Raw genomic sequence first — 70603 nt, 5'->3', positions numbered from 1 at the left:
TTTGTCTTTCTCCTCCTTTAGCCGGTCGTACGCTTGATGGCCTTTCCGGAGGCTCTCCTCTGCCCGACGGAGGTTCTCAACAGTCTTCTTTAATTCGGCTTTGGCCGCCGTCTTCAATTCTCGTTCACGGCTCCTTAGCGCTTCTTGTGCGGCAAGTTCCTCTCTCAATTCCGCAAGCTCCTGAGCTTGCACCGCATCTCTTGCCGGAACGGTTTCCGTTGTCGGGGTCTTATTGCTATGTACAGGTCGTTCCGTTTCTTTATTCTGTACACTTACCGGAGTCACCGGTGATTGGATCCGTATTTTGGCCATCTCTGTCGTGACCTGATCCAAGTTTTTTTCAAGGCACCGGATTCTGGACCGGGCCGTCTCTAGTTGTTCGGTTGTGACGAGCAACTGTTCGCTTTGCGCTCTTTCTTCCGCCTCAATATACCCCACTGCTCCGACTATCTATTCGTCGGTGCTTTGTTTGTGCTTGCACGGAGGTTTGACAGATGGGCTCACTTGTAGAGGGGTGGTCCCGCCTGGTTGCGCCGAGTTGCAGTTCCGTTTTTGCCCGTGGACCATCCTGCTGTCCTGGTTCCCCTTGCGCTTCTTCTTGGCTGACCGAGGGAGGCTGCAGTGATCTTTCCGGCTCTGGCGGGGTGGGACTTGCCGGTGTTGCCGGTGGTGCCGGGGCTTCTGTTTCCGGTGCCATATGCACCAGTTCCGGTTCCTTCCTTAGCGTGGGAGTCTCACTATGGGGAGCCGGTGTTCCCTCCGTCTGAGGGTCCGAACGTTTCCCGACTGTCTCAACGGTCCTTGCCGACGACCGTCGCTGGAGGTGCTCCATAGGCTCCTCCTCTATTTCCTCCTCCGGAGCTCCGGCATTGAGTTTTGCCGCCGAGGGGTCCGCTTCTCGATTCACCGGTCGGCGGAGTGTGACCTTTACGGGCCGTGCCGGTGGTTCCTCCTGCGCCTCCGTTGGGCGCTTACGGCTGCCGCTTCCTGCTCTGCATCCGCCGCCTTTCCCTTAGTGGCCTTAGAGGCCAACAGCTGTTGCCGTTTGGAAGCCGTCCTTGGGGTGCCGTCCAACACTCTTCCTCGCTTCTTGGGCTGGACGGTCTGAACGGGTGGCACCAGCAAGGTGAGCCACTGCGTTATGGCGTGCCATATCCTTTGTCCGTCTCGGCCTTCTTTGCCGTCTTTGCCTCTGACGATCTCGATCGCCACATACAACCCGTCTGCGATCAATACCGGCCAATCCACCTTGATCCCTTCATAGGTGGCGATGATCATCCCTGCCCGGTTCTGCGGCATGACAGGGGGTCTAGGGTACACGTGGCCGTATTCATGGAGCACACGAGCAATTTCGCGGAACAGCATATCTCTGTCGCCCTGTGTCCGGTAGCCCTTGCTGGCTAGAGAGTACTCACCAAAATACCTGATGAGTTGCTCCGGGGTTGGATTGTCGATCGTGAGTATGCCTCCCTCCGGAAGGCCTGTTAACGCTCAAATCGCCTCTACCGTTATGACCTCTGTATCGATTTCCTTGATCACTTTGTCGGCTTCTTTGTGTGGCGGTACTTCCATCATCATCAAGAAGCCCTCGAGCCCGTGTTGCTTCAGCCATGTCTTGGCGGCTTCCGACAACATTTGCGGGTCCATCTCTGTGTCGGGGTCGGATTGCGGTGGCGAGGATGGATGGTGAGAGTGGGGTTGAGAAAGAGAGAGTTCAAAAGGCGGGGGTTCTCTGTGCGCAGGTTCTCGTCTGATGATCTTGCAACGTCTTGGTGCTTCTATGCTCCTGGGTTCGCGAAAGTAGAGGGTCTCTACGCGCAATGGTTTAAGTCTGTGCATTCTAGCGCCTTTTTCGAGTGTGTGCATGTCGCGTACTTAAAATAGCATTATGTCCTGTGGTGGTGCTTTAAATGCCCACTACGTACCTTTTCGCTCCACGCTCTTTCATCCATTCATTCCTTGCTTTTGCATGATTTTTATTTTATTTATTTATTTATTTATTTCCCGTTATTATTATTATTAGTGTGACGTCACTTGTCCATTGGTCCTCTCGGACCCTTACCGGCCTCATTCTCTCCGGTTCCCGGCTTGCCGTCTCGTCGGTCCTTTGCTCAAACGGGTTCTTAGGCATCGATCCTCTATATGCCTTTAACCGGAATCCGTTGACCCATTTGCCTAGCACTTCGCCGGCAAGTGTCCCTAACTGGTAGGACCCATTATACTCCCGTGTTAGCCAATACGGTCCGGTCCATCTAAACCTTAGTTTACCCGGCATCTTGCCCATCCGGGTTTGGAATACTAACACCGGTTTGCCGATTGCGAACATTTTTTCGTTACCTTTCCTATGTCGGTCGACGAATGCTTTCCGTCGCCGTTGCTCCAATTCTAAATGTAGGATGCTGGCCAACCGTTGTTCCTCGAGCTCACACAGCGGTGTCAACCTTATTGTCTCCGACTCCTTCTCGTTCAGCCGTTCTCATAGCTGGATCCGTAAGCTAGGTACTTGGAATTCTACCGGCATGACCGCCTCGAGTCCGAACGCCAACCGGAACGGTGTTGTTCGAATGCTCGTTTTGTATGCCGTCCAGTATGCCCAAAGCGCGCTATGTAGCTTTGTGTCCCAATCCGTCCGGTTCTCGTTGACGATCTTCCGAAGGATATTCTGGAGCGTCTTGTTTGTTGATTCCGCTAATCCGTTCGCCTGTGGATAGTAAGGTGTGCTTCGTTTGTGGACCACGGCATAGAAGGTCGTTAGGCTTTCCACTACTTGTCCGAGAAAGTGCCCCCCTTGGTCACTTATCAATTCAATGGGGCATCCGTAACGGCACCAGATGTACTCGTATAGAAACTTTGTCGTTGACGCAACGGTGTTATCCCGTAAAGCTTTGGCCTCCACCCATTTCGTGCAGTAATCCGTAGCAACGATAACGTACCGATCACCCGTTCTCATTGTCGGTGGCTTGAATGGTCCTACAAAGTCCAACCCCCACTTTTGGAATGGCTCGAGTGGTAGTACCGGCTGGTGTGGCATACGAGCCTGCTCCGTTGGCTGGCCCATTCTCTGGCATAGGTCACATTCTTTTGCGTACCGTACCGCATCTCTTAATGTCGTTGGCCACCATAGGCCACTTTGCCATATTTTTCTGGCTGTCGCATCTCCGGCATAGTGACCTCCGGCAACTCCACAGTGGGCTTCCCTTAGTATCAGTTCCTTTTCATTGCTGCGCATCGCCCGTCTCCATATGCCATCCGCGCCCTTGTGGTACAGTGTGTCTTGCAGTAAGCAGAAATGTCAGCTTTGCACCGCCAGGCGTTTCCGTTCGTCCCGGTTCAGCTCTTCCGGAGGTAGTCCTGTGCTCAGAAACTGGTGCATATTTGTGAGCCACTTGTCTTCATGGGCTACTGTCTCATCTACTGCCGTCTCCGTAGTGACTCGAAACAGCTCCGTATCCGGAAACTCATCCGGTACTCCGTCACCCGTCTCTCCGGACTCCAATCGGCTTAAGTAATCCGCTACGACATGCTGTATACCGGGTCGGTGGAATATTTCAAACTCGAACTCCTATAACAATAAGGTTCACCGGGCCAATTTGCCGGTGAGTGACGCCTTGGACACCAGGTAAAGGAGTGCCGAATGATCTACATGGAAGGAAAACTTCCTTCCCAATAAATAGTGCCGAAACTTTGTCACACTGTAGATCATTCCTAGAGCTTCCCGTTCCGTAGTAGAGTAGTTCCGTTCTGCTTGGGATAGCTTCCGGCTGGCATAGTACACTGGCCGGTACCACTTTGGTTCCGTAAGCTGCATCAATACGCTTCCGATTGCGATGTCAGAGGCGTCCACGAACACGTGAAATTCTTTACTCCAATCCGGAGGTTGTACTACCGGTGCTTGCGACAATAGTACCTTGAGGGCCTTATACGCCCTATCCTCAGTGTCATTCCATTGGAATGGTGTCCGATGTACGACGGCATGCAACGGTGTAGCCAGGTCGGCCAAGTATCGGAGCATCCGGTTGTGCCACCAGATCTGGCCTAAGAACCGGCTTAATGCCTTTGCCGTTGCCGGCGCTGGTGCTTCTAATATGGCTTTCACTTTGTCCGGGTCGACTGCAATACCTTCCTGGCTCACGATATGTCCTAATAAAGTTCCACTGGACACACCAAATACACACTTTGCCGGATTCAAGCTTAGCCGGTACGCTCTACACTTTTCTAGACAAAGACGGAGGTGCTGAAAATGGTCCTCCTCCCGGCTATAGACGGCGAAATCGTCCAGGAAAACCTGCATAAAAGCCGGTATATATTCCCCAAAGATTTCCATGATGATTCGTTGAAATGTTGCCGGTGCCGTTTTGAGTCCGAACATCATCACCACGGCCACAAACACCCCCCATTCGGTGACGAATGTCGTTTTCTCTTGGTCGTCGGGGTGCATCCGGATTTGATTATACCCGCTGAATCCGTCTAGGAAGCTATAGACCTCATGGCCGGCGACGGCATCCAACACTCCATCTGTGAACGGAAGTGGAAACGCATCCGTTACCGTAGCCGCATTGAGTTTCCGGTAGTCCACGCAAACTCGAATTTTCCCGTTCTTCTTCGGTACGACTACGATCGGGCTCAGCCATGTCGCTTTCTTTACCGGACGGATAAAGCCAACTCTTAGCAGTTTGTCGATTTCTTCCTTGACCTTGGCGGTGTTGGAGACAAGGCCGTGTCGATGCGGAAGATCAAGAAGCAATGGATTCTTTTCTGCACCTGCGTATGACAGATTGTAGGTCGTTGCACAGAGAGAGAGAGAGAGAGAGAGGGAGAGAGACACAAAAGACTTCTTATTCCATAAAGCAATAATACAACACCCAACCTTTCAAAAAGGTTACAAGGTCACTATATATAGTGACCGACTTAGGGCAACTACCCTTTATGCTAATTACATAAATGGCCAAAACGGGATAGTGTGAATACGTCCATTATACACATGTATTCGACACTCCCCCGTAATGGGCGTATACATGGGTTATCTAAGATTACAGGTATAGACTTAGGTTCTCGGACATATCAGCTTTGTTCGAGTCGGTAGGGTCCGAAGGCAGAAGACCGAAATGGTCGGGTCGGAACAGTTGAAGCCGATCATTAAGGAACTGATGTCGGTTGTCGGGAACCATCATGCTCTGTGTCCGGCTCTAACCGGACTGGTTTGTCGTTACGCCCATCTGATGCCGAAGAGACCGAAAGCGGTCTGCCGAAAGACATTTGGTCATTCCATCTGCGACATTGTCGGTTGTGGATATTTTCTCTAGACCGATTTTCCCTGAAATGACGCAGTCCCGAACGAAGTGATATCGAACGTCGATGTGTTTGGAGGCGTTGTGGTGAACCGGATTTTTCGACAAGGCAACAGCACCTTGACTGTCGCTGTAGACAACTGGAACCGAGTCATGGTCGACTTGTCGAAACGTGTGCGCCAGCCGACCGAGCCACAAAGCTTCTTTTGCTGCGTCGGACGCAGCTACATATTCTGCTTCGGTCGTTGAGGTCGCTGTGCACTCCTGAAGTTTCGACTTCCACGAGATTGCTCCATTGCCGAATTTGAAGCAGTATCCGGTTGTAGATTTCCGACTGTCTATACAGCCGGCGAAGTCCGAGTCGGTGTAACCGACTACGCCTGAGGTTCGGTTCGGGCCGAAAAGAATGCCGTGGTCTTTTGTGCCAGCCAGATATCTGAACACATGTTTGACTGCGTTCCAATGCGATCGGCCAGGATTGTGCATAAATCTGCTAACGACTCCTACGGCGTGAGAAATATCAGGCCGTGTCGCGACCATCAGGTACATAAGGGAGCCGACTGCCGGTGCATACGGTACCGACTTCATATCTTCCCCCTCCGGACCGGATGTCGGGTAGTCTCGCTGAGAGAGCCGAAGATTCATGGGGAGCGGGGTTGAAGCAGATTTGGCTGATTGCATGTTGAAGCGTTCTAAGACACGTCGGGTATAGTCGGTCTGAGACAAAAAAAGATGTCGTTTATCGCGATGCCGACTAATCTTCATGCCAAGGATGTGTCGTGCCGGACCGAGGTCCTTCATGGCAAACTTCAACCGCAGTTGCCGAATGAGATCGGCAAGGTCGCCCGCGTGGCGTCCAGAAATTAGCATGTCGTCCACGTAAATGATGAGGAAGATGGGTGATCCATCTTGAGCTGTGTTGGTGAAGAGACAATGGTCCTCATCGCTTTTTGAGAAGCCGATCGATTGGATGAAGTCGTCGAACTTCTTGTACCATTGTCGCGGTGCCTGTTTGAGGCCGTATAGACTCTTCCTGAGTCGGCAGACTAGATGTTCTTGGCCAGTCGCCACGAAGCCTTTTGGCTGCTCCATATAAATTTCCACGTCAAGATCACCATGGAGGAAGGCTGTTTTGACATCTAGCTGAATCAGCTCCAAGTTGTCGGCTGCCACTACGCCGAGTAGGAAACGAAGGGTTGTCATTTTCACCACTGGTGAAAAAATCTCGTCGAAGTCGACGCCATATTCTTGTCGGAAGCCCTTCGCAACTAATCTGGCCTTGTACTTTGGGGTGGTCGAATCAGACGTCTCTTTTAGTCGATAAACCCACTTGCAAGGAAGAGCACGTCGGTTCCTGGGTAATTCAACCAGATCCCAAGTCTTGTTTGCCCGAATGGAGTGCATTTCCAACTCCATCGCCAGATGCCAGGTGGCTGAATCAACAGATGTCGATGCTTCTTCGTAAGACGTCGGTTCGCCGGCGTCGGTGAAGAAAATTCCAGGAGAATACCTCTCCGGAGGTTGCGACAGTCTCTCGGATCGTCGAGGTAAGATTGGACTGGTCGCATCGGGTATCGGGGTCGGATGGTCCGAAAGCGAATCATTCGGCTGTGCCGAGTCGGAGTTGTCCGAGTCGGTAGTGTAAGGTTCAGCTACCCGTGAAGCTGACCGTGTGTTAAGAGCGAGGCCTTCTTGAAGGGTCGGCACATCGGAAAATGTTACCCTTCGGACTTCGATCGGTTTTTCGACTGATGGATTCATAGCCGACTCGTTGAACACAACGTCCAAACTTCGAACGATTTGTCTGCGTTCGGGGTCCCAGAGTCGGTATCCCATTTCGCCGTCGGATCCATATCCAAGGAAAATGCATTTCCTGGACCGAGGTGCAAGTTTTCGGCGATCATCTTTCGGAATAAGGGCGTACGCCTCGCATCCGAAGATCCTCAGCTTGTCGTAATTCGGCTTACTGCCGATCCATAGTTCCTGAGGAATTTGAAGTCCTAGAGGTCTACTTGGCGACATATTGATTATGTGTACTGCCGTGAGTAGAGCCTCTGCCCAGAAGCCATCCGACAGTCCGGAGTGTTGGAGCATGGAAACTGTCCGTTCTTGGATTGTCCGATTCATGCGTTCGGCAATCCCGTTTTGCTCCGGACTATGTGGTGCCGTAAATTCACGTCGGATGCCGCGTTGTCGGCAGAATTTGACGAATTCTTCGGATTTAAACTCTCCCCCATTGTCTGTCCGAAAGCATTTCAGCTTTCGGTCGGTTTGATTTTCCACCATAGCGAGCCAATCGGTGAAGATCGAGAAGACCCGATCTTTGGTGCGAATTGGATAAGCCCACACCTTTCGAGTCGAATCGTCAATAAAAGTGACGAAGTAAGAGGCACCGCCGAGTGACTGATGCGGCATTGGGCCACAGACGTCCGAGTGGACCAAATCAAGAGGTCTCGTTTCTCTTGGTGCTGATGTCGGGTGTGATGCGGCTGCTTGTTTGCCATACTGGCAATGCTCGCAGAATTGATGGTCCGAGAAGGAGAGTTTGGGGATGTATCCGGCTCTAGACAGGTGCGTGATGCCGGCCTTGCTGAGGTGTCCTAATCTTCGGTGCCATAGTGATGACACAGGAATATCCACCAAAAACAGGTTACCCTCTCTGAGCGTAACATGTAACGGATACAGGGAGTGTATCTTGGGTCCTCTAGCAAGCAGGAGGTTCCCCCTGTGGAGTGTCCACCCTCCCGAAGAAAAACCGGCACGAATGCCGTCTTCATCTAGTTGTCCGACTGAGATCAATGGCCTTGAGAGCTCGGGTACATGTCGGACATTGTGGAGTACAAGTGTAGAGCCACCGGCAAGGTTAAGCTCTACTGTGCCGATTCCGATGATGTCACAGTGTTGTGAGTTGCCGACCCGAACTGAGTCGGAGTGACGGATCGTATATTGCCGAAATTGGGATCGATGAGGAGTCACATGAAATGACGCGCCCGAATCTAAGAGCCATGTGCTCGATTCTTCAGTCGTGAGCAGAACTTCTGATCCGACTGGATTTTCGATTGATAGTATATTCGGGTCGTTTGGTAGCACATCAGCTGAGAAGCTGACGTAATTGATCTCCTCATGCCGGCCACTCTTCTTGTTGTTCTTGTTCTTGAGTGCGCGGCAGTCGGCTTTGATGTGTCCGGGTTTCTTGCAATAGTTGCAGATTCGGTTATCCCGTGACTGGCTCCGTCTTCGCTGATTGTTCGGCGGCCGTAAGGAGTCTCTTCCTCGTATGTTCGATCGGTCTGTCGAACCTTGTACTACGTAAGCGTCGTCTATTGAGTCTTTGGCGAAAGACTTTCTCCGAGCTGCTTCGGTCAGGATTGCGCTCGTGACTTCGGAGTATTTAACAGCCGTGGTTGACGCGTTGCACACGGTTGTGACGAAAGTTTCCCATGATGAGGGAAGGCTGCTCATGAGTATCATTGCTCTGAGTTCATCCTCGATTGCCGTCCCCTGTGACGAGATTTGGGAGCTTATGCTTTCGTACTCATTGAGGTGTGCTTGAACCGAATCGGATTCTTTCATCCGCAAGTTGTAGAGGCGCCGGATCAGAAACATCTTCGTTACGGCGACCTTCTTTTCGTAAGTGTCCGACAGTGTTTTCCACAGTTCGAATGCTGTCGTACACGATTGCACCGTAAAGTATACCGATTCCGATAGGTGCATCCGAATCGTGGCGCGGACAATTCTGTCCAGCTTCTGCCACTCAATTGGTTTGTATCCTTCTGGAGGTTCTTCATTTTCGATGGGATCGATTTGCCCCTTGACTATGAGATAGTCCTGCATTTGCTCCTTCCAGAAGTTGAAGTTCGATCCATCGAACTTTCGTAGACTCATTTCTGACGAGCCGGATGTTGATGCCATCAAATTCGGTTTCGGTTGACGAAGCTCGGTTCGGAGTTGACTACGAACCTTGTTGGAGTGCAGCCGGTTGGCTCACCCGATATCGTTCTAGTCGGATTTGAACCCGAGTTGGTTCGGCTTCGGAACTTGCTCGAATTGACTCCGGTAACTTGAGGGACAGAACCGACTGGTCTTCCCGAATGTTGCCGAGTCGGAGTGAGCCCGGTTCGCTTCGAATATATATGCCGAATACCGATTATTGAAACCGATTATCTGGACCGATTCTGCTTCGGGTGGCTGCAGCGACGAGAGAGACAGATCCAACTGATCCTCCCGAATGTCGATCAGCCGGATGAAGCGCGAATTGGGGTTGTTGTCTTGAGACCGATCTGCACCGAGTGGTTACAACGAGCGGCGAGCAGCGTTTAATGACCTTTTCGGATGCCGTTTAACCGAGTGGAGCGCGATCGTGTCAATGTTGCACAAGGGGATTTCACCTCGAGCGTTGCGATCACAAGGAACGGAGTACAACCGGCTGGCTTACTCCAAGCGAAGAGGATCTAACGCGAGGAGATGCAAGCCTCGTTTTTTTTTCTTTTTCTTCTTCTTCTCTCTTCTTCGAATGACGCAGGAAACCGAATGCTGAGACGACGGCCGACAGCGGATTGAAGGACCGACTACTGTGCACGCTCTGATACCAGATGTTGGAGACAAGGCCGTGTCGATGCGGAAGATCAAGAAGCAATGGATTCTTTTCTGCACCTGCGTATGACAGATTGTAGGTCGTTGCACAGAGAGAGAGAGAGAGAGAGAGGGAGAGAGACACAAAAGACTTCTTATTCCATAAAGCAATAATACAACACCCAACCTTTCAAAAAGGTTACAAGGTCACTATATATAGTGACCGACTTAGGGCAACTACCCTTTATGCTAATTACATAAATGGCCAAAACGGGATAGTGTGAATACGTCCATTATACACATGTATTCGACAGGCGGCATAATTGGGATTCATCCGGTACCGTCTTTGTGCCACTGGTTTTGCGTCCTTGCTCAAGTGCACTTGATGTTGGTATAACTGAGGGTCGAGTCCTCGCATGTCTTCGTATGACCAAGCGAATATGTCGCGAAATTCCGTGAGAAGTGTTATCATCGCCGTTTTGTCTCCGGACTTCATCTCCTTGGCGATGTGCACCGGTTTTGCTTCGTCCGTGGTGCCTAAATTCACCTCTTCCAGTTGCGATGCTTTTACGCGCTGTGAAACGACCATTTCCCGTTCCAACGCTTCCTGCGCTTGCCGTAACTCCCGGATTGTGTCTTTATCCGGTTCTGCTTCCGCCTCTTCCGGTTGCGGTAAGTATGGTGCTACTGCTTCGGCAATGTCAATTTCGAAGAGGGGTATGATCTTTGGGTTTTCCTGCAAGTATTGAGCTTCTTCTTCGTCCGCTAACCCTTCTAGCATGTTGACGCATTCCGCATACAACGGTGTACATTCCTTGCCAGTGCTCGTCCTTGGCTGTGTTGGTACCCGTACCTTGGCTTTTCCTCGCCGGAAGGTAATTATATTTTTTCGCCAATTTTGTTTGATATGTGTCGTTTTCAACCATGGCCGCCCCAGCAATAGTGGGTATGCGCCTTGTGCCTGTAATTGTAGCACTACGGCCGAGATGTGAAATGTATGACCGCCGACGGTGACTTCTAATTTTCGTATTAATCCTGTCGGCCGCATTGAGCTTGTATCGGCCATCCGCAACCAGAACGGACACGGCTCCCACTCGTGGATTCCTAGGTCATCACATGTCCGGAGGCTTATTACATTTACCCCAGAGCCTCCGTCTATAACTGTGCCGGGGAGTTCTTTCCCTTTTACAATGGTAGTGATTACCGGACTGCTGGTGTCTACCATTGTTGGTCCCTCCTCCGGATTCGAGAAGAGTACCGGTGCCGGTGATGGTGATGGTTCTCCTGCCGTCATGGCCGTCTTCAGTCCTTCCGTGAATCTTGGCACGAGTTGTAGGAGTCTTCCCAGTGGTAACGTAATCTGGCATTCTTGCAACGCCTGCCATGTCTCGTTCTCGGAGTGACTGCCGCCGGCAAGCCCTGCGGTGTTCTCCTTTTGCTGCTGTAAGTCTGTGACATTTTGCTCGTTTGCTTTCTTTACCCATTCCGTTGCTTGTTTCCGGATGGTCTCCTGTGTCTCCCATTCTTTGGCCATGCCCTTCGACCTTGTGGTCACCTACTGCAGGTCTGCCACCTCAGGGACTACCATATTTACCGTCGGTCGTTTTTCATAGCTCTTCACTGGGCATTGGTTACTATAATGGCCTTCCTGTCGGCAGTAGTAGCAGTAGGCCTTCCGGGTATTGCTAGATTCGGCATTGTCTGTTGTACCCGGGGCAGGTCCTACGGTACGCGCGGGGTTTTGTACCGGTTGGCTACTTGGAGCTCCTTGTTCCGGATCCCGGGGGTAGCCGCCTTTTTTAAAATGCCGTTTTTTGTTATAGCTCTTCTTATTATGGTACTCTTGACGGGGTTGCCCGTTATATCTGTCGTATTCCTCCCGTTGCTGACGATACCCGGGGGAGTGCTCCCGGTCGTAATGTTCGTATCGTCTATTGTAATCCTGGTACCGATCATGCCGGTCATAGTTATCCCGCCGATCACCGTACCGGACATCATTTTCCCGTCGATCGCCATACCGGACATCATTTTCCCGTTGCTCGCCATACCGGACATCTTGTGCCGGTCAGTCACGGTCCATTCGCCGCCAGCGTTCGTCTTCTTCATCCCGGCTGCTGCGTGGCTCAATTTGTCGGACGGGCGGTGCTTGCCGATTCAACAGATTATACTCACACCTATCCGTCGTATGGCTCTTGGATTGACAGATTACACATTGCGTCCTCATAGTGCATTCTAGAGCCGAGTGTCCGGAATTCAAGCAGGTTGTGCACTGTATTGCTTGCCGAAACCGGAGGTCTTCATCGGACGGTAACGCCCGTTGAAGTGCTCCCAGTGTGAGCCAGGAGCTTGTCTTTTCCATCTCTCTCACCCGGTCAATGACTTGGTCGATGGTACTTGTGCGGAAGTCGATTACCGTGCAAACTGTGCGTAGGGGTTCCCGGAGCGCGTTTAGGAATATCGTCCGTAATTCCTCTTTCCGGGGGTGCACGGGCAAGCTGGCTATGCATCCGTTGAAACCGAATGACAAATTGGGGAATGCTCTCCCCTGCCTCTTGCCGGATGCTATAAAATAAGCCTACCATTACGGTCTGGTCCACCTCCTTTTGAAAAAAATGCAAGAATTTAGCTTTTAAATCTGCAAAGGTGTTGATGGTAGACGGGTCCTGCATCCGGCGCCATCTTGCTGCCGGTCCCTCCAATGTGACGCCAAACTCCGCTATCTTAGAGCGTTCTTCTTCCTCCGGTGTCAATCGCTGGGACACATGGTTGGCTTCCCATGTCTGTTCAAAGGCGTGCACATGAGCTTCCGCGTCCGAATCATCTCTATACTTGGAGTACTGGAACGGCATGTCGTCGTCCGGTATCGGTGCGTGGGCTGGTAGTGTTGGTGCTCGTTCCGGATTTTTCTCCGGTGTCGGTGGTCTTTCCCGATTTGATTCCGGTGTTAGTTGTTTCTCTTCCTTTGGTGACGGAGGCCTCTCCTCTTCGACTTCCGGTGTCAGAGGTCGTTCTTCCTCTGCTGGTTCCGGGGGTTCCAGCGTTAGCACTTCCGGTTCCGGTTCCGGTGTCGGTAAGGTATCCGATCCTTCGTCCTCCGGTCCGCCCGGGGTTTCGTTGCTGCTACGGTAGTTCGTGTGCACGCTGTATTCCCCTTCGGAGTCCGATTCATATGCTGGAAAGGCCTCTGCTTCGCCTTCTCCGTTTGCCAACGCGTGGAGAAGGGATTCGGTTTCCCGGAGGCTGCTTAGGCTGTTGCCGTCGTCCGGGTGCGATGTTTGCTGTAACCAGAGGGAGTCCTCCGCTACTCTCCGGATTACGTTGGAAAACGAGCGATCCGCTCTAATTTCCTGCGCCGCTTGCTAGAAAGCCTCGTGTCTCCTTTGCCTTTCGGCAAGGCGTCGAGTTTGATCCGTAACTAGGTCGTGCGTTGATCTAGACATCCATCTGTGCCGTCGTTCGCTGCAAAAGCAGGAATCGTGGTCGCCAAAAACTGTGTTAACTCTTCGGGCCGGACAATGGCCTAACACAGGGTGTCTATGGGAGACACTTCACCAAAGGGTGTTACGGCAACCGGATTAGACTTCAATGCTTAATCCGACTTAATTAAGTTACTTATTAGGATCGTCTTTCATAACACGCGTAAGATATAACAATTAAGACAGAACGGCAATTAACATAGAGAGATAACAACGCTTAAGCTTTCATTAATTAACCGCTAACTATTACATTGTATCCGGGCCTTTAAATAGGTTTCCGGTCTGTATTACAACACGGTGCCATCCGCACCTGTTCGGGATCGGTCCGGATCCGGAACGACATACCGTTTCCGGTCCGTCCGTCCACACTCATAGCTTAATTACAACCACATTCCTACTACTTAATTAGCTCTCCGTTTCCCACTCTGGACTCCTTTGCCGGCCGGTAACACAACCCGTTGTGATTCCACCCTTTCCCCGAGCACAAAGTACCAACAACTATTAACATGCCTAATTCCTAATTAGTTGCAACCCTCCAATCTATCCAAGCACAATTGGCCTTAGTGGCCTCCAATCTATCCAAGCCCATTCCATCTCATAATATGAATGATAACCACAAGTTGACCAATATATGTAAGCTTGTACCTTGTTTTATTGTTTCAATTGATCCTTGTGACCAAATAATAGTTCAAACAAATTAAGCAAGCTTATCAAGTGGTATTAGTTGTGTTGCCTTCGAGTGTGGGCATATTGAGGAGCTACTCAACGAACACCTTGAGAGTCACATCATCGAGCAACAAGGAAACTTCAATTTTCTTATTGTCACCATCACTGTGACTAGAGATTCAATAAAATTAATAGACGGAAATGAGTGAGCACGAAATAAGAGAAAAGAAGTTTGTGATTGTGGAGTCATACCCGAGTCACAGACATGCAAAAGAATCTCAGAGTAAAATTTGTAAAAACGACCTACATAAAAGCCAACTGGGAAAATAAAATCAACTAATTTCCAGAAATTCATACGAGACAAATTCCAAACCCACATGACATGGTTACCCTATGTCAAGAACTTTGCCCAACATTGACTACAATGGCTCTAGCCTCCCAATGGGGTGGCGTAACAAAGGAAGGAGATACATACAATTTGACATTTTTATTAATGAAAGAGAGAGCCCTTGATGTTGCAAAACATTAGGCTTTTATAGGCTTCTCGCATATGATTCTTGCCCATGTATTGTTGACATTAAAGCACTAAGATAGATGCATTCATTAAAGATCCTCGCTTTCAAGAGTGTTTTTTTTTTCTTTTGAAAATATATCCATTCATTAGTGTGACATGGCTTTCAAGAGTTGGACATCTAGAGCCTCAAATGCTCTAAAATGATGTGTTTATAGGTTTTCAAGTAAATGGTGACCAATGACGTCTTAGTTATATGACGCCCTAGCTCGGGCGACTTAGTTGATGGGTAACTATTGGCACGCTCATGGAACAACTTATTCAAAGTGATTGATCCCTCAGCTCCCTTCACATGCCTTCATCAACACGGCTCATATCGAGCTCATCTCAACATGGAACCAAATATTAGTTTACCATTTTTAGTTCCACCACAAGAGATGGATTTGCTCAACAACTACCACAGTGCTCTTCATTTCCCATGACAAACAATAATTGTTATACTTGAGCGAATGGGCTTTATCTTATCTCTAAATGAGATAAAAATCTTAGATGCACTCCCTTGTTTGTTCTTGTCGGTAATTATGGTCTCCTAAGAGGTGTTAAAGGATATATTTAATTCTCTCTCTCTCTCTCTCTATGTAGTGTGACTATGTTCTTAAGCTCAATAAACAAAGCAAGCTTTAACTAATGGTTACCCAAGAGGGGAAGACAAGATCTATTACTTTCTTGTGATTCTAGAGACAAAGCAAACTTTTAACTATGGTTATATCCAAGAGGGAAACAACTTCTACTACTTTCTTGTGATTATAGAGACAAAGTAAGCCTTAATTACGGATGTCCAAAGGAATATTTGACCTTGTGAGAGACGTGTCACGTTTCAATTGTTGTTTGATACTCTCAATAAGGCCTAAATGTAGGAGGTGAAGGAGACATTGAGGATGTATATATCGGTACTTAGGTGAGCCACATTTTCAATCAAGGTTGTCATTTGACATATGTAACAAGGCCTAAATGTTGGAGGAGGGAGGAGTCATCGAGGTCTTAAACAAGATACTTATGTGATGACATATCGTGTCACAATTTCAACCGAAGTTGTTGTGGGGCAATCTCTACGAGCTCCGAAATGTTGGATGCGAAAAACTCATCATCAAGGGGGGTTTACATGCACTCCTGAAATGAGGCAAGCCTATGTTTGTTCGGTGGTTTTGACAGGGCTCTGGAAGGTATAACGGAAGAGGGGGGGGGGGGGGGGGGGAGTGGAATGACTAGCTATAGGCTTGATTGGTTTCTGTTTGGTTTTTTTGCCTTGAAACTAAACCGAACCATTTATAGAAGACAAAAAAAAACCAAACCGTTTATGAAGTCTTAAACCGCTTAAACCACTTAAACCACTTAAACCAAACCATTTAAGTAAAAGGCTCTAAATTGTCTCCGCTGGCTGTAGAGCAAGGGGTAGTCCCAGGACAAGAATCGGCTGCCAGGGTTTCGGTTCGGTTCGGCTTCTTTGCCTTGAAACCAAACCAAACTGACCGAACCGAACCATTTATATAAAACAAACGAACCAAACCGTTTATGAAGTCTCAAGCCACTTAAACCAAACGATTTAGTGAAAAGGCTCTAAAGTGTCTCTCTCTGCTGCAGAGCAGGAGCAGGCTGCAGGCTGCAGGGGCCAGGAGAATCGACTGCATTCTCTGTGTATCTCCTCCTTCATTCTCTGTACATGTGCTGCACACACGGATGATTGCATTGTGAAGCATCTGGTTTCTCTCCGCAAGTAGGGCTGTTCAAAGCTCTTCCCCACCTCCCTAGCCATGGCGGTTCGAGTCACACTGGCCAAATTCCCTCCAGATCTGAAGATGCAAGAAGGGAGTGGCATCCCCTGGGGCGCCATCATCACCCCCTTCTCTTCTCACGACGAGAAAGGCATACCCCCTGTCATCATAGCTCGGAACAAGGAGGATCCTCACCCCCCTCCCCTTCCTCGCTGCGAGAATTGCTGGGCATATCTCTGTTCTCCCTGCGAGATCGACAGACATGCATGGCGATGTGTGCTCTGCGATTCGCTCAATTCTCTCTCCGATGCCGATGCTGCAAGGTTTTCTGCGCCTTCTTCTTCTTCTCCTCCAGAACCTTGCCATGAGCTTTCTTCCTCATTTATTGACATTGAGCTTCCTCTGGGTTAGTTTTTCCTTCTTCTTTTATCAATGCAAGTAGTTATTGTCACAAGCATTTGATTGGCTTTGTTTTTTTTTCCACAACATGTTTATATCTGAGCAGATGATGATCCCGGGAGCAAAGATGAATTTAAAGGAAAACCGGTATTCGTTGCAGCTGTCGATCTGTCTGGTAAGGGCAAATTCTTCCCATATAGCTCCAAATAAGTCTGGTAAGGGAAAATTCGTTCTATATAGTTGTGGATCTGTTTGGTCACAATTTTCTAGCAGATGATGAGGCGCCACCTGCCCATACACGAGAATATTGATGGGATATGTCAGCAAATAAGTTCTCAGTGATTAATCCTCGTTTGAAAAGTCTGATAAGTTAAAAACGTAACATTTGGTTCCATAATCAAGCACTGAGATCAAATGTTAGCTGCGGAAGTAATTGCTAGTACAAGCAGTTGATCAGCACAAAGAAACAATGGATATTAGCAAAGAGCTGAAGCGTGTTTATGATAAAGGGAGCTCTATCTCATGTGCTCCTAATCAACCATACACAAATTCGACTCAGGATCTGATAGTGACAACTAACCTGTGAACTCTTAGTTTCCTATAATACATTAGGTTGTTAACTCTCACAACTAATCCATCTACTGTATTAACTCTATCACTCTCTCTGTTGATCGTACTGAAGAGGGTAGTTGGTGCTTATATATTATTTTGCTTCAAAAGAACCACCATTTTGCGCAACTCTGTTAACCGCACTGAGAGGGTGGTCTGTTTTTGAATGGGGGACTGAAACTATCTGTAAAGTGTAACCGCTCCTACTAGAATCACGGGGGATAGATGCTTGGGACATGAAATGTCGTCTCCACAGGTGATGTGAACTCTGGGATGGAAAACCGGCAAAAATGACAGCATGCACCCCGTTGTCCGTTTGTCACAAGGGATGCCATTTCGGGACAGTGCAGTAGGGTTAAAGAATGAATACACTGGTAATAATTTGTTCAATCCCCCATAAGCATATATATGTGTGTGCACATATTTATGCCATCCCCACCCCCCTGTCGTCATCTCTGTCCTTGTTCATGTCTATGGACATGTCCATCATCTCATTTGACTCTGGTACCCTTGACTCTCAGAATATATTGGAGACTGACAAGGCTAGTACTCCTTGGTCTCAAGTTGTGTGTGGGAGAACTGATATATCCTCTCTTGGGGAACATCTTCACACCAACTTTTCTTTATCTGGCTGTTGCGAGGAAATAGTTACCTGATCAATCTCACATCTAAGGGCATTAATGATGTGAGAAATGAGTATCCATGTGTGCAGAGTTTAGGAGTCACACGTCAGTGGGTGGTTACAGAATACTCATTAAGATTTTTTATTGTGTCATGTAGGTTCTGGACATTGAGAGGGAATCCAATATTGAAAAATAATGCATTGGTGTGGGTTTCTGGACATTGAGAGGGAAGGCCATTTTTAAAAGTAAAAGGTATTGGGGAGATGCAATTTCTGATCATGAGATTCGGGAAACTGTATCCAACCTTGGTAGGCATGCCATAAACTGCAGGCTATATCATGGGCCTAGAATCTCAATGAACTGAAACAACTTTGTAATTAAACGAAAAGCAGATAAATGGAGATTCTGTTCGTAGTCAATTAGTATGCATATTGGTTGGTTGTAACTTAGAAACTGGTAAAAGATCATTAGTTTATCAGATTTATTATTGGCTATGAAGTCGAGCAAAAGAAGATTAGGCAAAGATAACCGAATGCCCCCCAAAGGGTCTCTTTCGTCAGTTGTGTGTGAGGAAGATCCAGTAGTAGAGAGAAAGATGAGAACCCTTCCTTACGGAATTTTGTGAAGGCTGGAATATCTGGCCAAAGAATGACATCCCTGTAGATCTTTCCTGGCAAGGTTCAAAGTGTGATACTGTTTTGAATAATGATTAAGAAATTCCCAATACTAATTACATGATCTTCATTCCCCTAAAAGATGACAATTTTGTCTTTTACAATATCACATCTTTCCTTGAAAGAAATTCACACCTGAAATCCAAAATGCTGTTTAGTTCACATGCTGAATTTGTCGCAGTCATAATTTCTTATTTGGATCCAGTCTATTTTTCTTCATTTAAAAATAAAATCACATGGATATACCATATGCTGCATACTTTTAATGTAATTTAAAGAAATTCTACTGAAGACCATGCATGGATTTCCGAACAACTCAATGGTCATTAGAATGACCTTGCTTCTATGGAATTGGAATGTTTTTGCATGCATTCATATTTTGTTAAGTTTGATTTGTGATCTTGTAAGAGGAATCTGCTCTGCAATTGGAAATGAATTTAGGAGCTCTCTAATGGATGAGATGTTAAAGTAAGATTCATATTGTTTCCCTAGGAATTGTTTCATAATATAGGAGCTGCAAAATAGTTTGACTTCCAATCACAGTGAAATTCTTCCACTCGATGCATTTAGATATGTTGTGGTTGTAGGTTATCATTGCATGTAGAATAATAAACTAGATGCAGAAAACATGCCTGGTTATAATTTAACTTCAAAAATTAATCAGTTACCTGATTATGTCTTGCAGCTTCGGAAGAATTTTTGGAGCTTGTAAGAAGTGCACTCTTAGCAGCATTAGAAGGTGACTACTCTCCTCTTGCATTGTGGATGATTATTACAAACGTGTGCTGTATTGCTATCAATATAAATATGTATTTTCTCATGTTTTTAGGACTTTCAAATTAAAATGAGGCTATCAAACATTTTTTTTTGGTGATATATTGAACCAAATCAAAATTAGGTAAAATAATCGTAATGCAATTCAGCTTAGAAGTGAGGGTATTTTGATTTATAATAAACTGTGATGAAGCAATTCAATTATATTGGGAATTCAATTAAACTTGAATAACAAATTATTTTGACCTTTTTTCAATGATGAGTACTGGATGTCGTTTTCTTATTAATCCTTCACTATTAGAACAGGAAGGAACTGAAACAGCACCACCAGGCAGAGTATCATAGATAAATTAATTTTTATGAATCTTGAGCTGTTTGCAGCATTTAGGGTAAGCTGCAAATGATAGAATTACGATTTATTCCTGCATATCAACTTACAATTACCATTCACTACTATGATAAACAGATACTTAAATGTTTGTGATTCACAGGTACAGATACTACGTAGATAAATGTTTGTGTATCAGTTGATAATATATGAAATTCAAAAGGATGCGATGTGGAGTAATATGGTACTCAAATTACAAATCATGGTTGGTCTCATCTTGATGTAGCTTGAAGTTGTGATACTCTTTTTAAACAAATATGCTTGGAGCAAGCTGCTCTTTTTGATGCACATGTGAACTCTGCTATCTCACTTATAATCTATTGTGACAAAAGAAATGCCTCTTCAGAGAATGTTGGATAAATGGATTGAAACCAATAACACATTCCGTGATAAACTCTAGTACATTGCTAACGGACAACTAACTCAACCCAGTCATCTTTGCTTGAAAAGCAGCAAGGTTATCCACAGTCATGGTATGTTGCAATACCAGACGTGGCTGTTACTGGGAGGGAAAGATAAGTGTGGGTGGGTGGTGAGAAATAGAAAAGTGTGACAGAGGAGAAACCAAAGGGTAAAATAGTAAAGCTAGAAAAAGGGAAACAAAGTTTACATGTTATTTCAAGGTTCTACAAACCTACCTGTGATATTCTTAAGTTTTCTTGTTCTACTACACGTGGTTTTCAGGGTGACCTCCTCATATTGAAGTGGCCCATGTTGTCTCAATAACGTAAATTCTTTATTACCCTATGTTTAGTCATATGTACTTTGGTTTGTTGTTCTCAAAGATGAGACACATTTCAGGGTGTAATCTCTTGCTCGGTCATATAGGTCAGTTTGGCCTTTTAAAGGTGTTTAATATATATTTCTTTTTTGCTAGAGGCCATTGGTGTGAGAAAAGCTGTTACACAGCTGTAGCAGAATAGAGTTAGAAGAAAAATAGAAACACGTAGCCAATCGACCTATGCTTATTCTTTAGTTACAAAGTAAGTGGTTTAGAAAGCAGGCTAGAATAGCCAATTTATAGAAAGGGGGATGTGGTAAGTGTAGCTGTTGGGCTACCAAACAGTAGAATCAAGCTTTAAATAAATAGGGAACAAATCTTAGTTGAATAGGGATGTGCTAGGAGAAGTGGCTTCTCCAAGTTCACCATTACACACAGGTGGTACCAAAAACAAACTGTAGGTCACTTCCTCTCAGTTCAAAGAACTACAAATTAAGCTGTGGAGACAGAGCCTTCGTGGGACACATAACTGGATTGATTTTCAGAGATCTTTAGTCTCGATGATCGTTCTCATGAGATGGGACCAATCAGTAGCACATAACTGGTTGATTTTGAGAGACCATTGGTATTGGTTCCCCATGATATAATCTGGCTGAGATGGGAGCAACACCAATAGTGAATGAGACTTTGTTCCAATAAATGACCTGTATCCAACAGATTTAGGAGCTGTCAAAAACAAAAATCTGGTAGTACATGGAGATAATCATTGTTCCTGTGCTGAAATGTGTAAATGGTTCGAATCACATGGCATAAATATAGATGTATTATCCCCATTCCAATATAGTTTCGATTGTCCTATTTGGACATGACCGAGATGGAAAATAGTGGAATGATCTGAACTGATATTGTTAAATTGGATTAGGACAGAAAGTGGTTACTAGTAAGAAGATGGTCTACTAGAAATCCCTTTTTTTTCCACCCATTGCAAGTTGCATTTATCATCTGGACCTTTTATATGAATACACATCTATCTGATCCCCTTCATAGCTTTGATAGGGCAGCTTAGGATCTCTTCACAATATCATAGATTGAGATAGGCAGAATGCACTCAAGAATAATGTATCCGCGGGGGGTGATTCTTAGTAGGAAGACGGCTCACTATAAGGCCCCCTTTTTCCACCCATCACAGGGTGAATTTCTCATCAGGCCCCCATATATGGACACATCTATTTCATCCGCTCTATAGTGTGATATGGCAGCTTAGGATCTTTTCACATTGATCAGAGATTGAGATAGGCAGATATGCTCAAACATATGGAAGAATGTATCTGCCAACTGGACCATTGGGGATTAAATCAGAAAAATTCCTTGTCTTCCATTGTGGTGTTTTTTATGAAATAACTGCCTCTCAAACAAGGCTATGCAAGGTTATGGAATACGAAGAGCAGCAATGCATGGGACTCTTTTTGCTAGAACTCAAGAGACATAGAGGAGTGGTTGAAGGACAACAATACAATCACAAGATCTCATTGACAAAGAAAATCATGACTTCCTTTAACTCGATAGCTTCTCATGCTACAAGCTCAATCAATGACTACACAAATAGGATGCTGATGCTTCTTTCTTTGTTTCTTCTTAGTGAATCACATCAACTACATTGGAACCATTGCCACCTTAAAGAATTAGCATAAGACTTTTGAAGCACCCCTGAAAATAGTGATAATAGAACAGGCGGAAGGATGACGATACTCATAGGTGACGAAGTGATTCAGTAACAATGTTCTCGAAATTGAGAACTAACCATCGTTTCAATATTTTACACGTCACCAAAATGATGAAAAGAACAAGGTTATTGCAGCAACAAATATGGTCTAACACAAGTATAACGAAAAGACTTAGGGATCCACCTCTGCAAAATATAGCCTACCACAGTCATTTCATGAAAGATTCATACGGAGACTGAGGTATATGGATGTTTGCATGCCTCATAGTGCTAAAAAAGTAATAGACTGGCTCAAAATTTCTTCTCACCAACAAGAGATTGAAGGTAGAATCAATATTTCACATACCTAGAACTGGAAGATTTTGCAAATTATTTGAAGAAGAGATTGAAAGAGAGAAACATGTTATGTGTAGGTGCCCATCTTTCAACCCCACCAAAGAGAAGTACGCCACCTTCTACAAATTCCACTACAATTTGACAAATGATGGGGAAGACTGACCCAAGGCAGTTTGGCAAAATTTTGCTCGAGCTTCAAAAGCAGAGGCAATGAACCCTAATATTAGCATGCAAGATGCAACGACAAGTACATAATTGATTTCTTCCATAGCTGCTTACCTTCACTAACAACATGCTGAGGAGGCACCATAGCGCAAGCAAATGAATGCCGCTGACAATGTGAACTGCATGTACCTGTATATTAAGACACATGGTCCATACCATCACCATATCATAGAAGTCATTGCATGCTGTGTCCGATCTGCATGAGTACACCCAGATGCACTTGTGAAAACTTCGTCATAGCCTCATTTCACTGATCCACCAACCTCGGATATGAAGTCTACTCACCACTGCGCTCATACATATTAGTTATGCAGTTCATGGTTATAAACCCTCTCAATAAGTCATTCCACAACATGCATTAGATTAAGATCATGGAGCTTTAGGAAACCTAGAGCTTTAATTTCTGTTTATGGATGACGTGAATTCACCCATATGTTTCATAGGACAATTTGGGCTGCTAGTAAATGTTAATCTATCTTTAATGTAGGCCATTTTGGCCTCCTAAAAGATGCTAATATAGCTTTCCTTCTTTCTTTCTAGCTCAAATTTGTGAGCCTAGGATTCTGTTAAAGGTAAAGATATAGCTTAATTTTATAATAGATTGGAAATTGTAAACCATTAAACATGAAAGTCATGCTCTCATTGCATAAAAATATGGGTGATTGTAATGTCGAGTAACGTCATAAGAGATTTCCTTGTTTGATGTCTTTGACTGAATCATCATACTTGAACATGCCTTTTGACCTTTATGGAACTTTGCTTGCAGCATTAGAGCCTGGGGTTCTTTTTGGACTGGCAACTTTCAGCCATAAGATTGGACTATATGATGTACAAGGCCCTGTTCCTGTTGTGAAAAATGTTATAATACCCCCAGAGTTGGATGGACATATCCCTGTTGATCTGGAGGATGCTATGCCTCTGAGCTCCTTCTTGGCACCTGTATGTTGAATACACTAGTTTTTTCTTCATTGTTATACGACACATGGTTTAGGTTTGTGTTGATTAAGATCTACACCGAATGAGAAGTCAATGGAACATTGCAGGTAGACAAAAATAAAGAAAATATTGCAGCCGCCTTGGAAACATTGAAACCCACCAGTTCATGGGAGAGGACAACTGCTGCAGGTCAAGGCATTGAAGGGGTCACCATGGGTGGAAGAGGCTTTGGTGTTGCCATGGATGCATTGTCAAATTATCTGGGGGCTGAGCATGGTGTCACTTTTGCGATGGGTAAACGGCTGTATTTCCTAAAATAGTGATTTCAGAGAACTGTTTAATTATGAGAATCATGTGAATGTAACAAGGAGATCAAAGATCTTTAAACTATTGCCTTAGAGCATCTTACATTGCCCCTTTGCCATAAGTTCATACATGTTCTAATGATCTGTTTTGCTGCTTTGCAGCACGTGTTTTTGCATTCCTGTCCGGTGCACCGGATTATGGAGCTGGACAACTTGACACTAGGAGGTATGGTGAGCAATATGCAAGCAAGGGGGAAGATGCTGATAAAGCATTGCTTCCTGAACAAACTCCTTTCTACAAGCTTCTTGTGAGTGTAAATCCTCTAATTATACCAGTTTTTCTCACACCATTTACCATTTTCATTCATTTGACTGGCTCTCAGGCTGGAGAGGCTGTTCAATCAGGAGTTTGTGTTGACATTTTTGCGATCACAAATGAATATACAGACTTGGCTTCACTGAAGTACTTAAGCATTAATAGTGGAGGCTTTTTGTTCCTGTATTCCAGTGTAGATGATTCAACACTGCCTCAAGATTTGTAAGCCTTCTTTTGTTTCTGCGTCAAACTTAAAACTTGTTCCCATCTCACATTTTGTTGTGAAGTATGAAATTACCTCTATGATGTAACTTGGTTATTGGATGTTGCCGTGTGTGTCACATTTAATTGTGCTTAAATTCCTGCATTGTATGATATGTAGGGCTTTAAAATGGTAGAAAGCAGAATTGTGTACATTTGGAATCTATGGGTCATAAGATTCCTGAAACTTCCCATGCCACCATGAAAACAAAAAAAGTGAGAACTGAGCCAACCAACATTTTATGCAAAAGTGTCAGCGTGATGGATTATTTAGCCAAACTTATTTCGAACAGTCACGTGCTGGTTAGGACTCAACTGTTCAAAACTGATTACCTTGACACCTGAAAGGTATCAGTCAAACATTCTACCTTGCTGCCTGTTTACACATTTGCATATATTGGAAAACAGCCTTTAGCAGGATCACCAGAAATTGTGGCAGCATCACAAAATGTGGTTGCAATCCTACTAAGAAGAGTTTGGGAACATTGTGAAATCCTGGTATATGGAATGGCATTATGGAAATTTACACTTTCTTATGCTAATCAGAAATCATTTCTTATAGAGGTCTCATTTTCTTTGACCAGCCATTTCATATGCTCTGAAGGAGCTTATTAATTGCTTCTCTGATTGTTACAGCAGTAGAATGGACATGATGTGCCTCTAATCCTGCTCTTGTTAATTCTAAAAGACCTTGGTCATCACCCCCAGAACAGTCTATGGGACATTTGGCAATCCAATTTCGAATTTTTTTGTACGTCAGTCCTTCATCAAGTATCCACTCTTGTGGTTGACCTCAACACCTTTCTCTTTTTATTTTTTGCATCTCTGGATATAGTGTCCTATTGTTTTGATATAGATATTAAGCTTCTAGCGCCAAGTGTGAACATGAAACCAATACATCATCACTGTATAAACTCTGCGAAAGTGATTCCAAACTACAAGTAAGGGCTCTCACAAAACAACCGAGACAAAAAACAAAAGCAAAAGAGGATGGATTTAGAAACAATTGAGATAGTCAATGGATCATTAATCTTCTGCAATATGCGTAGTATTATGAATCAGTATATTCAGATTTCTTGTGCTGTGTCCAAATGGAAGAATCTACATGAAATTACAAGCATTAGAACAGTGTAGCATTGAATAATACAGTTGAGTTGCAACTGCATAAGTTTCAAAGCCCCTCTTTTTTAAAGGCATAAGTTATCATAAACTGAAGCTATTTATTTATTCCTGCGAGACAATTTATTTTTCTTGAGATTGTATTTTCCTCATGGAATAAAGACTTTACTTTATTGATAAAACCTGAAGTCATGAAGAACCAACTTCTTTCTCAGTGACCTGAAAGATCATGCTGTGGAGCGTGTAATTATTCAGAATATCTCTACAGGCTTTCTGTTGGAAATTTATTTCCACTTGTAATGGGAATTTCTGCAATTCCGTTATTTGCTATCACGTGAAATAACATCATTGAAAGATAATATCATATTTGAGGGTGGGTGCAGTTTAGTTTTGATATTGAGCAACATTAATCACAAAATATTCACAGATGAAAAGTTATCCAATAGCCACATGCATTGCATGCTTCAATGTCACGTTTTGTTTCCGAATTAGTAAAATATGTTGGCTTTTTTAATGCTGTTATTCTGAAGCTACTGCTGATCTAATTCATGAATTCTGTAGGTATCGCATGCTTAGTCGACCCTATGCATTTGGTTGCATCTTCAAGTTGAGAACTTCTGCAGAGTTTAAACCATCTCGGGCTGTAAGTGTCATGTGCACGCTAATCTCAGTGTTTTTCCATGATGAATACAATGTCCCCTGTTTCACTAGTTTGGATACAGTATGGACATTTCTTTCCAGATCCACAATACGAAAATGTGCAACACATTATATGCTGTGATTCACATGCAACATATGCTTATGATTTCGAATTTTCAAGTATCTCAGGATTTGACAGGTTAAGTAGATTTCACCTGTCATTCATTTTCTTGTTTGTTTCCTTTGACCTATTCCAAATAGTGCATACATGCATCAGGTGAAAAAGAAACAAGATTGAGGTGACTAGGGATATAGTTGTAACCTCATGTAGTTGGCTTGAAGCAAGTCAATAAAGTGTGGTATCGTAGCAAAAGAAAAAGACTTAAGCTGTAAATTTAGCATTCAGATCTGTATGAGATAATACAAACAGAAACTTAAAGAGTTTTCTACATTGCATATATCTATGTGTGTTTTTGTGTATGCATTGGTCTGTGGGATGGGGCACAATAGAGATATATGAAACTATTGTGCAGAACAAAGGAAGGGCTTCCAACGATACAAATTGCATTCCAATACACGATCATGGTTCCTGCTGATGGTAATGGACAAACTGATCCTCAGGCAGAAAGGTGAGGTGGTTTCTGGAATCTTAAGAAATACAATATCTTGTTCTTTTGCACCTATCTATCTTGGATACAATGAAAGATGACATATGTGTGGCTGGAGAGAACAGGAAAGCTTTCACCCTAAAAAGGAGGTTAAGATTAAGAACTGTACAATTAGAAGTAGCACGGAATGTTGGTGAACTATATGAAAACACAGATTCAGAAGTGGTTCTTTCTATATTGACTCACAAGGTGAGATATAACTTCTTATCATGCATTTCATAATCTTGTATTTGTGCACTATGGTGATACTTACACCCATTATGGTTAGAGTTTATGTTCTTTCACACAGATGTACCTATCTGAATGTCTTTCTCTAAATGCTTATACAGTTATCTAATCTTGCTAAATTTTTCAGAATATCTGTAAATGTGTGTGTATATGGCCAATATTTGGAGTCTCTATTGTATTGTCAAACTCATAGTTGGATATCATGAAGCACATAATAGGATATGATTGCAGCACAAGTTAAAAGATCCGACTGAATGCATGAATGCTATGATGAACCAATGAAATGCATAGTCAGAAATGAAAAGCCAAGGAGTGATGGCCTTCCAATGGTGAAAGGAACCATTATATGGGCGATTGAATGTGGAGATTTCTTTCTGGTGATAGAGAATGATCAGAAGCTAGTTGTAGGTATGATGGCAGGCTATTTGGTAGCAGAACATGAATACTTGAGATTTATAGTAATTGAGGAGTGATGTCCTTCTTTTATGAAAGGACCATTATATGCGTTAAATTGATGGCGATTGAATACAGACATCTCTTTCCGGTAACAGAGAATGATCAGAAGCTAGGTTTAGGTTGGATGGCATTATGTTTGGTAGCAGAATATCAATACTTGAGATTTTTAGCGCCCAAATGATATCCTAGATTCATGGAAAATTCGCTAACAGATCTCACATTCATGAATATGTACATATATAATTTGATTTCTAAAATATATGACTTTGTTTCAGATAATACATGCATCTTTAGAAGAAGGTATAAAAGAAGCAAGGCTATTGCTGCACGATTGGCTTGTCATACTGACAGCTCAGTACAATGACTTCTATAAGTTGGCACAATTTGGTCAGCCAAGTACATTGAGCAGATTAGATACATCATTCGCTCAGAGTTCGAAGCTACAAATATTACCACGGCTTGTGTTTGCATTACTAAGGAATCCCCTTCTACAATGCCACGAGGAAGGGGTACATCCTGACTACCGAATATACTTGCAGTGCCTTTTCAGGTATGAAGCTCACCGTTCTCTGCAGTGTTCACAGGTCGTATTAAATTGCTAAACATATTTATTAGATGGAAGACTACACTCATATATATATTAGCTTGATGAAAGGCTTTTATCTACATTACAAAAAATTTGTATACATTGCTTTAAAATATTTTAACTTCCAACTATGTATTCACATTATGATACACATGAATCATAAAAGACATTCAATTTCCAAGTCTTGTCAATTAAGAAGTTATTTTCTACCTTTATGCTAAAAAATGTCATCTTTCCAACTATAATTGTGTTCTTGTTGTGCTACAGTGCACTTGAGCCTAGTTCTCTACTCCGTGCGATCTATCCGGTGCTTTCTTCATACAGTTCTCCAGACAAACAGGCATATCCTCGACATTCATTGAGTCGGGCAGCCCTCACAACAAGCAGCAGCCCAATCTTCTTCTTAGATGCTTTCACCATTCTAATAGTGTATTATACTGCTGCAGCAAATGATGTGCTCCCTTTCCCACTGCCACACACCTGTAATTGTTTGTTTACTTAAGATTTTTATTCTTGCATATACATAACATTTTATTTATTCATCAGTATTTTATTAATTTTAGAGAGAGATGGGGTTTTGTATATCAGGTATGCTACGCTCAACCATCAACAAGTTGAAACAAGAAAGAAGCATTACACCAAAGCTCCTTATGCTTAGAGAAGGCCATGATAGAACAGAGCAATTTGATAAATTTCTTATTGAAGAGCAGGATGTCGATGGTACAGGGATCGGCAACGGTCTGGGCTTTGTTACATTCTTGAACCATGTATCATACAATGTTAAGGAATATATGAAGTGATATGCCATTGCATATACCATTGACGTGAATAACAAAAGGAAAATCAAAGTTGAATGGTTTACGAAATCTTTGATCAAGCTAAATTTTGTTAGTTTCATTAATTTATTCTCCTCTCCTGTGAGGATCCTGATGGAAATCCCAGTGTTTTTCATTTTGAGTTTTACAAATGCAATATAATTTTTTTCATGCTCTTCTGTAATTTTTGGTTGACTGACATATATATACTTATCTGTTTCATAAACTCGATAAGTTGCAGTCCGTCTACTTGTTCTCTAGTTACGATATCTGCTGTATATTTTATGGAGCGCCATATTGATGGTGCTAAGTGGTATTTTTACGAGTCTGGGGGCAGTATGAAAAGTCGGTCAAAACACATGGAAACGTTCTTCCCTAAATGAGTACTACAGCTGCTTGCATGTCTGCCTAGACAAGTGTCATGTACAGCGCGGTCTCGTCCATATCCCTTAAACAGGCTTTTAAGGTATTTGGAGTAGTCCTTAATACATTGCCATATCATTAGACCAATCTAGTGTGGCCTACGCACTCAATACATTTTCATTTATAGCAATGCAGATTGTTTGTTTCATGAGAAAAAAAAGCTTTTGCACTTTGATAGTTAAGTGGTGTGTCATGCATATTTCCATCCTACTTTCAGAGATGTATTTATTTCACACTAGAGATGAAAGTGCACGTTTCATTAGTGGCAATAGTAAAAATGTCATGAAATGGAAAACAAGAACAGATTTATTGCATACCTATGCATGGAGATGTATGTCAATCGACAATACTACATTGTGATATTCAAAGACTTCAAATGCATAGATTGAATCTCATTTTGGTCATTGAATGTGTACTCTATGCAAAGTTCCTCAACAAACCAATCGTATCTCTTTGGACATCTTTAGTTTAGTCAAACTATCATGCTTGCCAAGTACCATAAAAACTATGTTTTATATATGATATTATATGTTTTGAATCTCATTTGCTTCAATGTCTCCGCACTGTATTCTCCTTACCATCTTGTGGATTTGTGAATTTTCTTCATTGATTGTTCATTTGTAGGTTATGTGCATGGATACAACATACTTCGCATAGTTCCATATAATCAAGACACTACAGAATCTAGCACAACGTGAGAGATAAACTATTGATCGGTCTCTATCTGTCTTATTAAGAGAATAATGAACAATATTACAAGATGAGGGGAACAATATTTTTCATTGTCAGAGTCTTGATGAGTCATGTTAAGTTCCTACTTAGTTTCTTTATTTCTCACTCACACTCTTGATTGTAATTTTCGTAACTTGTGGTCTTCTATGAGCACATTATATTGTCTTTGATGTTTTGCATGTCTAGCCACATTCAAATAAATGCTAAGGATCTATAGATACTGTTGATGTGTTAGGAATATATTTGGAATGCTTTGCCTCATCGAACAACCCCAGAAATTCTTCTTCTTAAAGGTTGTCAAGTTTAGAGAAAAACAATCCATCTATGTCGGACATTTGTTGGAAAGAAATTAAAAACCAATACCTAACTAACTTTTGCCCTTTTTGGCACTTCGTTACCTCATCCTGATGCATATGAGGTTTTTCAATGTGGAAGTCTTAGGAAAAGATAATTGGAAAAAAATGTGGCCTGAAAGTGAAGTTAAGATTGGCCCAAGCTTCTCTTGAAACATCTTATCTACCAAGAAAACTTTATTCAATTTTAAATTTTCAATAGTAGGGCTATGTAGTTTCACCTCATCAATGAGATACGAGGCTCTTTACATGCCCTATTGTTGCTCGCTATTCTTGCACTCACCAAGATGTGTTTCACACACATCTCTAATATATCTGGTCCTAATTATTGATGAAATACATTAAAGGCTTTTCTTCTTATACAAGCATATTTAGTGTATATTTAAAATGCTAAGTATATGCGAAAAAACAAAAGGCATTAAGTTCTCATTCATGCATACAATTCTTATTCAAATGCTTTTATATAATTTTTGGACATTAGTCATAGTGAAAGAAGTAAGTGCACAATGAACATTTCCCAAATCTTGGCATCTGGGATTTCAAACATGAGCCCATTCAACTCCAATGTCTTAATGGCACACCATGTGAGTTTTCAAACATGAGCCCATTCAACTCCCATGTCTTAATGGCATAACTACCTGAGAGAGTTTCATCCTTTATAAGCTAATGTTACTTTCAAGTCATAATAACGTAATAATTCACAAGGGTCTAGGACTACACCATGAATAAAGGGATTGAATATGAAGCGCAAGAAGTTTGTCACGTCGCATTGATGAGAGCTAAACATATTATAAAGTGAATTGCAAAAGAATAATTTCTTCAAATAGAATGCCTCCACAACCCATTTAGTTTGGATACTATGACTAAACTATACAACAAAATACACTATATTAAATGACCCAATTGATAAAAAAACCCATAGCATATTCATACCCATGCAATTATTTTCAATATGCTTTCATCACTATAGCTCCTAAAATCTTCATGTTCCATGCACATATTTCCATATGATTCTCATCATTACCAAACATAGGCGGGGAGATAGGATACCATGTTCTCAAACTTTGTCATCAATTACACAGCTTATCATTTTCTTTATATACCTAAGTAGGAGAGTCACTAACCAATGGCCATGGTTGTAAACTTGTATACATTCCAAGGAGTAAAAAGAGTAGAAATTCATTATCCAGACATCAGGATATGCACTGTGGGGATTGATCCGAATCAGAGGTAACTATATAATAACTAAAATCGGGCCAAACTGTGAAATCTGCCAATAAATAACTTGGAAAAAGCACAAATATCAACTTTCAATGCTTATACCACACATGCAAGCTTCAGGAAATACTAGTCAAAATTGAGCAGTGCCAAGAGACATAAGAATTTAAATTGAAGATTATACCAAAGGAGGTTCAACTTCACTAGTCAATTAAAACGTGTGCTACAAATATGCTAATTTAGAAGATCAATGCAATCTTTTGAAAGTCTCCAGAATTATCAGATAAATAGCCATTTTAATTGATGACTACCAAGCTCTGTACATCAGAATGTTCGAAATGTCTGAGCTGAAAACCAATAGACATCACATCGATCATTACAAGAATTGTATACAGCTTTACGATCATCATAAAGCTCTGAAATGTTGCCCTCGTGAAGGGAAGAGAGAAATAAATTTCAGGTGGATAATGTAATATTTTTAAACGACTTATGAAAGCTAATGTGTATGTATAATGAATACAAAACTTTAAGCTCCAAATAGGAGATTAAAAACTTGAAGAGACCCAAGTATATCTAGAAGTATATTTTTGAGAACTTAATCCTAGGCATTTGACCACAGTATTAAATTCTGAAATCAAATTACAACCTCATTGTCTTTGGAAACAGAGCGTAACAAGTCTGGCTCTTTCACAAGGGGAGCAAGCTCTTGCAAGAAATATAATGATTCCGACAATCGATTGAGAAGATTTATTAGGGCAATAACTTCATTTCTTTGCAACACGGGTGGGTTCTGGGGGGAATCTTCCGAGAAGAGAATCTCGAGGGCGGTTCCGAGCCCGAGAATCTGAAGTTTACCCCAAAGCCTACATTTCTCACAACCGACACAATCCATGATAGCACTGATGTTCCGGAATTGTCTTTGAAGTCTCATCAAAAGCTCACTTCCATCGGCGCCCTTCCAGAGCTTAGCTTCATCGAAGGGTTTCGGACAAGCCACTTGTAAGCGTTCATTTCGCACTAGCCGGACGACTGATTCTGCTGTTGCTTGGTCATCGATAGGGTTTCCAGTGTCATATTCAGCTTGAACAAGGTAGTCAGCAGCTTTCGTTACTGCCCTTAGCACTAACAAGAAGGTGAAATAGAGGTTTTGAACACGGTCGGGATGCTTCGTAACCCTATCATGTAGGAGGGTAACATTTGTGCCCCATCGAGAGGTGCTCTTATCTAAAAGATAGCCAGCAGCAATGTGAACGGAGATGGATGAATGCAAACCCGAGATAAGTTTATACAATACTCGGCTCTCAGGTGGAGATTTCTGTCCACCATTCAGTGATTTTGAGTCTTGGTAACTACTTGGGGCGACATTTTGGCCAGTTTTTGGTGACACTAGCACATTCTCATTGTAGACCGCATCCCAAATCCGACAGGCCGATGGTCCCTCATAACCTGTGTATCGTTCGGGGTTCAAGAGGAGGTTCACATAAGTGACATCGTTTTCATCTCTTTCATCATCGGCTGTCCATGGATTATCTCTACTCTTCCATGTGAAAGCTTGTGGATCAAGGGTTCGATCCACTGTAGCTTGTGGGTTTCCCTCTTGACAAATTAGGTCATCAAGTGGGCGCCGGGATCCCTGCCTGGACATTTCTTTCCGGAAATTCTCCGGAAATTCGTCTTCGGGACATTCACACACGCTACAGTCTCGGAGGACACACATGCCATCGTCTGGCCAGAAGGGACAATCACACCAGAGCTTTGCTTTGTAGTATCGGAAAAAAGGAGTACTTACCAGGGACTGAAGGAGAGGATGAAGAACTTGTTTATTCAGGGCGTTAACTGTTGAATAATCGCAGCAACAATCTTCTACCATGCCAGAAAGCTTGCTCGAGAAGCCAAGAGCATTGTCTCTAATACCACCACCTTCTCTGCAATGGCATCGAGATGTGAAGAATCGGCCGCTGCACACCGCAATGAGCACAGCCAGGAAAACCACCGCCACTGCGGTCAGGCATGTCTTCATCTTCATCTTGCCCTTACACCCTAACCCTAATTTTCTCAACCCTTTGCTCTTAACTATTACTCTTTTACTATACTAATGATTTAACCCTAAACTTTAAGCCTTTATTCCGATTCTCTAACCCAAGCCCTAACCTCTAGCCCTGATTCTCCCACCCCTAATATTTTACCCTTTACCCTAATTCTATCACCCCCCCCTTTACCCCCCAATATGTTACGCTTAACCCTAACCCTGAGACTGTCTGAATCAGGGGGATCAGAGAACAAAGGAAGACCCAATGCACAAGAGATTACTAGTCTGCACAATCTTCAGATGGATCTGATTAGGGTTTGGATCTGGTCCTTCCTGTACAAAGAAGAAGAAGAAGAAGAAGAAGGAGAAAAAGAACAGAGTGAATAGGGGGTGTGGTGGGTAGGTCCTTCTAGAAAACAACACAATATGCACATGTATATATACATACATACATGTATACTTGTACATGTATAAGTGTATGTATAGTACAAGTTTATATTATATGTACATATACTATGTATATATATAACCAATCTCATATGTATATGTACAAATATACATGTATATATGTACACTTATACATACATAATATATGTATATATATAACCAATTTCATATGTATATGCACAAGTATAATTGTATACATGTATATATGTACATGTATACATACATAATATATGTATATATAGTCAATCTCATATGGATATGCAAAAGTATACATGTATATATGTATGTATAATCAATCTCATATGTATATGTATGTACAAGTATACATAATACATGTATATATGTACATTAGTGTATACATACATAATATATATATGTATATATAATCAATCTCATATGATAGGGAGTCCACACACCCATCCACCTCTTTCTTTCTTCTACCTATAGCTCCTCATCATGGCACCAATGAACTCTAAGTGTATTGTCTCGCAATCGAGACGACACCTCGCTATCTTTCCTCAATGTTAGAAGTCATGTTAATTATCTCTGGAAATGTTTTAGGAAGCTATTTATCGGTTGTTCTAACTAAACTCGTGTCCAACGAGTGGTATGCGACCATCATCTTATTTAGAAAATCGTGAGCGTGTTTTGTTTGTTCCCAACGCCCCGTCCATCGAGGTAATGCCTGCCTCCACCCTATCTTGTGATAAAAAAAATGTCTGATATTCATCAATTCACACCTTTTTGGCTTGTCCTTCAATCTCAAATGGATCCCTTTTAGTGTTGACATGAAAGTGTATGTTTGTTCCCATCTCTCAGTTGAAACAAGGGAATGGGCCACGGGATGTCGTCATTCTATCTGAAATTGGATGAATATTGGGTAGGTATCCCCAACTCCCATTTCTTGGACGTGTACAACCCAAGTTGAATGGAAGACGAAATGGAAACCTGAGTCCTTGAATAATGTCATTATTCCATTGCTTGATATATATTTTATACCTTTTGATATCCTCCCAAACCCAAATTATTTTAGATTTGTGAATATGAAAGTATACCAACCCCACTGGAGGCTTGACTTCTCCGAATGGAATCATGGTGGATGGAAAATGTGTTAGAAGTTAGAACCCTGAATGGACGAAGAGAATGGAATCATCATGGAAGTTGAATGCAATTTTATTGCATGATGACTCTTTGAATGGGCATTTTGGTGTTGTTTTTCAAAACATTTTCGCAAATGAAATTTGCCACGAGCACACCCCCCTTACCCCCAATACGTCAATGTCAACTTAGTTTTGAAGCACATAGTGTTACACCAAACATATTGGCGACTACAATTGGAAAAATACAAACTAATGTCAATCATCATCCGTTGAAGCACATAGAGATACATCAAACATATCGGTGATAACAATTGGAAAAAGAAAACAAATACAATTCATGGCAATAAAGAAATATGCATATCCATCTCCAGGGTGTCTCTTTATATGCACACTCTTTATATTAAACCATTATATACACTTTTTCAAGTGAATATAAACATCCTTCTGTGAACCATAAACCACGACCTTTAGTGACACTTGTATGTGAGAAAAATGTGGATTCAACTCAATACCTTTATCTTGAACCTGTGGGCACACTCTTGATTGTGTGCTTATGTGGAAAAATACTATGCTTACATATTGATGTGTGAACGTGGATTGTGTAGGCCCCTTAAACAAAGGGCGATATTGGGACACCCCAATCTATATTTAGAGTTAATCTAGTTTTGTGCTATTTACTTTTCCTATTTCAACCCAACATTTTATTGACTAAAGCTTTATGACTAAATTCATTTGTTGCTTATGTGTGCATGCATAATGTTAGAGATTTATTCTAATGTAAGCATGAAAATAAGGAAACGTATAAGAAAATGAAGAGAGAAAGAGGGGTGTTGATCCACTCGACCACCCCCGAGCGAAGGGATTGAGATGGACCCAAGCCTTGGACAATGTCCCATACCATTGTTACAACTTTGAGTCGTACTTGGTACTGGCACACACTCGCCACAAGATTTTGTTCACCACGAGATCACAAACTCAATGTTAGACCCAAGGCCCCTATGCAAGTTCACACTTGGTCCTTACAAGTTGTCTCAATCCCTAGGACTAATAGTAATCCTCCCTTCTTGACATTCTAGATTAACCCCTACACTCTTATCCTCGTGTGTAGAAAACCATGATACAAACTACCACGTGATAAGTTATGGTTATGCTCGTAACAGATACCATAGTTGTTTGTGTATTTGGGCTCTCTGTTGATTGTGTGGACCCTCAACCAAAAAAATGGCAACCAACATATGCACATTTGCATTGTACAGAAATTCATTTCACCAATCATTGTATCATTGACCAACACGTCAAAGTTCCCTTAATCAACGAGAATATTTAACGTGGTGGGCTTAATTTAGATCCAAATTGTGAATTCGCCTGCTTCTTATCATGCACATTGCATGTACAAATTCTAACTTAATATGAGGTGAAAGTATTGTTGATGTTGAAACTTCTCTAAATATTTGTAGATAGCATAGTTGATGCTATCATTGATAAATATCTTCTCGATATTGTTGATTACAAGTTTTGTTTCTTTAGCATTTGCCTTAATGCTATTCTTTGATATCTTGATCTTGTGTAGGTTGAAAATAACAAAATTATTGTGATGTATTGTACACTAAACAATTTTCTTGCTACTAACCTTCATGATATAAGTGTACAATTTTCTTGCTAGTATTGACCACCTATGCAATCATTAAAACGTTTTAGCTTTCGAACTCTTCGTAGATAGTGTGCTCGCTACAACAAAAACATTCCTTAAATTTCAACCTAGAAACATTTGGTGTGGCCATTCATTCCGTGAACATTCCTTAAATTTGTATGTAGTGCAAAAAGATGACGATTTCACATTGTGATTGAGCATCATATCTTGTTAAGTTGCTATTCCATAAGAAGGCAATCCTTTTATTGCTAGTTCTTCATGCATATACAAGTAGAAATAAATAACAACCTATATATTTATGTGACTTGGTTATTGTCCCCCCCCCCCCCCCCCCACACACACACCTTATATATTGGATGGGTTGCTAGGATCATTGTTTGATTATTTGTCACCCTAAAAAGATTAATGGGAGCGCCACAATGCTTCTTTTCGAGTGGGAAAAAATGGCTTACCTAGTAAATATCTTCACATAAACTTGCTAAATGATCCAACACCTAGAAAATGCATTGATTAATAAATCAATGGAATGTATATGGTGAAATCTTTAATAAATCAATGGGAATGTATATGGTGAAATCTTTTAACTTGAGGTTTGCATACCCAAACTTGGCACAAATCTCAAAGCGAATGTTTAGAAAGGAGCTCTATTTGCATGCCAAATCCCTACTTTTCAAAATCCTACAATTTCAACAAAACTAACAACTTGAGAGTATTTTGTGTTATGCCCTAAAGTTATCACTAAAAGAAAGTTTGTTTGCGGCTTGACTATGTAGGCGAATGTTTAAAAAGGAGCTCTATTTGCATGCCAAATCCATGTAACTTTTCAAAATCCTATAATTTCAACAGAACTAACAACTTGAGAGTATTTTGTGTTATGCCCTAAAGTTGTCACTAAAAGAAAGTTTGTTTGTGGCTCGACTTTGGTTGTATTCATAACCTAGAATCGAAAATAACAATTTATGATCAAATTATGATTGCGAACCAACGTGACATATTTGTAGGGAATACACAAAGTTGGTTCACCTTCATTCCAACTTACATGTTCCTATTGTATTAATAAGAATATGCCTACATCAACATGCCATTAGGGTATGCAAGTTTTGTTGACTTACGAGTACTTTGTGAAAAATGTGTTACTTCACCTTAATATGAATGTTAATCTAGAGAATGCCTCATAGCCAATATGGTGCGCAAAACTCCAAGAATATTTGAAAGTTGTCAAATGGAAGGTCATATAGCTATAAGACAACAAAGTATATGCATAGATCATACACAAGTGCTCAATGACCACAAGCTCATTAATAATACTTGGTTGAATGTAGACTACATACAGGGAGGTAAAAATTATATCCAAATAGGCTCCTACCTTGCAAATTTGTGGTTGAGGAATAAAGTCAATAACATGATTTGATACTCTTAACAATACCATGTTACAAGTGATTGAATGATTCTTAACCATGAATGTGACCAAACACATCCAATTGTGAGGTTTCACATATGAGCATCAACCTATTGACATGAATTCAACTCTACAAGCGTACATGCCATGACCCACGACAACTTCTCTATAAAAAAACGCACTAATATCATGTTATAAGTGCTCGAATGTTTCTCAACCACAAATTAGGACCAAATGCATCCAATTGTGAGATTTCCAAGATGAACATTAACCTATTGAGAGGAATTAAACTCTACAAGTATACGTCCATAACTCAAGAGAGGTTCTCCATAAAAAACTCATCAATACCACATTATAAATGCTTGAATGGTTCTCAGCCATGAATTGCGACCAAATGCATACAAATGTGAGTTTTCCAAGAAGAACATCAGCCTACTGACATGAATTCAATGTGCCATGACCCACAAGATCTTCTCTATTGAATCCCCACTAATACCACACTTTAAGTGTCCGATTGATTCTCACCTAGGAATTGCAACCAAACACATCCATTTGTGAGATATCGAATACAAACATCGGCCCCACAACATGAATTCAACTCCACACACGAGAGCTTCTCTTTGGAAAACCCATTGATACCATGTTCTAAGTGCCCAAATGTTTCTCATTTATGAATTGCAACCAAACATATCCAATTGTGAGGTTTTGATCAAGATGAATATAGGTGGCCTAGTGATATGAATTCAACTCCATTAATATAGATTCTATATGCAACCGTGGGTGCCTCATATCGAGAGTTTCTCTATCTAATACCCACTAGATCATTGTCAGGGTTGTTCCTAGTTAATAGCTTCCTTCCTCTGAAAGAATAAGACTGTAGATTGACCACTATTGCACACACACGTTGCCATGGTCCATGAGGCCATCTCTATCCAAAACACTGAACCCAAGGCCCTTCCCCTTCCCTATGGGACAACTTTAGAAAGAACCCTCTCTAAGGGTAGAGATGTTATGAAGTTTTTCTGGTGCCCTAATATATACATATATTGCCTTTTAGGGTTTCCATGTAAGCTAGAAACTAACAATCGGCAACGGTTCGGTTTGAGAGGGTCAAAACCGAACTGTTTAAAATTTTTGAAACCTGAACCGAATAGAACCACGAAACCATAAAAACTGCGGTTTCGGTTAAATTTTTTTTTTTAAAATTTAAAAGATTTCATTATTTTAAATTTAAAGATGTTCATAAAATGCGAGAATAAGGTCTAAAAATGAAAAGATTGTTTAAAAAACAAATTTTAAAAAATAAAAAAATAAAAAAAAACAGCGGTTTCGTGGTTTCGTGGTTCGGTTCAATTGCCCAATGTTACACACACACACAGTAGAAATTGAGATCTGCTCTTTTGTTTTTGAAGGTTTTGTTTTTCTTGGGAAACCGTAGCAGAAGTAGGAATTGAATTCTGATGTAGTCGCGCCTTTTGACTTCATCAATTTTGAAACGTTGCCTCATTTTGATTTATTCCCTCCATTCCATTCATGTCTGCATGCAGAAAAGAGAAGCCCAAAGAAAACACAAACCCTAAAATTCGTCCATGGTCTAAAAACCCTAAAAGACCTTATCCGTGGAGGACACTGACAGCAACCCTATTTCTCTCTCTCTCTCTCTCAGGCCTGAAACCCTATATCTGCAGGAAAATCGATCAGAGCTTCAATTCCAAGCCCGTCGAAACAAAACCCTAAAAATCTCTGTCTTTGTCAGAATGTTTTAAGCCCTAACGCAGGGAAATTGTATATAGCGTAAAGAATTCCAGCCAGGAACCCGATTAAACGAAACCCTAATCGCTTTCAGAACTGAATTCCTATCACAAGAGGAATCGACCAGGCCACATTACAGGAAAAAGACAAGAATCGCCCAATTGACGTAACCCTAATCTGGCTTTTCTATCGCAGAAAGTAAATTCCAAAGCTCTGTCGACGGAACGATCAGAACCCATTACAGAAAAACGCCCATTGGAAGGAACCCAAATCTCGGAAATTCGTAACAACCCCCATGGTATGAGGAGTGGCGCAGAACAGGGAGCAGAGGCAGAGTCATGAAGAAGAAGAAGAAGAGGAGGAAGAAGAAGTTCAAGACAGAAACAGACTAAGAAGAGATATCGAAGCAAAAAAAGATCGATCCCGCCATTGGAGCTAGGCAGATAGATCAATTCCGCCATTAGAGCTAGGCAGATCGATCCCGCCATTGCAGATAGGCAGATCGATCGATCCCATCATTGGAGCATTGGAGCTAGACAGATAGATCGATCCCCCGCAATTGGAGTTCGGCAGATCGATTCGACGGATCCCCCACAATTGGAGCTAGGCAGATCGATTTGATCGATCCCACCATTGGAGCTAGGAAGATCGATCGATTGGATCGATCACTCAAGATATGAGCAGCATGGTACACGCAGCAAGGAGGCTAGCAAAGGAAGTGGTGGAGCATTGGCCACTGTTCCCACACGTGGTGGTGGCGATGGCGGCGATCTGGGGGACATGCCACATGCCAGGCACTCTACAGATCATGAGCACCCCATTAGTAGTGCTCTGCACAGTCTGCTACCTCTACCTGGTGGATGGCCAGCAGCGCAAGTACCAGGAGGCCCGCCTCGAGCGCTCGTGGCTCGAGCACCGTCACCGCCTCCAACAGATCCGCCAGACCGGAGGAGGGTCCGGTCCGGTTCCCGGATTCGGTTCCGGTTCCAATTCTGGTCCTGGGTTTGGTTCCGGTTCCAATTCAGGTTCGGGTTCGGGTTCGGGTCCCGGCTCCTCAGTGGAGGATTGGATCAATGGGCTCATGAGCGCATGCTGGCCCACGTGGGAGACGGGCCTAGTCTCGCCCATTCTTGAAACCAAGATCCGGGAGCTCCTCGACCCGATCTGCGGGAACAAGATCTCGCTCGAGCGCGTCCGCCTCGGGGCCTCGCCGCCCCTCATGCATTCTTGCAAGCTCCGGTACCCCTCCATGCTCTCCTCGCCTCCGCTTTCTTCTTCTTCTTGTTCTTCGTCTTCGGGGCCGAGGAGCACCGACGATCGCGATGCCGTGCAGCTCGACATGGACCTCTCCTTTGTTGCAGGTATATCTATCTATCTATCTATATTTAGGGTTTAGGGGTTAGGGTTTAACATACATACATGTACAAATATATATATATTTCAATGTCCAATCTGAACAACAATGTCATGGATATATTTAGGGTTATAGGGTTTGGCATACATACATATATTGTATATGTATATTTCCATATCCAATCTGCACAACAATGTAATGGATATATTTAGGGTTTAGGGTTTAGGATTTAGCATACATACATATGCATATATAAATCTATATATATATATATTTCAATTTCTAATCTGCACAATAATGTCATGGATATAATCAGGGTCTAGGGTTTAGCATATATACATATACATATATATAAACTTATATATATATATATTTCAATGTCCATTCTTCACAACAATGTCATGGAGTTGCTTCTTCAATGTGTGTGTTTTACTTGGTTTGTACCACACATTGTGAGACTCTACTTTTGAACTTGGAAACCCACATGTAGCCAAGTAACTCATGATCCACCACCAAATGTTAAGTAGTTAGAAGAGATGCATAGTGTACTACTACCACCTTGGAGGAGGGTAAGAAATATTATCAGGCTTCTCCTCCATTTTGTATGGAGATTCCATGGATATGTTACACATTTCATGCTTGGCCTTTCTGCTAAATGAAGTGTGTTAAAGAATTGGGTTTTAAAAATGCCTTCTATGTTTGTCGTTATTGTGTTTAAGGTTACACATTTATGAGGTAGTTTACATGCCCAAGTAGTATATAAACCCTACACCCGAAACCACAAATGGAGATTGCGCAAATTCCTTTAGCACAAACAATGTGGACTAGATAGATGGGGGCATGAGCGATTGTGTAACAATTGTTCCCAACACCATAGACCCCAATCTTTAGTCCACTACCATATGGTGGGGTATTTCGTACACTCTTTTCAAGTAGTGGATAGGATATGGAGTCAATTCCCTTTTAATCTCATGGATTTGGATAATCGATCATATTCCAAACATACAACACACTCGAAGTACCTTGCATGTAATCTATTGACATTTTTGTTCATACTATAAGCATCATCAAAGTTTGGCAAACTTTGATTCAACATGCTTATATACTTTTTATCCAAATACTTGATTCTATCTATTCATGGCTTGACATAGATTGAATTATAATTATTGAATAAACTAAACAAACAACTAGACATAAGTTAATAGGTTATGGCAATATAGAAGAGGGTTCTTAGGTATTCTTGTTTTTTGTTTAATGGAGAAAATGATCCTCTCCAAGGTCACTATTCAATTCATTTGAATTTAATCATCATCCCCTCCCTCATTAGGTAAATACGTTCAATTTCGGCTCTCTTCTGCTTGGTCGCTTGTCGTAATCCCATCATTGTCCTCAGTGCTCCAAAGCATTGTTTTGGTTTCTAAATTCAATCAAAGAAGAGGCTTACATACATAATTTCATCATTTAGTTAGTGGGGAGACACATTTTCACACATAATAACTTTAATATTATAAAGATAGGTTCCAATGATTCGATGTGTCCACATTTCAGGTGACAATATGGGTGTGGTTTTCACGGTGCCCATGGGTTATTTTGCAACCAAGCTCTTTTGTGACCACCTCACAATCAAATGCAAATTACGCCTTGGTCTCAAGTTCGTGGCTTACTCACCCTATGTTTCAGCTCTATCGGTTTGCTTTCTTTCCATGCCTAACCTCAACCTAAGTATACGACCAATGTCGTCAAGTGGCCTAGCCCTTACGGATCTACCGATCATTGCAAATTGGGTGGTAAGTATTCCACCCAGCTCATTGCACATAAGGGCACTTGTTTATAATAATGTGATTTTTAAGAGATTTAAAGTCAAACAGAGGTAGCAATAAGTTTTTGGTTGCAAGCATACACATAATTGAGAGATTTTACTCGTATATTCTTGGCTTTTGTAGTCCAACTCTATCCATTTGGCAATCCAACATTGTGGTCTTATTTATCCGGAGAAGATGGACATTGATTTCATTCAACTATGGGGTACCGATTATGGTTTGAACTTGGATCCAATTAAAGAAGACTCGAAAGGTATAAGTTTGCACAACATAACTCCCAATCATTGTATTTATTGATGTCAAACTTGACATGACAATTATACTTTTGTTTAGGATGCTATGCAATCTTGGAGATTATCGAAGGAAGACATTTGATGGGGAAAGATATGTCGGGTATCCTTCCAGAATATTATGCATTTGTACATATCCAAGTGTGTTGGTGCATTGGTTTGACAAAAGATAGGCATATCACACGTGTTTATCAAGACTCGGATCACTATAATCTCGACGTTTATCCCCATGCCCATTCACATTTTCTTTCTTGTCATCAATCATGTACACACACACATACACTCTCTCTCTCTCTCTCTCTCTCTCTCTCTCTCTCTCTCTTGTTACCTATAAAGGTAATTTTTGAGAAATATGATGACTAGTAAGACGCGCATGATAATCTAAGTGTGATACTCAGATCTCTACCTCCAAGGCTTGCACTAATTTGACGTTGAAAGTTTTTACGATTGACTAGTAGCTCCCCCTTCCTAGCGAGAAGGAGTCACATACAAGATATTATGTTTATTTTATCAAAATTGGTTTCCTCATGGATGATAAAATATCTATCCTATCCTACAATAAAAAGGGCAATGCTATCATTTTTACTAGAAAACTAGAGAAAATTGGTGAAAAACTAAGATTATAATGAGGCTCCTTTCAACGAGGCAATGCATTATGTGTACTCGTGTTTCTTTTCAAGTAGACATGTCTCCTCCTTCTTCTTGTAGACATGTCTATTCTAGTGTTAGCCATGGCTTATATATAGGCATTCTTTTGTTTGGCCCACTCATATTGGGTTCAAAATCCACATCTATTTTTCTAGAGGACACTAAAAGTATGTAGTCAAAACATTTTTGGCCTTGAACAACTAACCTTTACACCCCCCAACACACACACACACTCACTCACAACACACTCTCACTAACTCACTCACTCCATCCTCTTTTAAGGCCATTGAAGCCACATTTGTATGCACTAGTTTTGGGTTCCATCATTCCATAGATATGATTACATATATAAACACAAGTCTATAATCTACCTATCTCTCTCATTACATTCAAATTGGCAATAATTTAATCTCTTCCCTCCCTCGCGCAGGCTTATCCGATCCTTATGTGACGATAACACGCATCGGAGAGACCGAGAAGCAGCCCAGCTACCTTAAGCTGAAGACGAAGGTAAAGAAGCAAACACTCAATCCGTCGTGGCGAGAGAGCTTCACGATCCCCATCACGGCATCTTTGAGCTCCGCCCACAAGCTCCTCTTGCGTTGTCGAGACCGCGATGTCTTTGTCGATGATGAGCTGGTGAGTCATGGCTCCGATTTCCTTCCACGGTGGCTAATCTGAGTATTGAATCGAAGAAAAATGGTTGAATTATTGATCATAGATAGATTTTTCGAATGTCATCACCTTAAGATAACCCTAATTTTAATGCTCCCATGTCTTTTGCTCTTGCCAGGAAAACATGGGTATTTTATATCTAATTTAGGGTTTTTGATTCCAATAATGAGGGCTTTTGCTTTTCTCTTCTAATTCTTAGTTTTCAAATCTCATTACCCTAAGATAGCCCTAATTTTAATGGAATTATTTATATCAAATTTAGGGTTTTTTATTCCAATAATGAGGGTTTTTGCTTTTCTCTTCTAATTCTTAGTTTTCCAAAGCCATTACCCTAAGATAACCCTAAGTTTTATGGCAATTACCTGGAAATTACTCCCATGTCTTTTGCTCTTTGTAAAACATGGGTATTTATATCTAATTTAGGGCTTTTGATTCCAATAATGAGGGCTTAGGGCTTTTCTCTTCTAATTCTTAGAATTAGGGCTTCATGTCCAAGCTTCTCATTGGCTTTACTATTATTGGAGCTAATGTTTTCCATTTTTTGTTTTCTTTTTTAGGGCTATGCAGAGCTCGATCTGAGCTTATATCGAGATGGGAAGCGGCATGAGATCGCATTCAAGCTGCGTGAAGCGGATCACGGCGAGCTTTTCGTAGCCGTGACTGTGGTGGGGGCTGCTTGTGTGAATAAACCAAACCTAAATCCTCACCCCAATGATCAAGCCTTACTCCAGAAATTGCAAGAAATGATAAGCAAGACGGGCGCGAATCCGAGTAACCCGAATGACCAAGATCTAGTGAAGCAGCTCCAAGACATGCTAAGCCATACTAACACTAACCCTAACCCTAGCCATGATCAAGGCCGATCGGGGTCTTCTCCGGGGCCGATTCCTCGAAGGTCAATCACGAGTACGGGCCTTGAGGCGAGGGCAGCCGCGGCCGCGGCCGCGAACATGAAGAGAAGGCGATCGACACTCCGGACGAACACATTGCCCATGGGGGTGGGCGGGGGCACGGGCGGCTATACCTCGAGTACAGGTGCGAATAGCCCCTATGGCACTGCCCGGCGGGCTTCGACCACCACATATGCCAGGCGGCCGAGCACCTCTAGCATGCCGCCATCGCCTCCCGTGGTAGTCAATTATCCGACCCGTGCCCCGAGAAGGTCATCGATCAATGCTTCTTCGGGAATGACAATGGCGGCAAGGACAGCATCTCCGCCATTTTCAGCCGTGTCCGAGACCTCGGGTCCGCCAACCTCGTCTGCCCACCACCGTGAAGAAGAGCAAGAGCCACACAAGTCTAAGCACAAGCATCTCTTCCCATTTGGTAGCTACTTTAAGCATAAATCTAAGACCAAAGACACACAACCTAAATCCTAGTATAGTACATTGAGAAAACTTTACCTCCACTTCAAAGTTCAAACAAAACCAAATGATGTGTGTGTTTGTGGGTTGGTGTAAACATAACAAAGGTGTGGTGGTGTCTGGTATAAGTGACAAACTTTTCGCCCAAAAACTTTTAAACAATGTAATACTCGAGGATCTGACATAGAGAGATCTCGTTACACACCTTTGGACACAAGGAGTTTGGATCGCATGTCTTTGGAGGGTTGTCTCTTGCATCATTACTCATTGCTTGAACACAAGGTGATACTATACAACAAAACAACCGTGTCGATACTTCCGATTCTCTGTTTTGTTGATTCTAGGGTATCTTTGCATGGACAATGTATTCTTAATCTTTAGGTCCCCACATCATAGTTGCACGTTTGTTACCGTCATATGAGAGGTTGCTTGTGAAATTTCCTTCTCTGAGCAATGCTCGAAATTGATCAACTTTGTTGACATTATTTATTCCGTGGAGCTAATTAACATTCAAACACTATCCGAGTTAATGTTTTAATACGGCTAAAACACTTGTAACTTTGTGACAATTAACCTACAGATTTCTGGTAATGAAGTAACTAACTTACTTGCATTTAGTGTCTTACACCATCTACAAACTGCAATAAGGACCTTCACGATTGTCAAAGAACCTAAAACAGAATATCGGCTTGTCGTATTTGTTTTGTAGGAAAAGGACCAAATTAGTTGTTGTATTTGTTCTCATAGAACAAATTAGTGGATTGGAACTTGTAAATAAAATAGACCATTGTTGCAATAGATGCTCTGAGCATTTCTGAAAAAAGCAATAAGTTGTAAATTGTAAGTAGGACTAGTGTTTTACCTTTGGAGAGTAAATCCTCAAGTGGTCGTACACAAACAAGAGTTTAGTAGAACATGGAAGAAGTATACTATATCTAAAACTTTCATCCAATCAATTTATTCCACGACAATAAATCCAAGATGACTTCAGGAATAACTACACACATACTGAAGTGTTGAAATAAGCGCAGAATTATAATTAAATACTCCATAAGATAGGAGAATTAAACAAAAAGACAAGATACAACGGTGAAGAGCATCATGGATTTGAAGTCATCATGTCTAAATATCTACATTTTTGAGCTACAAATCACTGGGAACAAAATGGCTATAAACATGTCGAGATAAAAAGAGGTACAAATAGATCCAGGGATCAAAACAGCTATAAATAAGATTAATATTCGACTTTTAAGTTCTCTCTTTCGTTTTCCGTATTATGTTTTTCCTCCTGGGAGGTATAAAAGTTAACCTTTGCATCGCCGCCTGTGTCGGTAATAAGCCGAGGTCCTCTTGGAATAAGTTTTACCACATCCATATGGACAGAGGAGTTGCCCATCTTCAGACATAACATGACTATTTTTCTTCTCTTCGGTATTATCATCATCACTACCCATTTCATCCATGCCAGTTCCTAGAAAAGAACAAAAAAGGAACACGATAAAGTGTTTACACCATGGCAGATTTGGTTATACCTCAAAACAATCAATCCAATCAAAGGAACAATAAAAGTAAGTGAGACATTAGCCAAGACAATAATGCATTGCATTATTAGCATTCAACCAAAATGCCTTAAATTTTGATTGTTGTTCAGCGAATGAGGTTCTAACGAACATCAATGGGAGATCTAAGTTAAGTTTGTGATCTTTGATCAAATACTGAATGTTAGCAATTATAAACAGTGACATGTTCCAGGTAGATAATGCCCCTACATATCTGATAAGGCCCATATAAGCGATTGCACCTTGACTGTCTGAATGCATACTTAATTGGAGTGAGTTCATTGAGATGACCTCCAAAGATGTAACAAAGAAATGATTACTATTTGTGGATGATAAATTGACAAATAGGTGGAATATAGGTTATAGGATGGGAAGTGAGATTGATGCTATTCAATGCTATGTAAGTGTTGCTTCAAAGCATTATCTCACTTCGCACATAGAATGAAATAGACAAATTCCAAAAACTCTTCTTATGTAGACAATTGAGGGTAAAATCTTCAACATCCTATCTTGTCATGCTATTCAATAGAAGTGCTCGGTCCACAAAGGTACTATTTGACATGCAAAAGAGTATGTCTGATCACAGATTGCCAAAACAAGCTTGGAACATAGGAAGCAGGGTACAAAAACTAACACTTCTCATCTAGCTAGGCACTTAACGATATGAAATAGTTTAAAAGATGGGAAATAAAAGATCTATTGGACACACACATGACAAATTGTTATTTATTATATAGTAATTAATGCCTCTTCAATGAACATGTCCTAGAAAAAAGGCCAAACTGGTCTATAAGACCATGTTACACTTTGACTAGGTTCGAGCATCAAAAATCAACAAAGAACTTGCCCAGCAATGAAACCCTCTAGAAAACCTTTGGAAACAAAGCTTATGTGAAATGAGGCACCAAAACGGGCCAAATATGTAGATATATAAAACGTAAAAGAATTATGAAGATGAAAGTATAAATATTTATACTTCTTGATTTTGGGACTCTCTCTCTCTATCCTTAATGTAGGGCTTCCCAAACCTCCTATCCTCTTAATTACTCTCTTTAGCATACTCTAATCTCTCCAAGTCTATTTAATCCTTGTAATATCTTCTTGATCTTAAGCAGATGCGTGTATGTTAGTAGTTGAGACATGCAAGATTTAGTGACATTCTTGTGCGATTTTTTGATGTTCTTTTTTGTATGCTTGATTCATGAATGATTAATTGTTTCGGATGGTAGAAGTGCTATAACTGGTGGATTCAATTAATTTTACTACATACACGGAATTAGTTTCACTATATGATAATTTGCCACAGGTCCAGCAGTATTTTCACAAAGATGCCGTTGCTGTGCGATACGAAGTTTGTACCATCCGCAGCAACTTTAAGTTTACAAGCCTATTTCTATATTAAAAGACTTTGTCTAAGGTTGAGGTTAAGAGTTATTAAGAGTGTTAGCCAAGGGAAAACTACGTAACTTGTTAGTAGACCGAAGAAGGATAGCACCTACCCTATTCTCGACAGCCATATAAAGCAAAGGAAACCATTAGCTTGTTGCACTGACCACGAGATAGATTGAACAAAAGATTATATCTTAAAATGTTGTCTTGCCTTTGAGAACTTCTACGTACTTAGAATTCTGCACTTAGACTGAAACTTCTACTAGAGAGAGAGATATTGTCTAAATAGATGAAAGACAGTTGTGAGAGATTGATTTTCACAACCCAAGTGCAACACTTTCTAGCCGAACTATTTGGCACATAGATTATTTTCCTAGGCTTTTAAAAGAAGCATTTGAGACTTCTTACTCTTAGCTCATGGACTTCTACCTGCAGAAGAATGGATGTCCATTGAGGCAGGTGACATTTTACTTTTTCCATATTATTTTATATATGTGGTCTTATTTCTTTTATAAAACACTAACTAGAAAGTACCTGCGTTTGGAGTCAGACTAGCAGTACTCAGAGTGTCTTTCTTTGATTTTGATTTAGGGCTTGGCACGAGTCTCCCTGAAAGAACGGTTATCCATCTCTTTGGGTGAACAGATTTTCTTGCTGTCTTCCGAAAGCTTGTGTTCAAGTTTTCTTTTTCTGCACTATCTGTGATATTTGAGCAAAGCCTATCCAGATCCAATCCCCCTTTATCATTGCCACCCTCAATGTAGGAAGTTTCTTCAGTTCCAGTTTCAGTACTGTGAAACTCAAACTCATCAAAGGCCTCTTGTTGAGGAGAACCAGTATCTTTAACGTTTGCATGATCTGTGCTAAGAGAAACATCAATATCCATATTTGCAAGGAGATTCTTCTTACTTTTGAGTCCTTTTTTACGCTTACCTTCCACAGAACTATCCTGATTTTTCCTCTTTGATGCATCCATATATGTATCCCCCTCTATCTCTTTGCCCCAACCTTCTTTCAATTCTTTTATTTCATTTTGATTCGTATGCTTTTCTGGTATACCTTCATGGATAGAACGTCCGTCTAACCCTTCCTCTATATCCTGATTCAATGAGGATTTCTTTTTGTGTTTTGTTTTCTTCTTTTTCTTCTTAGGAGCTGTATCTGTAGGAGTTTCACAATTCGCTTCCACATTTGAACAATTTTCTTTCTCCAAGTTCTCCTTGGCAACATGATTCGAAGATTTACTTTGTTTTCCAAGCAAGTTATCTTCGACCCTACACTCAACTTCGGCATCAAATTCCTTTGGTTGTTTCAACAAGTTCATTTTCCTTCTTTTACTTCTCGAGTATCCAATATCTCCAGATCTGACATCTGGATGACCATGGCTTATGGTATCCATCTTCAATGGGCTCTCTTCTTGCTTGCCATTATTTCCTTGCACATCATTATGTGAAGATGATTCTGCTTTAGCTTCTGTGCTCACAGCAGGAATTTCTTTAGAGTCCGGAGATGGTTTTGTTTGTTGTTCTTGCTGTTCAAGCATACGGTTACTGGACTTAGAACTATCACGCATTTGCGAGACTTTTCTCCTTTTCGCTTTCTTTTTCTTGGCAGAAACTTTGTCATCAATCATTGTCTGGTTCCTGTCTCCACATTCCAATTCTGTTATTTTTTCAATATTATTTGATTGCTCAAAAGTTGTGAAGCAAATCTTGGCATGGGGTTCTACTTCTTCATTTGCTAATAACTCGTTGGGATTGTTGCAGTTTTTAGAGTCTGTGTTTCCTCCAGACTTTACCAGAATAAATTCTTGACAATGACCTTCACCTTGTCTCTTCAAGTCCACATCTATCTTCTTTCTTTCTTCTGCAAAATCATCATTATCATGATGACTCTTCAGGTCCACATTAACCATATTTTTGTCTTCACTAAGTTCCTGCTTTTCTTCATAATCACTATCCTGACTTGCATCCATCAGAAATCCTTTAGCATTTTCCACTTGTTTATCTTCTTGTTGAAGATCAACAGCATGTTCACCTTGTGCATATATGTTTGTGTCAATCACATTCTGCTTTTCGCAATGTTTCTTATCATTTTCGGATGCTTCATCTGATTTAGCATCTGGCACAATACATACTTGTGGAAGATCTGCATGACACTTCATTGATTCATTGTCATCCATATCTTCATGGTTTTCTTCATTTAATGCGCTTAGGGTGTTCATTTCACTTTCTTGTGTCTCAGGAACAATATCAGCGGAAAGACTGGTTACAAGTAAAATACTGTGATCATTAAGTCGTATAGGATATTCTCTCGTCTTATCCCATTCACATCCCTTCATGATATTTTCAACAGAGGCCTCTTTAGTACCTGTTATTGCAAAAAAATTGTTAATATCTTCTGTTTAGAAACCACAATTTTAGATAGTACAAAAGGAAAATCTGTCATGACTCTTGTAAAGTTCTTCTCACTTAAAAATATAATCAATAATTACATCAATAATATCAAATAAGTACAACAAATTAAAATGGTTTTTCTGTGAATAATCCACAAAAGTAAGAGTTAATATAGCAGAGATGAATCGGTAAAGTGCACAAGATAAAAAACAAAACCCTATAACCTCTATATCGGAAACAGTGATACTGGATAAAAACATATCTTTGAATTAAAAGAATATATTTTTAACCAGTGCCAGCTTCTTAGAAAGGATTTCTAATAGAAAGATACATAAATTGTTATAAAACAGATTCCAATACCTTCTTCATTGCCTCTCACGAAATCTGAATCCTCTGGGCAAAGTACAACCTCTAATCCCGTTTTATTGGTGCCATTTTCAGAGTTTCTATCAGTCATATTCCTCTGCATGTTCAAAAACTCATCCTCGTTATTATTAGCATCAACAACCTCCTCTGCTGTCTTGCATGTTTCATCTTGTTCATCATTATCAGATACACTTTGATTTTCATTCTCTTTCAGAGCATTATGTGTATTAGAATGCACGATTTGGTGTTTTGTATCTGTGTCTGCATGATCTGTATTGGAAATATTTTTCAGCTCTCTTATTGTGCTAGCATTTATGGAATCTCCCATCCCTTTTGGTTCATGTCCACAATTAACATCCCTTACATTAAGATGAACAGGTTTTGCGCTAGACAATGCTCGTCTCTCATCTTTGCTTTGGTTACCCTCAAGTTGCAAATAAATATCATTCCTAACCGTATCATCTCCTGATTTAATGCAAGGCATTTCCATATTATCTACGATTAATTTCCCCCTATCATTTGTTGCAGTATACTCTTCCACATATTTCCGTTTTTCTGCTCGTAATCCATCTTTCTGGGAGCTTTTTTTTGACTTTTTACGTTTTCTTTTCTTTTCTAGCATTCTTCTCCCTGAATCAGATAACTGTGCTGAATCCAATTGGGAAGAAGGCTGTGGATGAAGGGCTTCCATTGAGAAAAAAGGAGAGTCTACATTTCCCTGAGGATCCACACATTTTTCAATAGAATTCAACCCATGGGATTTAGCAGTCTCAACTAGTGTTAAATCAACTCTATTAACATCACTTGGTAATTGCTGAACACTATGTTTGTTAGATGTTTGTCTCTCAATGCTCAAGTTCTCACACTGTACTGCTGCATCAAGAACTAGACACATATTTCTTGCTTCTCCATCTATGAAGTTTTCATGTTTATAATCATCTGAAACGTTTTTTGAGCGAGTTTGAGAAGCCTGTGCATAAACCTTGTTCCAGCTTCTCTTGAATAGTTGACCCACAAGTAAAGAATTTGTCACATGATATTCTTTGTGATTATATTCTACCTGCAATTAGAGATGAGAAAAGCCATTTGAATAGCAAACTCTTATATATAAGTACTATCAGAACTACTGTTCCTGAGAAATAAGATAGCATAAGTTTCTTACAATTAGAGAACCAACATTAACCAAACCAAGATCTGGAAAACATGCAATGTGCTCTTTTTGTATTAGACCTGAAAGACAAAGAAAAATAATCTTAGTAGACAATTCAGCTGTTAAATAGCAAATCAATGTAAGCATAAACATGCATAGTATCACTTGAAAAAGATGAATTAACTAATGACGACATTATTATCTATGTGCTTTTGTATCATGCATATCCACTAACATTTTGTTCATTTCAGAGTCTATAACGTAGTATCATTAATCCAGATATTCTAATCCTTTGTATTGTTCATTTTTTAATTTCTAAATATTACTTAGATGCAAATTTTGAGAAAAGAAGCATCCATCGAATTATTAAGGATGGTGCTTATAGTATGCACCATTTTCTTTGTGGCAAGTGCATACTTCGTTTACAATAAATTGAGAAACAGACATTTTCAGTGCTTGGACATCATGACCATCTGGACAACAGCCCCACCACCTTTGTTACTGACAAATAAAGCCATCAACACCCGACACCAAGGATGCTTCCTTCACTTTAGAGAACTCTTCATCTTGGATCAGCCTTGTGGGAGATCTTTCACAGATAGACATTTCAGTTCATCTAAGCTCAGAATATTAAGTGCATAGTTAAAAAGATCACCTGGTATTCTAGACAGTTTTACTAATTCAGTTATATTTTTTTGGGTTTTTTGTTCTCAAAGATGAGACAGCATTCTAATATTCAATCTCTCATTCAGTCTAATAGGCCATTTTGGCCTCTTAAAATATGTTAATGTATATGTCATTCTTCTCGAGCTACAATCTCTATCTACTAAAATTCCTCAGGGTTCCCTCTCAACCCCCAAGAGTTCTTCGTCTCCAAGAAACAATCTTTGAAGGTTTTATCAATGATGACTCTATTCTAGATATATCACATATATGGCCATTTTAAAGGCACTATAGTCTTGTTATAATCTGAAATGTGGAGTTTCTAGATTCAGGGGATTTGAATTCAGATTTATATAATGCTTGTATATTAAGAGATGGATATCTATTATATAAATATCTGCATAAATATATCTATACATATATGGACATATACATGTGTGTATGTCTTCCATAAAGACCAAATGTTTTGATGTTTCTTATTTCTTTGATGATGAAACTCCAAAACTCATTTGAATGGAATGTAATAAACCTTTTCTGCAACTAGAAAGTATAGGGTTACACACATGAAAATAAGGAGCTCCTGTCCATATGGTTTCAATTGCCTTTCTAATGGAAGTCATCCCGTTCACATCTCTCTCTAAGAGTGTTTATCCATCCACAAGGTATACCAAATTCCAGTGCTACATTTTTCTACATGTGGATTATGATCCATAACACTTCTTAATCTCGTTTTCTAGGTAGGTTATGCAATCATATGATGTATGGTCTATCCTTTTTTGTGCAAGCAACTTTGGGCTTCTGATCCAGCCGTCAGGGGAACTCGGGTATTTCTACCCATAGCCCAACCCATATGCTAATATACCTGAACAATAGAGGTTCACAAAAATCATCCATTCAGCATCTCAACATGTCAAAATATTGCACCTTGTGACCTGTAAAAGCGTTTACAGGTCAAGGTGGTCCTTTTGGGATTTTTTTCACCTGGGCCCCACTGGCCCGAGGGTGTCCCACATCTTGCCATTTCGAATAAATATCCATGTTTTGGTCTGTGAGAGTTTTGGATTGAAGTACATAAAAGCAAGTATATAAATAAATCATTGATAAATATAAGACAGTAGGCAACTAAATTGTATGCATGACAGGAAGAGGAATGCTGTTTTGTCTCCTTCAAGCATTAATGAGATTGCATAAAGGGCAGAAATGGTATTATCTTGGTTGATATTGTGATCTATCGTCCTAATATCTGATATCCTTAACCCTCATGAAATTTAGCTTTCATTGCACACTTTCTTACTCTAATTGCATATTCCTGCTACACTTATAGAAACAAAAATGGATATTTCTACAAAATTCTTTCGGTACAATACTACAAAAAATATTTCAATACATAAATTTTTACTTTCATTGTATACTATTTCTGTACAAAATGAATATAGCTACATAGAATTGTTAAATGACGCAACTTCCATGAAAATTACAGAATGCCAGATGCTTTTCTAGCTAAAAAATCATGGAAGTTTTCTTCTTTGATGTATACTCACACTACTCGTGTATTTTTTGCTATGGAAAATGAATATAGCTGCATGGAATTCTTGATATTATGACATCATACAAATTCCGTGAAATTTAAGAAAAGCCAATATTCTTCTAGCTAAACCATCATCAAGCCGCGCTTCATCTTATATTCTTCTCCTACTTCTACATTTTGTTATGGAAAATGCATATAAATACATGGAAATATTGGTATATGACCCAAAAAAACAAACATGCCTTATAAAGCCACAGCATCATAAACTTTGCTTTTGTTTAGGGTAAGATTAGGGGTCTAAACCATAAGAAAAACAAACCTCGAAGGTCAGAGACGGTGGAGTCCAGAGATGCAGGAAGTATGAACCTTGTGCCGAGGCTAGTATCCACAGCAATGATCCTGGAGTTCTTGGGGGCCATGGGGCCTACTCTGTTCTGCTCTGTTCCTGAGTCTCTCAGTAACTCCATATCAAAAATGCATTAAGTATAGAATGGAGTTTTGAGCATGGCCCTGCCTGCCATGAACTTGTTTTGTTTTGTTGGGGGTGGGAGGGAGGTGAATATCACCTTCTTTTTTCTCTTCACACTCTTGTGGACAAGTCTCGATTTCTCGAAGGACCCTTTCGGGGTCCATCTGTGTGTGTGTGTCTCCTGCCCGAACCAACCCGACAACACAATTGAGATACATACTCGTGCTCATTCGTTGTTGTTTTTTTGGGTCTTCGTCCCATCCAAGCATCGAATAGTTGATGAAAACCCTGTATATATATATGTATGTATGTATGTATGTATGTATGTATGTATGTATGTATGTTCGTCCCCATTGTTACACACCGCGATGGTGTCGACTGTGTTTTGTTAGTTCTGTTCTGGCTCCACAATTTTGCGTCGAATCATTCATTGTGGTGTTGTTCTAGAGTTTTAAGTGTTACATGAGTGAGTCTTAGGGATCCCTAAACCCATCTATCTCCCCAACTTTTATCAGGCCACCACATGTTGAGAAAGTAGATTTTGTTGGCACGAACAAGAATCGGCTACCTTCTCGAGTATGGGATAACATTGAGTGTGGTTGAGTTAATCCAACAGATGGTTTATCTATCAAGGATAACAAACAATTGATAAGTATAGAAACAAGTCAGTTCTTCATTACCAACCAATAGGATATATGTGCTCACGAAAGTGCACATGAGCTAGAGGTCATATTGTACCATTCCTTTCTTCTTGTATTTGGGCTTTTGTCCTTTGCTAATCATATAATTTGGTGACTGGTCTTGGTATCCCCATTGTTCCTCTACGTTGATCAACTATTTGTGCATTATCTCTATTTTCCACCCAATATTTAAAATAGCTTAGAAATGAGCACATGAGCTAAAGCTCATATCGTACCATTCCTTTCTTGTTATATTTGGGCTTTGTACTTTGCTAAGCATATAATTTGGTCTTCGTATTCCCCATTGTTTGACTACGTTGATAAACTATTTGTGCATTATTTCTATTTTCCACCCAATATTTAAAATAACATTAGTGTGGTAGAGAGTTTGTGGTTTCATTAAGAGTTCTAGAGGAAAAGGTTTTGACCTTAGTTGTGAAAACGACTAGATAAGGTTTCAAAGAGTCTCACTAAAGCGGTGCTCATTGCTTTAACAAAGTGGCGTTGGAAGTGGAACAATCAACAACATAAGGTTAGTTCCATGAGACAAACTACATGCTAGAATTTCCAAGCCAGTCACTACTTTGAATGCTCCTAGTTCATGGACATTGTGCTTGGATGCTAGGCGGATCAGGTGGGAATTGTACATCTCAAGAACCTACTAATCTCAATCCCAAATGTGATAGATGTGCAAGCATGGACAAGAGGAAATGTGGGTTCACTAGGGAAGATACAAGCAATTGATTTAGATCTAAAATTAAATGCCTTGGCCACAACATCAATCACTAAAGTGACCAACCTCACATTTGAGTTTCGGACACTATTCATCCAAGAAAAGTTATCGGATGAGATTCATCCTTAGATGAGTATGGAACATTAAGTGTGTGCACATATTTCTTTAACATGATTGAAAACTGTAAGATCAACTTACTGACTGATTACAAAACCTTACTCTGCCCCAATATATCTGTATCCTTCCCTTAAATATGACCATAGTATTGCCACAAAAGAGTAAGCATAAAAAGAAACATTAAGTGTGTACACATATTTCTTTAACATGATTGAAAACTGTAAGATCAACTTACTGACTGATTACAAAACCTTACTCTGCCCCAATATATCTGTATCCTTCCCTTAAATATGACCATAGTATTGCCCCAAAAGAGTAAGTACTGTCCATCGGTTACAAACAACAATGATACATACATAATATACCCAAGAGTTATCCCAGAGTGTAGAAGCAAAGATGGAACATAAATCGCGCTACTAAGTAGTAAGCAATAGGATGCAAAACCGATATTGTTAAGGATAAAGGAAGCCAATTCGCGGTTCCAACATTTCATAATCTGTGGTTCTAATTCCAACTATCGAACTTTATTCCTTTCATCAAAAAATGCTCCACAAATCCATTTCCTTTTTTATCGCACTTGAATTATACCCGCAGCCATTAGCTTCTGAAGTTTCGACATTACCATTGGATTCTTTGTATGCTCTTGTGCGGCACGAGGGTTCTCTTGGAAATCAGTCAAAACCTGTCCGGAAAAAACAGAACTTATAATTAGCAGATAGCTAGCTCAAGTTGCCCAATGCCACGTACCTTATAGAAATGTTCATTACATATAAACAATGGTAAAAAAGGGATTGAAAAAAATCCTTCACTAGTTGGCCTAAGATCTTTTCATGCAAGCAATGTTTCAATCTGGGGATTTTGCTCCTCTTATAGCCTCTCAGAATCCAGAATATCTTGATTGGCCTTATAACTAAAAGCCATGTGATTTGGGCCATATACATATATTCACAATAAAATGCAAATAGGTTGATCATTGAATTTTGAGTTCTAGCTCCATCTTATGGATCAAGAGCTAAGTAAAAGCCATGCGATGTGGGCCATTTATATTCACAATAAAATGCAAATAGGTTAATCATTAAATTTTGATCTCTATCTCACCCTATGTTTTTGCATGTTCAGTCAAAAGGAAATTAGGAGAAAACGCAAATAGGTTAATCATTGAATTTTGAGCTCTCTCACCCTATTTTTTTGCATGTTCAGTCAAAAAGGAAATTTCAGATAAGTCATGATTTTGGAAGAGGTGAAGAAACAGGACAAAAGGAAAACCAAAACGATAAGAATGCAAAGATGTGTGCAATATGTTTCATCTTAAAACTATAGTGCGACTTCCTATCTACTTACTATATTTCATATTTCAATTTCTCATTCAAGACCAATATCAAGCAAAGCAGATGGCACACCATGGCCTTCCTACTTCATGTTGACATTTCCTATTTAGCAACAGTACTAAAGGTCAGCCGTTTGGGCTTAGAATCTCTCTTTATCTCTTCGTCTCTAAAATCAGGAATAATGTTAACTGGGTGGAGTCTCAAGGATCAAGATAAATGAAGAAACTTATAAAGGAGATTAATCTTTTAAGTAAAAAAAATCATATCTTTGAGCATCAATCAGATTGCATAAAACCATATATTATCTATACCTGGCGCATGACAGGATCAGATAGTATACTCTGTATCTCTGGATCTTGCATAGCTTTTGCCTGATGTATATAAATATTAGAGGTTGGTTAATAAACAAACAGAGAGCACATAAGAACCAAAACTTATCATATAATGGTACAGCATTCACCTGTCTTTCCTTCAATTCATCTTCACTGACAGCTCCTCTATTGGCTGCATCAATTTGTCCAATGCATCTACACAAAGACATGATTCAACAGTGAGGAATGCCACATTACAGTGTTCAAATTGTCAGCAAGTGATATTTCAATGTATATAACTCACTTTCGGACACCTTCAAGCAGTTCCTGATTATTCTCATCATGTTTGAGACCAGCCTGTAGAACCTCAGCAAAGGGAAACATGAAACCTTGTCAGAAAAGAGGCCTTGTAAACATCATAAACTTATTTGTAAAGAACTGAAAAAAGAAATTTGCCATGCCTGGTATGTCTCTAAAGCTTTGTGGTATTCCTTCATGAAGAATTGTATAGCTCCTTTGCGGGCATAACCCCTCACAAAAGTTGGATCGATCTCAAGACTTTTATTGGCATCTTTCAACCCCTCTGGCAAAGCTCCAAGTTTTGTATAGCAGGCAGCTCGATTGCTATAAACCTGCAAAATTTAAGCACATTTTACCAACTTACAGAGGTTGATGTGAAATTCACCTACTTACATTAACTGACAACTCCAAGAGGAGCTCACGTATACAAGGCAATGGCAAAATTAATGAAAAACCACACTACGGGTTTTCTAAGCTTCACATTTTCGTAATCAAAACTTTGTTTTTTCTTCACTTTATCAGGTTTAATATATAACCTTGGGATCATTGGGATTCCTCTTGATAGCTTCTGTGTAATGCTTTACTGCTTCTGGATATTTATGTTCCTTAAAGAGCTCATTCCCTGTGAATCACAGTGGAAAATATCACTTTCCTCAACTGCCACATTACACAAATAAAAACGTTTACACTATATATATTAATAGTGGAGATCTACCTAGCTCCCGCTCTTTTTCAGCAATTTCTGGATCAAAGTATTCCTTCTGTTCAAGCTCCTTTTTAGCTCTCTCTGCTTCATTTAGTTTCTTCAGGGTGTCAGGGTTTCTGTGCTCAGTAAGAGCCTTGTTGAATGCTTCAATAGCCAAATCATAATCTGTTGAGCATTTTGCCATCTTCACATAAGCAGTTCCCTTCCTTGTTAGCGCTTTTGCAATCATCTTGTAGTCTGAATGCAATTCTCGACCCCTTTCTACTGCCTTATCACAATCAGCAATGCAATCTGCATACTAAACATACAAGCAGAAATTCATTATGCTTGGATTCGGGGAAAACAAGACACGTTACCACCCATAGCAGTAGTCTGCAATGAATACAATACCCATAGGAAAGATATACTAACCTTCCCCATTTCAAGGTAAACAGCTGCCCTGTTTGTAATGTAGGAAATATCTTCATCATCCAATTCAATGGCCTTCGTGTAATGCTGAATTGCAGTCTCAAAGTCCTTTTTCTTATATGCAGCATTCCCAGCATCCTTCTCTCTCAAAGCCTCAGATCTTTGACCCGATACTTCCTTCCCATTTTCCGAAACCTCCATGGGTTCAGGCTCTGATGGTTTCTTTGATTCAGATGAAGAATAACTCGATGAAGTGTTGGTAGGAGCTTTTGGTTTTTCATTCACACCACTACCAAACTGCCCACCATGAGTTTCTTTATCTTCTTTTGAGGCAGCAGAAATATTAATACCTAGAAGAACACCCAGAACTTGCATCATTCTTTGATCCTGCAAATACAAATTGAGATGCCCAGGATTCTTCTGGACATCCTGAAGCATCTGAACAAAATCTGGTTGCTGAAGAAATCCTCTCGTCACTGGATCTTGAGAAAGTTTAACCCATACATCTGGTCGAGAAAAAATATCACCAAAAGGAGAAGCAGCACCAGGATAACTACGAGGTTTTGCCTTGGCAGTTTGTGCATCAGATAGACCTGATTTGAGGGATTCGTTATTGGGTTCATACTCTAATCCCTTACTATATGCTTTTACTGCTTCATCATGCTTTCCAAGTCCAATATATGCTGCACCGAGTCTACTGTATCCTTTTGCCCAGTCAGGTTTCAATTCAACTGTTTTCTGAGCATCATCCAATGCCTCTTTATACTTGTGAAGTGATGCATATGATGCTGAACGATTGGAATATAGAACATGGTTTGAAGGAGCTAATGTTATCGCTTCAGAAAAATGTTTGATAGCTTCTTCAAATTGCCCGGCTGAAAATGCTGTATTTCCTTTTGCCTTGGCTTCATCAGCCATTACTTAATGGTAATATTTTAAAAACCCTGTCAAGTTGATCCTACAACTAGAAAGGGTTAGCCATCACTTCTTTACTTCAATAAATGAACCCTAATTTTCAATATGAAATATCAGTAATGAAACTTTCATAGCAAAGGTGACAGATTTCAAAAACTCCAATTATGACATAGTCGTCACCTCAAATTACCTCAACAGATGTTAGACCAATTGGTTAAATTTTGAAATTTCAATAGCAAACAGCATGAAAAATGAGATTTTTATTTCAAGGGTGAAAGACTTCAAAAATTCCTAAGCTTGTGTGACAAATACAAAAAGCAGACAAATTTCGGAACTTCACTCAATAGTAATGTGACATTTGAAAAAAAATCACAAAATAAAATAAATCCTCAAAATTAGCTAGGAATTCAAAAAAGAAGAAGAAATTCGGTAGTAGATATGACAAATTACATCATTACATGTCTCAAATGATCGTATGAAATTTCTGTAACAAATGTGGAACTGAAAATATCACAGAAATTGGAACAAATTCGATTCTTTTTGTAGAGACTGTATCAAGAAAAGAAACGTAAAAAACCAGAGAGCGGATGTGAGGAATCAAAAACAGATGTGAGCAATTGCTTACAAACATAGCCCAGGGCTTAGCACTACCCCATTTCCAATAATCGAATGTTAGCACCTTGGAGCCCAAACCTTATCGAAAGTGAAAACAAAATGGAGTCTCCAGCATAATACGGTGTGCATGATGATCTCCATAGTTCCAAGAAATGCATTTTACATCGTCTTTTCTCACAGGGAATTCCAAAAGACAAGTAATGGAAAGTATAACTTTACACCCAAAGACGCTACTGATAAACAATTTCAGCATGTTTCGAGCTCCTATCTACTTTGGAGAGAAAATCCAAGGAGAATAATTTCTATTAACGTATCAACAAAGAAGAAGAAGACAAGAGCGATACATACAGATTAATGGAGCACCATAGCTCGAGATCAGAAGAAGGAAGAAGGAAGGAATACAAAGACGGAGACTCACTTGAAAAAGGATAATTTGCGTCTTCTTTTAGCTTCTTCGTACGGCGATGGCGATCAATAACGTGATCGAATAACAGAATGGAGATGAAGATGAAGAAGAAGAAGAAGAAGAAGAAGAGACTTTGGCGATGTTTCCAGAACCTTCTAGCGTCTGCCGTCGTCATCCTCTTCCGTGCGTGTTCACACTTGTCCGCCCAAAAGGTGGCGTGTTTTTTTTTTTCTCTACATTCTTATGCACAACATAAATGATTAAAACTTAAAAAAGTTCTTTGTCTCTTGGGCATCACGTTAACTCGGGGGTCAGTATCTATCCCAGGAGTCTCCATTGTCCGGAAGCCCATCCGGCTTTACAATATTTTACCAGAATGTCCGTGTTCACTCTGTATGAGCTTCACCTGACCCCTGCCATTGCCTACCTTGATAACCTTCTAGATAAGTATTGCCTAGTCGAATTCTCGGAAAGACATTTTACCATATCATCTCTCTCTCCAAGCACGAGCTTAACCTTAAGATATCTCCTTTACTTGATCTCGAGTGTTCGATGTCGTAGAGTGTTCATTGAACACCAAGGGACTCATAATGGGGTCCGTGAACGTGTGGTTGTACGTCTATGAGAATGTCCTTTAGCTTATTCCCTAGCCTACGTATCTAACTACTTGACAACCAAAACACGAGAAATCTTCTACCCCAACCAAATCGTGACTACCATCCTCACTAAGTAGTTGAGTCGGGCAATAGTTCCCAATCGCCAACCCAAGTACAACCCATATAAATAACTATCAAAATTGACAAAAAATAGGCTCCTATGTTGGTTGATGTCGACCGACGAGACGACCATAATTTTTGAACTATGACAAGCAAAGAAACAACCACAAGAATCATTGGGAATACCAAGGATGTATACAGACGGATGACTACAAATAAAAGGACCGACACTACTTCCACAATAACTACATTAGTTTTAAGCTTGAGTGTGCAATGTGGTAACCTCTAATAAGGGTTTGGTGGCTAGAAACAAAGTTTTGACACGAGTACATCTATCCCCTTGCTACACCGTAATGGCCCACAATACCGGCCAAGGCCCAAAGCCACGATATACTCCACATATAAAATGCGATCAACAACCCTTAACAACAATGTACAAGCAACCTCTCTCCAACACTCATTAAAGGAATCCCCATATGTCGATGATTGCTCTCGTGCCACCGGCCAAGACCAAACAAATGAAAACTCGAGATGTCATCAGAACCGATGGCAGCTCTCATCATCAACATGATAGAATGAATCTCTACCTTAAGTTACAAAATTCCACTCATGTACAACAACGACGTCGATATTGAATGAATCTCAATGAAGTTGCCCTCGTGAAACAAGAAATCTAACCAATTCTACGTGTGGGAACCCGCTTGTTAAGAAGGTCAATTGGTTGAGGCAAAGAAATTGGGGGGAAAGTGTGGGGTTAAACTAGAAAAGGGGAGACATAAGGCAGGGGAAGGGTCGGATGATGATGTAGAACTAGGACGAAACAAATGAAAAAAGAAGTGGACGATGATGTGGAATTAGGATGAAACAAATGAAAAAAGAAGTGGACGAGAAAAAGAAACAAAAAGTAATGAATGATGAAAATGAGCATATGAATGTCACGGCCCCGGGTACTTGTGAGAAACCTTGCACGCTAGGATAACACTTGAGAGGGATTGGGTGAAGGAGATAATGTGGCGGGCTTCTGGCATGGAGATTTTGGGTCTCCATTACTAGGTCAATAGTTTGGTCAATTCAAGGGTAGGATTTGGCGTGGATTATGTATATGAGATTGTAAGAGGTGAGATCGAAAGATGAAGATTGGTCTTATAAGAGGTGCATTTGTAAAAAACCTAGGACAAACACGGGAACCAATTTCGGGTGTTACCTTGGAACCAACCTTATACTTTTGTGACTCTACTGAAGATGTGGTAAATAATCTGAGTTTGATCCCATTGCTTTTTTACGTATAGACTTTGATGTTGATGAATGTATCAACCGATGTCAACACCTTAGGTCGTTTAGCTCCAATGGGTTTTAACTTGGGACAAGTTTGGACATGTCTAGGGCATCTAGAAATTATCTTACTATTTGGAAATATATTTTTGGACATACTTGTCTCGCTTGAAATCGTTTTGCGCATATTATGTATGGATTATGAGTTACGCCACTTAATTTTAGATTTCTAGCCCAACCCTTTCACTTGGATATTCATTCTCGCAAGTGCCTCAAATCACCTCATGTTGATATATGTCAAGGAAAAGTTTAGCTTGCGAACTCAAACCTTTCATTGGGATATTCATTCTCGTAAGTGCTTCAAACTATCTCATGTTGATATGTGACAAGGCAAAAAGTTTGCTTGATAAGTCTAAACCTTTTCATTTGGATATTAATTCTCATAAGCAAACCACCTCATGTCGATATATGTCAAGGCAATTTTGTATAGTACCATGCAATGTGGTTTGGTTATGATCATTTTACTACAAGATTTGTTTTTGTATTGTTTTTTCATAGACGAAAGTATTAAGTGGTTTAACAACACCCTCAGTTGATTTGCAGCTTATGAAACAAACAAATAAAACTAGATGAACCTTACACTATAGAAAAAGAAGATAATGTATAATTTTACATTTTTACAACCATGAAATATGCATTGCAAAAATAGGCCTTTCCTTGAAAGTCTTTTAGGGTTCTAGGGTTCTAGGGTTTAGGATGTAGGGTTTATGTGGTTTCCTTGACAACATCCTTTTGTTGATGCAACTGCTTTTTGTTCGCTTTTTCGGGTAACTTATTAAAATTTAATTTAAGTCTGAAGAAACTGAGGAGGAGGCCAAGGAGAAAACCAAGCAAATCAATGTTAACAACAGGCCTCAAGATCTTTTGTTTCTCTGGTGTGAAAGGCGGATAGCGGATCATCACATCTCCCACAAAGGGCCTAGATAGCACCGACTTCATGTGGCTAAAAGTGTCGAAGCTAGATTTTCCGTGATATTTTCCATGCCCGCTTTCACCGGTGCCTCCGAATGGCATCTCTTGAACACCAAACTACATTTATTTCACATTTCCAACAAGTCATCAGATTTCATTTCATTCATTATACTTGTAGTAGTAGTAATCAGATGTCATGGCATTAAAGTAGTGTAGTAGTAGTAGTAGTCAGATGTCATTTCATTATACTTGTAGTAGTAGTAATCAGATGTCATGGCATTAAAGTAGTGTAGTAGTAGTAGTAGTCAGATGTCATTTCATTATACTTGTAGTAGTAGTAATCAGATGTCATGGCATTAAAGTAGTGTAGTAGTAGTAGTAGTCAGATGTCATTTCATTATACTTGTAGTAGTAGTAATCAGATGTCATGGCATTAAAGTAGTGGTAGCAGCAGCAGCAGCAGCAGCAGCAGCAGTAGTAGTAGTAGTAGTAGTAGTAGTAGTAATAGTAGTAGTAGTCAGATGTCATTATATTACACCAGTAGTACTATGTTTAAGATTATCATAGCTTCAACAATATTGAATAACTTGCTCATTCACAAAGTATATAATCATAGCAGTATGTTTAAGATTATCTTAGCTTCAACAGCATTCAATAACTTGCTCATTCACAAAGTATATAATCATAGCATCAACATACACACATTTGTTTGATAACTTACTTGTAGGGACACTTCATTCACTACCAGTGATCCGGTCGAAGTTTCATCCTGAACTCTCCTCTTTACGTTTGCATCATTCGTGAAGAGGTATAAAACTAGAGGTTTGGGCCTTGAATTCACAAAGTCGATTGCATCGCTGATCGACTCCACCTGTGAGACACAAATTTTTGGCATATCCATGCTTTCAATAACTTTCGCAACATAGAGAGCCAAATTGAATTAAGAGAAAGTTAAAGTGAAATAAATTGGCTTGAAATTCTCAGGGAGAGACCGTTATGATTGGAAGTATTGGACCAAATATCTCCTCCGTCATAACTTCAGAATCCAATGGTGGATTGAGCAGAATAGTTGGTGCGAGAAATCTGCATACAGATTTTTGTCAACTATTACACAATGTGTATGTTTTTTTCCAATCAACAAGAAAGGAAAAATGTGCTAAAGAAAATCTAATTCATAATAGTGCATACATTGTGTTTTCGTTGTAATCACCACCATGCACAATGGTTTTCCTAACATTCTGAGGCTGCAAAAAACTTCTAAGGCGGTCAAAATGCCGTTTATTCACAATTCTCGTAAAATCAAGAGACCTCTCTGGAGTTTTGGTGAAGAAATCCAGTACTGTCTTCTTAAGAGTCGCAATCTTCCAAATCAAAATGTAAAAAAGTGTGAGACTAAAGAAGTTTTTGAACAAAAAAAGCTCAAAATCAATAAGATTTCATTGAACATCCAAAAGACAAAAAATAATTGAAATGAAACAAAAAAAAGAAACTAAAAAATTACAGAGCAAAATGACTAAAATCACCAGTTGTGGAGCAATTGACTGCACAACTAGAACATAATCAGGAGCAACACATGCTTGACCACTATTGATTCCCCATTTGCCCATCGTAAGTCGTCTTCCCATAACCTGACAATAATATGCAATCTCAAAAATGAGCAATTTCTTCTATGTACTAAAAAGTATAGAAACCATATATGTGCCACATGTTTTTTTCAAGAGAACATTATATGATGTGAGGGATCTCTTCATTCAGGAAAAACACTTTGCATAGAGAATATAGTTTTTGAGTCTTTACTGCCAAATCAACTGCTGTGTCCACGATGACTGGACACTTCCCACCGAGTTCTAATGTAACTGGCGTAAGATGCTTCGCAGCAGCCGACAAAACAATCTTTGCTACTCTGGAGCTTCCTACAAAACTCAAAATCTTTTCATTCCACTTGAAGTCCGGAGGTCCATATCTTACAGAAAAATGTAGACGGTATAAATATCTTTTACACCAAAATTATAGTTATTAACTAGCAATATCAAACTGCTAGAGCTCATCATGGTTTTTAATCACGGGCCTGCTTGCTCAGAAACATTGCTTGTGATGAAAAGATCCCTCGACTGACCTAACCTGTAAAGAAAATCTTGTCCCATTTCTGTTCTAATAATTCCTGATTCACTGGGATGCCTCCTTGCACCACTTTGACCGCACGTTTGTCCATATACATTGGGATGAGCTTTGCCAATAGATCTGACACGGCAGGCGCAACTTCAGACAGCTTCAGCACCACTGCATTTCCGGCTGCTATGGCTCCCACAAGTGGTTCCATGGCAAGATCTAATAAGAAAAAAAATGACGGGACATTCTTGATTATACGCTTTTTTGTTTAACTTGCGAAATTCTAAGGATGCAAACACTACATATCTAAACTCTGCATAAAAGCCAATATAAATTCTTACTTATTGGGAAATTCCAGGTTGAAAATATCAACACTGCACCAAGTGGCTCGGCAATGATTTCACAAGCTGAAGGCTGTATTAATAACGGCAACTTAATCTGTATTATAAATCCATAAAAATTTTCAGCTTATAAAATGTGATGTTGGAAATATTAATGATTTGATAAACACCTGCATTTTTCTTGTCATAATAAAAGATCAATTACCTTTGTTGATTCTGTCCATGCTTTTAAATTTTTCTTCATTAGTTTGCAAGCATTCATGACAAAGCCAATCTGGCAGCAACAGCGAGATTTTTCAGTTAAATCTAATTTATCTATCTGTGAAAATATATGTGAGAAGAAACAAAATTGAACATGGGTTATTGCTTGATATTTGAAAGTAGAATCGACGTGCAAAGTTGCACTAGGATATCGTGGAATGTAAAATCATTCATATATGAGTGCTCATTTTTTCTTTGAAGAAGAACAGGAAGAAGAATTACAGAATGAAGTTGCATTGTGATATAGAGGAATGCATATTAGGAATAGGTTTGATTCCTCTTGTATTTCTTTTTCTTTTCTGGGCATGTGTAGTGGAAATTAGGTATAACATTTTTCATCTCTTCAGTTTTCAATAGATCTTGTCATTACTGAAGATCCGCATTCACAGAAAAAGAAGATTTGACACATGAAGTCACATCATATCGTGGGAAGCTGATGAATTTTTCCATGGAATGCTAGTTTGTATAAATGACTGCGTCGAGAAGAAAGCAGAAATTGAGTTTCCATTGCTCTTTATGTTGAGAGGATTCTTGCTTTGCAAGGTTAAGATGGTTAAACATCAACATCTTGAATGCTTGAAGATGCATATTTTTTCAGTCTTGAGTCCATAAAATTTATGCAACTTCATAGGCCAATTCTTCTTCCTCAAGGAAACAGAAAAGCGGAAAAAATAAACAGACATCTATGAATTCTTGCTTTGCAATGTTAAGATAGTTGAACATCAACATTTTGAATGCTTGAAGATGCATCTTTTTCATTCTGAGTCCATGAAATTTATGCAACTTCATATGCTCATTCTTCTTCAAGGAAATAGAAAAGAGGAAAAACAAAACAGACATCTATGAATGATTGATTACACAAGAAATGCAGCTCATTCTTCATGTAGAAGAGAGAGAGAGAGAGGAGCATAGGCATACTTCATTAGAGTAGACTTCAAAAGGAGATTTCCCAAGGTCTGTGAAGGCAGCCTGACAGAGCTGGGACTCGTGTTTGGTGAGGAGGTTAGCGATGGCATCGAGCTGTTGGATCCTCCACTGCAAGGACCGAGTGAGACCACTCTTGAAAGCCATGCGAGCTTCCATGTTCACATTCCTGATGCTCATACTTTGCTGCTCTGGCTCTGCACCTAGATCCATCGCCATTTCCTCTCACTCTCTCTACACACTGGGGGGGTCTCTGTAGCTACAAGCATGCATCTGTAGCACACAGACAGGGAGAAAAAGGCATGATATACAGATGGATATGGAAATCACTCTCACTTCTTTTGTGACCTAAGCCTTTTCTGTTGTGACAACACAAAAAACCTCCCATCCCCATCCCCTCCTCCATCTCCATCTCCATCCACAAGTTCCACAACATTAAGGGAGCAGAGTATCTATCTGTCTATATACTTTGCAGGTATTGATGCATGCAGGTTGGCTATCTGTCTGCCTATCTGCCTGTCTGTATCTCTGTATATACATATATGTATGTATATGCATGTGTATGAAGGTAGGCTATCTTTATGTATGTACCTATGGATGGATGGATGCATTCATGTATGTATGGATGGATGTATGCATACATGCATGCATGCATGTATGTATGCATAGATAGATGGATGGATGCAAGTATGGTGTATGTATGTATGGATGGATGGATGGATGTGTGTATGTTATGTATGTATGTATAGATATATGAATGTGTATATACATATTGACATACATACAATCATACACACAACCATACATCCATGAATGGATGGATGGATGTGTGTATATACATACACATAGACATACATACAATCCTACACACATTCCATCCATCCATGAATGTGTACGTGTATGTATGTATGTATGTCAATATGTACGGATCGATGTGTGCATGCATGCATGTATGTTATGTAAGTAAGTATCTATGTATGTGATATGTTATGTATGTATGTAGGTATGTGTACGTGTATGTATGTATGTCTATATGTACGGATCGATGTGTGCATGCATGCATGTATGCTATGTATGTATGTGTTATGTTATGTTATGTTATGTGTACATGTATGTATGTATGTAATATGTTATGTGTACGTGTATGTATGGATGGATGTATGTATGTATGTATTTCAAGCGTGTGCGTGTGTGTCTATTATGGATGTGACCATCACATTGGCAGCTTTTCGTGCTTTTACCGCTTTTTTGGCCGGTCTTTTTCTTCTTTGGTCATTTATGACTCCTTATCTAACGAACACCAAAATAGGTGCTTTCTTAATGACTTTTCATCCTTCAGATCTATAATCTATGATCTATCCTCTCTTTCTCTCTCACACACACACACATATGTAAAACAGTAAATATATATGTAGTAAATAGTTATGTATGTATGTATATGTTAAAACTTATATGTGTATGGATAGATCGATATAAAGGATGCATCTTTCACATATACTTTGTGATTCATTGATACGGAACTCTCGATTACTATTTTGTAATGCATCCACCCTCCGTAGCTTGGTGTCAAGTTACGTATGCATGAATAATTGCCAGCCAATATAGATGAAAGATGCATCCTCTCTCGG

General features: G+C 40.5%; 6 protein-coding genes across 7 annotated transcripts; 2 read left to right on the top strand and 4 right to left on the bottom strand.

Moving 5' to 3' along the window:
* The first annotated feature begins 16276 nt into the window (after positions 1-16276).
* Positions 16277-29170, top strand: LOC147866041 (sec23/sec24 transport family protein). 2 transcript variants are annotated; one of them, XM_087316412.1, is made up of 14 exons: positions 16277-16691; positions 16791-16859; positions 19276-19329; positions 23524-23696; positions 23801-23987; positions 24161-24306; positions 24382-24536; positions 26256-26337; positions 26417-26532; positions 26867-26962; positions 27067-27190; positions 27961-28235; positions 28539-28753; positions 28860-29170. In XM_087316412.1, the coding sequence occupies exons 1-14, from the start codon at positions 16325-16327 to the stop codon at positions 29069-29071; spliced, it is 2271 nt and encodes a 756-aa protein (XP_087172538.1). In that variant the 5' UTR covers positions 16277-16324; the 3' UTR covers positions 29072-29170. The 2 variants fall into 2 exon arrangements, with proteins under 2 accessions (XP_087172538.1, XP_087172537.1); XM_087316411.1 differs by having other exon boundaries at positions 16278-16691; positions 23524-23700; positions 23805-23987.
* A 2900-nt stretch (positions 29171-32070) lies between these two features.
* Positions 32071-34223, bottom strand: LOC147866040 (endoplasmic reticulum oxidoreductin-2-like). Its single transcript, XM_087316409.1, has one exon. The coding sequence runs from the start codon at positions 33836-33838 to the stop codon at positions 32447-32449; it is 1392 nt and encodes a 463-aa protein (XP_087172535.1). The 5' UTR covers positions 33839-34223; the 3' UTR covers positions 32071-32446.
* A 6600-nt stretch (positions 34224-40823) lies between these two features.
* Positions 40824-46503, top strand: LOC147866039 (uncharacterized). Its single transcript, XM_087316705.1, has 6 exons — positions 40824-41551; positions 43093-43331; positions 43488-43623; positions 43698-43757; positions 44733-44941; positions 45535-46503. Exons 1-6 carry the CDS (start codon positions 40867-40869, stop codon positions 46354-46356), a joined length of 2151 nt encoding a protein of 716 aa, XP_087172831.1. The 5' UTR covers positions 40824-40866; the 3' UTR covers positions 46357-46503.
* An 847-nt stretch (positions 46504-47350) lies between these two features.
* LOC147866038 (uncharacterized) lies at positions 47351-55866 on the bottom strand. Its single transcript, XM_087316408.1, has 5 exons — positions 55712-55866; positions 53214-53281; positions 52046-53111; positions 49824-51659; positions 47351-47812 (listed from the first exon to the last, which is right to left on the bottom strand). The coding sequence occupies exons 1-5, from the start codon at positions 55857-55859 to the stop codon at positions 47646-47648; spliced, it is 3285 nt and encodes a 1094-aa protein (XP_087172534.1). The 5' UTR covers positions 55860-55866; the 3' UTR covers positions 47351-47645.
* A 1705-nt stretch (positions 55867-57571) lies between these two features.
* LOC147866037 (hsp70-Hsp90 organizing protein 3-like) lies at positions 57572-61402 on the bottom strand. The gene is made up of 8 exons (XM_087316407.1): positions 60448-61402; positions 60046-60334; positions 59867-59952; positions 59492-59662; positions 59335-59387; positions 59180-59246; positions 59031-59090; positions 57572-58073 (listed from the first exon to the last, which is right to left on the bottom strand). The coding sequence occupies exons 1-8, from the start codon at positions 61360-61362 to the stop codon at positions 57960-57962; spliced, it is 1755 nt and encodes a 584-aa protein (XP_087172533.1). The 5' UTR covers positions 61363-61402; the 3' UTR covers positions 57572-57959.
* A 3586-nt stretch (positions 61403-64988) lies between these two features.
* On the bottom strand, positions 64989-69406 carry LOC147866036 (aldehyde dehydrogenase family 3 member H1-like). The gene is made up of 10 exons (XM_087316406.1): positions 68970-69406; positions 67996-68064; positions 67791-67887; positions 67462-67668; positions 67138-67253; positions 66864-66968; positions 66529-66701; positions 66333-66423; positions 66062-66211; positions 64989-65457 (listed from the first exon to the last, which is right to left on the bottom strand). The coding sequence occupies exons 1-10, from the start codon at positions 69192-69194 to the stop codon at positions 65134-65136; spliced, it is 1557 nt and encodes a 518-aa protein (XP_087172532.1). The 5' UTR covers positions 69195-69406; the 3' UTR covers positions 64989-65133.
* Positions 69407-70603: the final 1197 nt, after the last annotated feature.

The sequence above is a fragment of the Azolla caroliniana genome, unplaced genomic scaffold (genome assembly GCF_043228905.1).
Source record: "Azolla caroliniana isolate FFs.n. ecotype wild unplaced genomic scaffold, voAzoCaro1.0.p SCAF_3, whole genome shotgun sequence".
Taxonomy (NCBI): domain Eukaryota; kingdom Viridiplantae; phylum Streptophyta; class Polypodiopsida; order Salviniales; family Salviniaceae; genus Azolla; species Azolla caroliniana.
Note: the sequence above shows the minus strand (reverse complement) of the source record. Positions and strands in the feature narration are given on the sequence as shown.

What these genes read in the sequence shown, in the direction of transcription:
- LOC147866039 (XM_087316705.1), top strand. Translation starts at nt 40,867, where the DNA reads ATGAGCAGCATGGTACACGCAGCAAGGAGGCTAGCAAAGGAAGTGGTG. An exon ending in GGACCTCTCCTTTGTTGCAG is followed by an intron (nt 41,552 to 43,092) that starts GTATATCTATCT and finishes TCCACATTTCAG; the next exon opens with GTGACAATATGGGTGTGGTT. An exon ending in CGATCATTGCAAATTGGGTG is followed by an intron (nt 43,332 to 43,487) that starts GTAAGTATTCCA and finishes TGGCTTTTGTAG; the next exon opens with TCCAACTCTATCCATTTGGC.
- LOC147866041 (XM_087316412.1), top strand. Translation starts at nt 16,325, where the DNA reads ATGGCGGTTCGAGTCACACTGGCCAAATTCCCTCCAGATCTGAAGATG. An exon ending in TGAGCTCCTTCTTGGCACCT is followed by an intron (nt 23,697 to 23,800) that starts GTATGTTGAATA and finishes GGAACATTGCAG; the next exon opens with GTAGACAAAAATAAAGAAAA. An exon ending in TTTCCCACTGCCACACACCT is followed by an intron (nt 28,754 to 28,859) that starts GTAATTGTTTGT and finishes TTTGTATATCAG; the next exon opens with GTATGCTACGCTCAACCATC.
- LOC147866036 (XM_087316406.1), bottom strand. Translation starts at nt 69,194, where the DNA reads ATGGCGATGGATCTAGGTGCAGAGCCAGAGCAGCAAAGTATGAGCATC. An exon ending in CAATACTTCCAATCATAACG is followed by an intron (nt 66,212 to 66,332) that starts GTCTCTCCCTGA and finishes TGTGTCTCACAG; the next exon opens with GTGGAGTCGATCAGCGATGC. An exon ending in TGAATGAAGTGTCCCTACAA is followed by an intron (nt 65,458 to 66,061) that starts GTAAGTTATCAA and finishes AAATAAATGTAG; the next exon opens with TTTGGTGTTCAAGAGATGCC.
- LOC147866038 (XM_087316408.1), bottom strand. Translation starts at nt 55,859, where the DNA reads ATGGAGTTACTGAGAGACTCAGGAACAGAGCAGAACAGAGTAGGCCCC. An exon ending in CACCGTCTCTGACCTTCGAG is followed by an intron (nt 53,282 to 55,711) that starts GTTTGTTTTTCT and finishes TTTGTCTTTCAG; the next exon opens with GTCTAATACAAAAAGAGCAC. An exon ending in TAGTCTGACTCCAAACGCAG is followed by an intron (nt 47,813 to 49,823) that starts GTACTTTCTAGT and finishes GTTCTTTTCTAG; the next exon opens with GAACTGGCATGGATGAAATG.
- LOC147866040 (XM_087316409.1), bottom strand. Translation starts at nt 33,838, where the DNA reads ATGAAGATGAAGACATGCCTGACCGCAGTGGCGGTGGTTTTCCTGGCT.
- LOC147866037 (XM_087316407.1), bottom strand. Translation starts at nt 61,362, where the DNA reads ATGGCTGATGAAGCCAAGGCAAAAGGAAATACAGCATTTTCAGCCGGG. An exon ending in TTTACCTTGAAATGGGGAAG is followed by an intron (nt 60,335 to 60,447) that starts GTTAGTATATCT and finishes TTGTATGTTTAG; the next exon opens with TATGCAGATTGCATTGCTGA. An exon ending in AAGCTTTAGAGACATACCAG is followed by an intron (nt 59,388 to 59,491) that starts GCATGGCAAATT and finishes GAGGTTCTACAG; the next exon opens with GCTGGTCTCAAACATGATGA.